At 37.1% G+C, this 72,089-nt stretch overlaps 2 protein-coding genes across 2 annotated transcripts in view; one reads left to right on the top strand and one right to left on the bottom strand.

Annotated features, from left to right (window-relative positions):
* Nucleotides 1-18,722: 18,722 nt before the first annotated feature.
* Nucleotides 18,723-49,426, top strand: LOC131062531 (plant UBX domain-containing protein 10). Its single transcript, XM_057996225.2, has 4 exons — nt 18,723-20,460; nt 24,025-24,198; nt 48,661-48,825; nt 48,934-49,426. Exons 1-4 carry the CDS (start codon nt 19,786-19,788, stop codon nt 49,168-49,170), a joined length of 1,251 nt encoding a protein of 416 aa, XP_057852208.1. The 5' UTR covers nt 18,723-19,785; the 3' UTR covers nt 49,171-49,426.
* Nucleotides 49,427-67,733: 18,307 nt separating this feature from the next.
* Nucleotides 67,734-72,089, bottom strand: part of LOC131062530 (uncharacterized) — a 9,182-nt gene continuing 4,826 nt past the window's right edge. The window contains exons 3-10 of the mRNA XM_057996224.2: nt 69,999-70,083; nt 69,762-69,857; nt 69,439-69,591; nt 69,214-69,321; nt 69,001-69,120; nt 68,690-68,815; nt 68,465-68,548; nt 67,734-68,184 (exon numbers count right to left, since the gene is read on the bottom strand). Of these exons, the coding sequence (XP_057852207.1) occupies nt 68,059-68,184; nt 68,465-68,548; nt 68,690-68,815; nt 69,001-69,120; nt 69,214-69,321; nt 69,439-69,591; nt 69,762-69,857; nt 69,999-70,083 (898 nt within the window). The 3' untranslated portion in view covers nt 67,734-68,058. The remainder of the gene's footprint in view (nt 68,185-68,464; nt 68,549-68,689; nt 68,816-69,000; nt 69,121-69,213; nt 69,322-69,438; nt 69,592-69,761; nt 69,858-69,998; nt 70,084-72,089) is intronic.

Here is a 72,089-nt window from a genome sequence, read left to right as displayed (position 1 = left end):
ATGCCTCGTATTCCGCTATATTGTTGGTGCAAGGAAATGATAAGCGGTATGACTTTGGTATAGAATCGCCTTGGGGAGTTATAAAGAGTATACCTGCTCCTGCCCCGTGTTGTGTGTATGAGCCATCAAAGTATAGTTGCCATGGCTTTGCTGGAGATATTGTTAGAATGGACTCATCTAGAAATTCTGACTGTAGAGGAACATCATCTATCATGGGAGCATCTGCCAATTGATCTGCGATGGCTTGTCCTTTTATAGCTTTTTTGTCCACGTATTCGATGTCGAATTCACTCAAAATCATTACCCACTTGGCCAGCCGCCCAGTAAGTGTAGCTTTGTTGAGAAGATATTTTAGTGGATCAATTCTGGCAATCAACTTAGTCTTGTGAGTAAGCATATAATGTCGTAATTTTTGTGAAGCGAAGACCACAGCGAGACATGCACGCTCAATTGGTGTGTAGTTTAGCTCATATCCCACCAATGTGCGACTGATATAGTAGACTGCTTTTTCCTTGCCGTCAGGTATTTGCTGTGCTAGGAGTGCCCCCAGTGCTGTTGGAGTAGCTGATATGTAGAGTAGCAATGGTTGATCTTGAATTGGTGGCATCAAAACTCGCGGGTTCAAAAGATAGTCCTTAAGCGCCTGAAAAGCCTGTTGACAGTTCTCATCCCATTTGAACTTAATGTTTTTGTGTAGCAGGTGCTGGAAAGGATTGCACTTATCTGCAAGTTGTGCTATGAATCTTCGTATGGACTGGAGTCTCCCTTGTAAAGACCGAAGTTGACTGATATTCTTGGGTGGCGGCATGTCCAAGATAGCCTTGACTTTTGCTGGATCCGCTTCTATTCCTCTTTTAGACACAATGAATCCTAGGAGCTTCCCGGAGGTTACTCCAAAGACACATTTCTTTGGGTTTAATCTTACCTTGTATTTTTCCAGCCTATCAAAAGCAACTGAAAGTATGTCCAAGTGTGTATTTCTGTCTATTGATTTAACCAAAAGGTCGTCAACATAATCTTCCACCGTTATATGCATGAGATCATGGAAAATAGTAGTCATGGCTCGTTGATACGTGGCACCTGCATTTTTCAGCCCAAAGGGCATGACATTCCAGCAGAAGGTTCCCCATGGACAAGTGAATGATGTTTTATGTTGGTCTTCAGGTGCAATCCTGATCTGATTATATCCAGAAAATCCATCCATTAAAGATAACATCTCATGGCCTGCTGTGAGATCAACAATTAAATCAATGTTTGGTAATGGGAAATCGTCCTTCGGACAAGCTTTGTTGATATCCCTGAAGTCTGTACATATTCGGATGCTGCGATCTGGTTTGCTGACAGGTACTAAATTGGAGATCCATTCAGGATAATCAATTGGGCGTATGAATCCGACATCTAGTAATTTCTCCAGTTCTGCCTTGACTAATAATGCCACTTGTGGATGCATTTTCCTCAATTTCTGCTTTACTGGTTTTGCCCCCGGTTTAACTGTTAAATGATGCATTACTAAGTCGGGGTCTAGTCCAGGCATATCAGCATAAGACCATGCGAAGTTGACTTGTCGTTCCTTAAAGAAGCTTATGAATTTTGCTCTCTCGGTCTCTGTCAATGATTGAGCCAAAAATATGTTGTGTGGAACCTCTGCTGTACCAATGTTTGTCTTTATAGTCTCCTCTACCAACATGGACGATTTTTCCTCGTATGACGCTGGGAGAATGTCAAGCCTTCCATCTTCGGGCGCCTCAGAGAGGTTTTCACCCTCAGATACGTCCTTTCTTTTTACTTTTTTAGAGTCAGATAGTGCCACAGTGTGGTTTTCGCCATAAGACCCTTGTTTTGTTTTTATTTTCACATTTTTGCGACTAGAAGGCCCAACACCCTCACCAAAGTATGCCATGTTATTAAGCTCTATGGCGTATCCCGCTTTATGGTCTCCAAGAGGAAAATCATCGCGAATGCCAAGATAATCAACTATAGCTTCGTCATTTTGAAATGTATCAAGCTGTGGTGGTCCATCCTGATCCCAGTCAATGAGTTGGGGGTGAACGAGGGGAAGGTCTTTAGTGTTTTTAGAGTCCGCAAGGCTAATAGTGAAGATGTGGTTATATTCAGGTATGTCTAGATAGTCATCGAGGTCGTCAATGGCACTCTCCTCATCAGTGTCGATCGTGAGTGAGTCCAAATTATCATCACTAGTAGCACCCTCAGGAACAGGTGTCCTCATCCTATGTGATCCTGACCTAGGGCCTTGAAACGAAGCTTGTGCGGGATCCTTATGGGTTGGTTCTTGATCAACTCTGAATTTCTTGTAAAACTCCTCCTCCTCTGTAGGTTCATCTGGCTCTCTAAATGTCTCATTGAGTTCATAGTCGCTGGAGGATTTGTCCGAACCCCATTCCCACTCATTGGAGTCTGTAGAATAGTCATCTTCTTGTTGAACTTCAGCCACTTTGACTCGCCATATCTGTTTTGTTCTCTTATTTTGAATCTTGGGATTTAGAAAACCAAGCCCCTTGGAGCGTTCCCTTCTTGTAGCTAGCTCAGGTTGTAGAGGCTCCATGACACCTTCTTTGCGTAGTCCGAGAGGACTTTTTCCATCATACCCGAATCTTTGTAGAATTTTGAAACCTTTGCCATAGTTTTCACAGGGTATTATAATTTGATCATGTGTATCATCTTCAGCGTCCTTATATAGCATTTTATATAAACTTTCTTCCTCTAGTTCGCCCCATTTTTGAAAGACGGTAGGATCCCATTTGAGGAGCATGATGGAGATTTGCTTATTAGGATGTGGCCTCCCATATTCCTTAGGGGAGTTCATGACTTGTCGTAAGAACATTGTTTGATTCAGAGTGTATTCTCCCATGCCTTTGTCTTGAAACTTGGCTCTAAGTTCACCTTGTTTGGATGTCGAGGGCTTTAATGACTCAGGATCAATATATGCTGAAGAAGGAGTAGCCTCACGATTGCTAGGAATGATAGTCTCAGTATGTGATCTCAAGTTATTGCAATATATGAATGGATTTGGATCACCATTGACCGTTACCTCGACTCCATTATGAGGAAATTTTATGCACTGATGATATGTTGATGGGACCGCTCTCATTTCATGAATCCACGGACGTCCTAGCAATATGTTATACGTGAGGTCTAGATCCAGGACTTGACAAATCACGTCCTTTGTGACTGGCCCTATTCTTAGTGGTAAGATGACTGTGCCCTTGGACGAACGCTCTTCATCATCATAAGCCTTAATGGTGATTTGGTTTGTGGCATTCACAGCTTTGTCAGAATATCCCAATTGTCTGATGGTGCTCAATGTACAAATATTAAGACCTGCTCCTCCATCTATCAGGACTCGTTTTATTCGGTGTTTATGTATGAAGGCTTCAATATGTAGAGGTGCATTATGAGGCTGACTTATGGAGGCGTCATCGGCTTCTGTGAATGTGAGGGAGTGTGGAACAGAAAGGTATCCCACCATGGCTTGAAACTGGTCCACGTTCAGATCAGTAGGGACAGCAGTATCTCTCAAGGTTTTATCAAGGATAGCTTTATGTGCAGGAGATATACGTAAGAGCTCAAGAATAGAGATGAGTGCGGGTGTTTTCCCTAATTGCTCTACAAGATCGTACTCAGGCTTAGTTGACGGAAGATTGGTATTCTTAGTAGAGGTTCCTGGCAATGTGATCTTACCTCGACGGGTTGTAACATGACATTCGGAGGTAGATGCGGACGAAGATCCCATACCTTTTAGGACAATTTTAGGTCGCTGAGGAGGATTCTCAGGATTTTTATTTTTGATAGTAATGGTAGAAATATGATTGTCCATTGAGATGTGATTAATAGTGGAATCATAATTGTAAGATGTTCTGGTGTAATTGGCTTGATCATCTGTGACTTTGCCTTTTCCCTTGTCATGTTTTGGGAATGGTTCCTTAAACACCTCATGCTCTTGGTTAGATGAATGTCCCTCAATCTCAATATCTCCTCTGTCAATGAGATCTTGTACAATGTTTTTCAATCGATGGCAATTACTTGTCTTATGACCCTTGCTCTTATGAAATTCGCAAAATTCATCATCATTCCACCAATTCGGTTTTACCTTTGGTTCATATGGAGGAAAATCTGGGACCGTGATCACTTTGTTTGCTACAAGCTTTTTGAATACTGATTCAAGTGGTTCTCCCAATGGAGTGTACTTCCTTCGTGGTCTAGCAGCCGTTTGATTGTTCACTTGATTGTTGGTAGAACTTGATCCAGAAAAGACGAACTTTGGTCTCACTGTGTTGGCATCAACAACACCATCATTAACTGTGTTCTTGTTCTTGTTCCAAAATTTTGGTTTGTCCTTTCCTTTGAAGTCCTCTTTGTTTTCTTTGAATAGTTTGATAACTCCTTGTTCAATCAAGACCTTTTCTGTTGCTAGGCCCTTTTCAATGACATCCTTGAATGTAGACAAACAAGCTTTTCTGAGATCATAGCCAATAGCCTTGTTAACATTTTGTGTGAACATCTCCACCATTTGTTTCTGCGGGATTTCACAAGAGCATCTACTAGCTAAGTTTCTCCATCTTTGTAAAAATGACGCAAAAGATTCTCCTTCTTTTTGTTTCGTATTGCACAAGGTAGTAACTGAGACATCTGTTTCAATGTTGTAAGAGAAATGTTGGATGAATGCCTCTGCCAAGTCGCCCCATGACTTAATACCGGGAGGTAATTGAGAAAACCATTCCATCGCTTGATCTCCTAAGCTCTGTGGGAACAACCTCATTAAGTATGTTTCTTCTGCGGCTACCTCAATGCAAGCTGTGAAGAATTGTCTTATATGTGCCTTGGGGTGTCCTCTCCCTCTATATTTGTCAAATTTCGGCGTTGCAAAGTGCGGAGGAAACGGAGGCATTGGAATGCTCTTATCAAAGGGATAAGGGCATATATCTCTCATAGTATATGTGGGTTTTGATGTGCCCATGTCTTCCACTTTCTTTTGTAGATCTCTAATTTGTTGCTCCAAATTATTTTTGGGAGGAGATGGATTTCTTGTAGCATATCCCATGTTTGAAATACCCATTTGAGGAGGAGCTTGTTGCATATATGGATGATACTGATCGTAGACATGTCCATATGGAGGTCTATATTGTTGCGACATGTATGGAGCACTTGGCATAATTTCTTGTTGAGGGACTCCATATCTGTTTTGTGTATATAAACCATATTCAATAGGCCTTTCATTTTCCATTGTGTTGCCCCCAATTTTGACATGAGGTCTTCTTGTTTCAAAATTTTGAGGAAGTCCTTGAGTATCCATTTGTCTTGGTTGACCCATATCTTGAGCATGTGTTTGAACATAAGGCCTCCATGATGGTCTTTGAGTGTAAGTATCATGCATTTGAGCTTGTGTATGTGGGATTGCTGGTTTCTGAAGCAAAACTGATGGTGACTCCGGCATCATATTATTTAGTCCTCCACTATTTGGTCTCCTTTGATCCATGTGATGTTGAGTTTGTTGTGAAGGTCTATTTTCCATAAGTTGAGATAAGTCAAAATCATGTGGTATTTTAGCTCCACTTTGTGCCATCATGTTTAGGAAATATTGATGATCTCTCCTCATTATCTCTTCAACCAATCTATTGAATTGAGGATCCATTATAGACTCTTGTATGTCTGCTGATAGTATTGAAGAATTGTCCACATTATCATTGTGTGTAGCGTTGTGTATAGCGTTTGCGCGTTCCATATTTGGATTGTGTCTATAAACATTCATGTCTGGTAATGTAGTGTGCTCAGGATTGTAGAATACATCATTGTCATACTCATAAGAACTCATGTTTACGGACCCTTGAGCTTCTTTAGCTTTTCTCCTAGATTTTTGAAGACGGGTTTCAACCATGAACTAGGTGTTTAGCAATATGTGAGAGACTAGACGAAAATGACAAGAGTATGTAAGACCAAGAGTTGTATGGAATGTAAATGAATCTGAAGTTTACTTGCAATATCCAAAGTGTAAGACCAAATATGTATGTAGTAGAGTAGGTGTGACTTCCAAAGAGAGGATAGTTTCTCTTGATGAGGTAAGCTGACCTTGACTCTAAGTAAGACCAAATGAGACCCAAAGGTAAGAAACCTTGATGAGGGACCACTTAGCAAAGTGTTGTTGTATGTTGACAAAGTATGATGAGGACAAGCAAGTGACTTTTTGACTCAAGTTTAGACAAGTATGAATGTAAAATGAGATGTGAAGCAATGATGGACTGTGTAAGACCTTAGAACAGGCTGAATGCTAGATGAAATCTGAAGAGACAACCTAGGAAGCTCAAGTATGCCGAAACTGATTTCCTCTGTTTGCTTGACTGTTAAACTTTTCAAATCCTGACACAGACGCCTCTGTATACTTCACAGACGCGGTTTTAAGACACAGACGCTATTCTGTTGGACGCAGACGCGAGTCTGAGATATTCCTGTTGATGTTTGCCAGACTGTAATAGTTTTTTGCAATTGTCGACACAGACGCTGATAAAAACACAGACGCTATTCTGTACTTCACAGACGCGTTTAACCGACACAGACGCAGTTTGAGCAGACACAGACGCGTTTCTGTAATCTTAGTGCAATCTTTCCTATCTGTGAATTTGTTTTGCTGTGACCAAATCTGATTTTTTGACTGTTTTTTTTTGTGACAAGAGGACACAGTGTTGATGACCCAATGTTTGCAGACTGTTTAGACTCCAAAAAGTGTGTTGTTTGATGTAAAAAAGTTTTTGCATACACTTGAAGACACAAAAGACACAATGTTTTGCTGTTTTGTCTTGATTGTTTGAATGTTTATCATAAGTCAAGCACAATTCTTATGGCTGGCCAGGACAATAATTGTTGATCCCACATGGGGTTTTACCCCCGAGGCTACGCTATTCAGAGCGGATACTTAGATGCTTGACCTCACTGGCTCCACCCTCGGCACTCACTTCTCGGGTCAGCCAAGCATCAGTCCCCATGAAAACTCCCCATGGCGAACTTTGTATCTCTACTAAGAACCGTATGTGTGTGGGCCGCTACCAGAGGTCCGACCTCCTGCCTCAACAACTAGAAGGATTTGGGCATCTAAAACAATGAGGTGCTAGTAAGGGCATCCGCTTGTGTGGCCATACATGCGGCACTTTCAGCTCTGTAAATACAGAAGGCTCCCAGCCGGTAGGGGTTACGCCCTACAAATGATCAAATAAATTTGATCAAACGGGTTTATGGGGAGACATAGTGTCGGTATGAACTAATCAGCACACGTTATTCATAGTTTTCACCATGAATACATTTGATTATAGTGGTTTGGATGAGGTGGGTTTTCCTCGCTACCACTTGGGTCGTTCTCTTCTCACTAGTAGTCCTAATGACCACACGGGAAGACAGGCCCTCTAAAGAGTAAACAAAAAGAGCCTATTACTCAAGACACAAAAGACAATGGTTCAATTTTAGTGCACCAATTGAAGTGTTTGCTAAGCTATGAAAACAAGGCACACAATAAAAATGACAAAACCCTAGCCAAGGCCCTGCAACAAAATTGTTAGTAGTTTGGGTTGTTTCAAATGATAACCCCTTCCTGCAAGCACACAAGTTAGGTAAATTTTAAGAAAACCCAAAAAGACTTTGTGAAAAGGGGCCTTCAACAAAACGTATTTGCCTCCAAAGCAAGCTGCACAAACCAGGTTAGCTAGATCTGCAAAGGTTAGCCGAAAATAAACCAGATCTGAAACCCTAAGTACAAAAATCCGAAAACCCGAATCGAAAAACTTGAAAAATTTGCAAAACAAAATGCACAGACGCTGTTATACCAGACACAGACGCGTCTGTCCGACACAGACGCGGTTCTGTGAGTCTCAGACGTGATTTAAGAACACAGACGCCTCTTTACTCTGCAGACGCGATCAGATGGTTCACAGACGCGATTCGGGATCACAGACGCGACTTTCGGAAACCTGCAAAAAATAGAAAATGACAGAAACACAGACGCGATCCCAGATATCACAGACGCCTCTGAAATACAGAAACGCGATCCGAACACTCGCAGACGCGGAAAAAAAAACCTAAAATGTCGTCGAAATCGTCTGATCTGCAACTTCAAAAATGCAAAAATCTGCAACAAAAATGTTAAATGCAAAGGGACAAGAGTCCCACCAGGCGTGCCAAAATGTATATGGTGAAAATGGATAGCAATAAACAACAATATTGAAAGACTAAAATGGATTCAACCACCAAACCCTAGCCTAACAATGAACAAAGATCCACCATAACATATGAAGATAACCTAAGACAATGCAAATAACTCAAAATCACAAAGATTATACCATCACATGTCCACTAGGGTTTTGATCTCCATTCTTCCTATCTCCATTGATCTTGTTTGATATGCTTGCTCTCAGATTTTTGTATGCACAAGAGCTCAACAAAGAACGGAATGTGGTTGCAAGTAGAATTGTAGTGTAGCCAAGCTGCATGAAAGATCATTAGCATGAGTCATTAGGGTTCTTCCTTAGAATGCTTTATTAGGGTTTGACAATGAAGAAAGCATCTCCTTAAATAGAAGACACAATAAGAAATGGAGGGTTAAGATTGAGAGGTGTAAAAAGAGAGGTCGGCTAGGATTAGAGGGTAGGTATAGGAAATACCAAAATAATGAAAGAGGTAGGTAGTGTATGAATTAAGAGATGAATGACATGTGTCATGTGTAGAAAAAGATAATGAATTAATTAAATAAATAAAGATTTATTTAATTAATAGAAGAAGTAGGACAATTAAATAAATAAAATATTTATTTAATTTAGGAAAGGGATAATTTAAATAAATAAATGTATTTATTTAAATGAGAAATAAGGCTAGAAGAGGATAAATGAATTAATTAAATAAATAAGGATTTATTTAATTAATAGAAGAATTAGGCTTAGATAATTAAATAAATAAAATATTTATTTAATTAGACATGACAATTTTATGTGTCTACAGGTATCACAGATGCAGACGAAAAGTGAGGTTGCTACCTCATTACTTGAGTCATGGTCTTTATCCATGAAGACTTTTATGTAGGATTTTAAATCGGTTTTTGATAAGTTTCACTCATTATTGTCATAAACATCTACTTATTTTAATGATAATGAGTAACAGGGGTTGTTCTGCATTACTTTGTCATTGTTGGCAAAGGGGGAGTAGTATTTAAAATTTTGATGAATGTTATGTATACTTGCATGTTACCTCTTTAAGGAAGTTGTATACATTGTATTTTCTGCAAAAAAAATGGGATAGTGTATATGCTTAGGGGGAATAATTTTGATTATGACATATTTTTGTTGTAAAACACTTAGATGTAAAATTTTTCCTAAGTGTTGCCATCAATGCCAAAGGGGGAGATTGTTGGCATTTTGATGATGTTATGATTGTCATTCATGGACACACACTTGTTTTATGATCATTTCCTTATGTATGAGTTATGCTCAACCGGTAATTGTTCCAACCGGTATTATGTATTATAGTCTTCAGACTATCGGTGTTTTGCAAAAGGTGTTTACCGGTCACAAACTGACTGAAGACCCAGAGCGGTATGAAGACCTCAAGTGGATCGAGGATCCCAAAGTAGTATGAAGGAACAAAGCGGTAGTTAACATTTTTCCAGTCTTCATTGTGACAATCAATAATTGGTAAAATGTATGAACCGGTAATCGGTAATGAACTGGTATTTCTGTGATGAGTTATCATCCACCGACACTTTGGGGGTGATTTTGTGCCATGTTACCAAATGTGTCTAGATGCACTGAACCTAGGAACTTGCAATGTAATCCTATTGGACCAACATGAAATCAGATTCCTTTATAAGGACATCATGTCTAGGGTTTTAGAAGTTGATAGGGTTTTAGTAGTAGATGAGGGTTTTGCATGTGCGATTATAGAAGAGAAGATTAGGTTTGTGTGAAGAAAAAAGAGTGTGTAGATATTGAAAACTGAAGTAATGCTAAATGTGCATTAACAAAGAGCTATCAAGGATCTAACCAAGCATACTGTGCTAGTAGCTAGATCATCTACTTGTTGATTACTCATATTTTCGACAAGTCTGAAACCCTTAACTGGGTAGGCCCAGCAAAGCCTTTGTAAATCCTCTAACAAGGTGGTTCACAATTGTGAATCTGAAATCCTCTCACAAGGTAGTCTTTAACAGGACTTATCTCCTAACAGAGATCTAGATTCCTAACAGGATCTGTTCTGGTGAAGAACATTGTATGACCTTAACCGGTCTGGTTTCTATTCTACAGATATTTACTTGTGAGTTTCTGCTCACCGTGGTTTTTCTCATTTGGGTTTCCACGTCAAAACCTCTTGTGTTATGGTGATTGTGCTCTTGTGGGTGAATGCTTTATTTGTTGTTTGGTTTGCATTTGTCTTAACCGGTTTGTTAGTAAATCTGTTATACCGGTTAATTGCTAAACTATTTAAGTTCAGTATTTTTTGGTATACTAATTCATCCTCCCCCCTCCCCCATCCCCCCTCTTAGTATTCATCATGTTCAACATTTCCTACAAGATTATTGCTAAGGCTTTGGCTCCGAAGATCCATCATATGCTCCCTCAAATAATTTGTCTAGAAAAAACCAGCTTCATCAAGTTCAGGTTTATTTTGGATAATGTTGTTGCAATCTAGGAAGAAACAAATTGGACCTGACACTCTAAACAATGTGTTATCTTTTCGAAGATTGGTTATTCCAAAGCTTATGACCATATTGAATGGCCCTTTATTCTTTCCATTCTTGGAACTTTGAGGTTTGATCCCAAATTCCTTCAATCTGTCAAGGTGTTGTTTGTAGATGCCTCTGTGTCCATCACCATTAACAGTCACTAGTTTCAAGTTTTTGGTCTCCACTAGCCCATTGGATAGGGTTGCCTCCTTGCTCCTTATTTGTATGTGCTAATTGTTCAAGGATTTGATTATTTATTGGAAAAATCTATCTCCTCTAGGAGAGTTAGAGGAATTGTCCTACCCGAGTCATCTCATCAACTGGTTAATGGCCACTTTGTAGATGACTTGTTTCTCACTCTTATTGAAGAGGAGAAAAATATCTGATGCTCTACAAAAAGGATTAGAAAATCTATTTGATGGCAACACACACAAGAGCACAAGAAACAAATGTTAGTGTTAGCATCAAAAGATTATCCTAAACAGGCATATCAAGAGAGATATTAAGCATACAAACATAGAATAGATAAACTATACTCCTCCAAATGCTAATCAAGATGCTTATAGTTGATCCTCCCTTGTTCCTCTCCTCTCCAAGTTCCACATGAGTGTAGCTCTCAGCTTTTAGCACTAGCCATGGATGTCATATGGAGATTCAAGATGGCTGAATGTGATAAGCAAATGCTATGCAAGTGTAGATAGTGATGCTATGAAAAATCTCTATGCTAATACCAGTATAACAACAATACTCTAATTCTTCCTCCTTTGCTTGAGGAGAAGGGTTCTATTTATAGAAGAAATGGGGAAATGAAGGGTTAAGATTGAGTAATCTTAACAAGGGTTAGGATTGAAAGATATTCAATGCATGTGAGACTTTAAACCCAGTCCCATGTTGACAAGTGTCACCATGAGGAGGCTTGAGAGGAGAGATAAGGAGCATTAAATGCTTGAGGGGACATGATGGTTACCTTGGGGGGTTGGGTTAAGGTTAGGTTAATGGATATTCCTTTTATCCAAGGGATAAATGAATGTGCAAGGGTTAAATGGTTACCTTAGTCAAAGAAATAAATGCTTTGAAGAGACCCATGAGTCAAAAGGATGGTTAAGTTAGAGGAAAGTCTCTAACCAAAGGTAAAAGGTGAGTTAACCATAGATGGTTATGTAAGAGCCTTTAATGGTTTGGAAGACTTTAGAGGTTAACCATTTGAAGACATAAAGCCTTTAATGGTTATTGAAGACTTTGGAGGTTTTTGAGAAGTGCATTCCTTTTATTTAGGAATGTGACAATGATTAGGATAGGATTAGGCTAATTAGAAGGAGTTAGAAGAATCTAGAAGGGATTTACGCATGCAAGTGGATTTTGTAGGAGAATGCAAGTGGGAGGAATTTTGGGATTTTCAATTGAAATAAAATCATTTATTTCAATTAAATGGTGTAATTTGCATTTGGATATATATTTAAATAAATATTAATTTATTTAAATGAGAAAAAGGAAGATAAAGCATTAAATGCTTGAAGACTTTGAGGGAAACCATTAAAGGCTTAAGAAGACTCTAGAAGGAAGCCATTAAGTTTGAAGACTTTAAGCGAAACCATTAAAGGCTTGAGAAGACTCTAGAAGGAAGCCATTAAGTTTGAAGACTTTAAGGGAAACCATTAAAGGTTTCAAGTGGGTGAGGATAAATAAGATTTTAAATAAATAATTTATTTATTTAAAATAGTTGTGCAACTTGCATTTGTAGGAAAATGCAAGTGGGTGGAGGATAAAGGCGATTTAAATAAATGTTGATTTATTTAAATGTGAGAGATGGGATTTTGGGGATTCAAATAAATATTAATTTATTTAAATGTGAGAGAAGATTTAATTAAACAAATATGATTTATTTATTTAATTAATGGTCTGAATTTAGTTAAGTGAATTAAATCAAATAAATCAAATAATTTATTTAATTAATAGGAGAGGAGGGTTAAGATGAATTAATTAAATATTAATTTAATTAATTATTGATTGATGGTTAAATAATCAAATAAATACTAAATATTCATTTAATTAAGTGGACAGATTTATGTGACTACAATATCTAAGAGGCTCTTCAATGCCTCGACACATTTTTCTTGGTCTCTATCTTAGAAATTCAATGGCATAAAATTCATTGTTACAAACAACCCATTCTTCCCAATCCTTGGTGGCTTCTTAGCTATGGTTCGAAGTGGACTGGACATGGGGAGGTTTTCAAGTTCTTAGGCATTCCTTTCACCTTTCAAGATTATCTAGTCAACCTTTGGAATGTAGTCCTATCTAGAATTGAGAAGAATATCATTTACTAGATTACTAAGCCACTTTCACTAGTAAGTTTGTTGCAAAATTATTACGGTCACTCATGTGTAAATTACTCCTATTGCTAGGATCCTTCCAAATCTTCATATCTAAAGCTTGAGAAAATTCTCCAAGACTTTTTGTGAGCCTCCTCTAAAGATCAAAAAGGTTTTCATCACATTGGTTGGGAGTTCTATTGTCTCCTAAGGGAATCTGGAGCTATTTCTAGTAATGAGGTCTGGAAAACCCTTCTTAAACATTGCATTTCTTCTGGTTTTCAAACCAATAGAGCTGATTACAAGGAGATTGGTTTTCAAACCCTTCTATTTGTGAAATAATCTACTCATATTGAGGGCACTTTTGTTGCCAATATTATTTGGCATGATTGGGAAGCCATTAAGTCCTACCTTTTTTGGGGTTGGTTTTGAATTCAAGGATGGAATCTCCTTCAACCAACACAACCTTTGGTGGTATTTTATTATTCATTACCACTTGGGCTCCCTTTGGGGTTTTTTCCTTGGGTTCATGCCTTTCAATTTCATAAGAAATACATTCAGACTCCTCAAGATTTATCCTGCATAATTACTATGAACCTCCTTTCTTGAGAGGATTTGAAGGTTGAGTATCAACTCTCTTGATCAAATCAAGAGACATTCAATGTTATTTTTTCATCTCTTCTAGTGGACGTGATTCATGAAATTGGTGTTCATACAGTCAAAGCCTTTTGGAAAGATTGATGTTGGTTTCCCAACATCGCTTTCTGCAACTATAAACTATGTTTGGGATACTGTTGGCTCTCTCTGCACCTTCCTATGGTGCCTTTTATGAATTTATGGTGGCACTTGCAATCATATTTTATTGGCAAATATTGTCATTAATTACTTGGTGTTGTCATTGATGTCAACCCTCAGTCTACGTGTTGATTAGCTTGATGTTGCCAAATAACTTAGTGTTGTGATTGTCATATTGTAGATGGCTTAGAGTTGAGAAAGATATTGGAGACCGATATGATGTTGTATCAACCCTGGAGATTGTTATGATGTTGTTAATTTGTGTCAACTCTTTTCCAATGGAAGTATATGTTGTTGATTGTATGATGTTGCTCATATGTGTCAGCCCTTTGATGATGGAAGTATATGTTGTTGATTGTTAATAGTTGTTGTCATAACTATCACATGGTGCAATTGTGTGCAGAGCTATGATGGAGATGATTGCGTTGGTCATTGAAGATATACTAATGATGAGATTTGTGGTATATGCGACTGATGATGGAGGCACATGTTGCTGATATGTTGATATCTATTACATATGATGTTGATTATTGATAGCATAAATCTCATGTGGTGACTCAAATGTATGTGCAGATGGTTGTGGATTTCCACCTTTACGGTGTTGATGTCTACACTTAGTATGTTGTAGTAATATGAAATATAGATGAATACTAAGGAGATTTTCAAATGGTTGATTGTTCTATCAAATGTGTGATATCATTAATGTTAAATGCAAGCCTCATATTTTGTGTAGATGGTTCATGGTTTGTATCCACCTTCTTGGTGTTGATATCCATACTCAGGGTATTGGATGATGTGGGTATGTATTGTCATTGATAGTCATAGCATTGGTGTTGAGCTGAAGATATAGATATAGTAGAAAACAGTGATGATGATGATGATGATGTTCATGATTAACTGCAGAAGATGATATCATGATGAGGATTAGAAGCATTGAGATGAGGACTAGAGGTATTAAGATGAGGATTAGAATCATGGTGATGAAGTGATGTTTTCTGGATGATATTGTGCATACTACAAGTTGTTGTATCCCTTTATTGCTCATGAGTGAAGCAAACATTGTTCAGGCCCAGAAGTTAATTGAGTGAAATTGCAAAAGAGGTATGTAAAAAATAGTTTGGAAGAATGATCCACATTCCTTCGCATTTGTAGATATGGTCTTCTAGCTTTAGATATAATGTCTATCCTATGTGGACATTGCACTCCTATCTTTTCAGGTCCCTGGTGTTACATCTAATATTTTTAGTGATGGTAATATGTTGGCAGTCATGTGTTGATTGGTTAGGACTGGTTAGGAGAATGCTCTATATTGCTTCGCATTGATGCTCTCATTGCTACTATTTGGAGGACATGTTTATAATGTTTATGCAATGTCTGAGTTCAAATCTCAAATGATAAAATGTTCTAGAAGTGTGTTTGTCAATGCTTATCTTAAGATTGTTTCTTAGCACTCCGGTAATGAAGAATTTTGTGTCAAATTGGCTTTTGCCAGCTTGTTTTGGCTTAAAAGTATGGAGTAAGTGTTTGAGGATGTTGTTGAGGGCTGTGGAATGCCTCTATGTGGTCCACATGATGTTAGATGGTTTGGTTGGTGTTGCATTGTGTCTGATGTTTTTTTAGGGTAATTTGTTGTTATCTAGCCGACATGGCTTGTTCTCTTTCTTGTGGTGTATCTTTGGGGGTCTTTGCTAGTGTTGGAGTTTTTGTTGAGTTTCATTTGGGTCCTACAATGCCATGTGGGGGTCTTCTTTGTGTGAATTCATCTGGAAGAAGTGTTTTGGGCCAACTGGTTATGTGCTACATGTTTTACCTACACATTACCCTATTATGCGCCAACATGTGTGTTGTTTGGGACTACATTGGATGATGATGTTAATATGTTTATAGGTCCTCTCTAACTCTTGTGTGGGACTACTTTCACCATAATTGTGTTAGGGTTTCAAGCAGATCCGAAGCAAATATGAACTAACAATTATATGCAGATTTAAATACAAAAGATAAAGAAATAAAACAGGACACAGATAACACAGAGATTTAACGTGGTTCACCCAGAATGGGTTACGTCCACCATACACAGCCGTCCAATCTTTCTTATTATCCAGCAAAAACAGTACATCAACCTTACAATGCCTTAAGCATCCCAGCCGCTTATAACATCCGGACCCCGGCGAGGATACGTGCTGAGTGTACAGTACTTTGCTGATCAATCACCACATTTCAACAAATTGTGTTTTGTCGCTAACCAAGTTATGGGATCACCTCTTGTCCCCTATTCTAGCTGACCTAATTGATGTTTTAAGATGATGTGGATGATATATAAAGTAAATCAAGACAATTCTCAAGGGTGTGGATTAGAGTGGAATGTGGAAGATATGAATGTGAAGCTATAAGTGTGTGTTGTGGAAGTATTAGAGCTGAATTGCCTAATGGTTACTTGAGGCAGTAAGCCAAGAGCAACTACATTTAGAGGGGATTGTTGGATGTAGGGTTGTTGAAGGCTTATTCATTATAACTCAAATATTCATGTATCTTTCTTAGAGATAGTGAGTCTCTCTAGAAATTTCTTTGTATCTTTCCCTAAGGAAGTGATCCTCAATTTCCAATTCCTTCCCGAGCAATGAACATCTTTGGACAATGATCCCTAAAACAAATTATAATAATGTTTATATCATGTGAGTTAACTCTCGCCGTGGTTTTTTCCTTCTTGGGGTTTCCATGTAAATCTAGTGTTCTCTTGTCCATGTGTGTTCATAGCTTATATTTATGTGTCGATAATTATATTAAAGTTTAAAGTTGAATTTGAGCTATAAAGTGTTAAGATTTGTTCAAGACTTTATTCACCCCCCTCTTAGTCCTGGGGTGTGTTCAACACCTTTGTCAATTTGGTAATGTAGATTTTATAACATTTAGTCGACTATTGTTGAGCCTAAGCTTGCCCACTTCGCTTGGTGTATTATTTTCCAAGGCTTTCTTTTAGGTTCTTGTCTTTGACATATGGGCATCCAAGACCCCCATTGCTCATTATATGGGCAACCAAACTCCTTTAAGCACCTTTTCCAGATTTTGTCACTATGCTCAACAACTTTGGAGTTGGATTTATGACTTTTTTTGCCCCTTTAGACCAAATCCTTTCTCTTGGCATATGTCTCTTTTGGGGGATTAGCCTTGCATCCCTTTCAAATATGCCCAAATTTGGCATGCTTTCAAGGTGGAGATTCTATTTTCTATGTGGAATGGTAGAAATTATATGGTTTTTTATCACTACTCAGTTGATACAAATGTTTAGATTTTTTCTAAATCTTTCATTTGCTCAAATGTTATGTTATAGATCCAGGTACAAGCCAACAAAGTGGCACTAAAGGTGGCTTACCTTTAAGAGCTCCTTGATCATTGGGGCAATGCCCCGTGTATTGTTTCTAGGGTGCCCTTAGACACTTTTGCCTCTCACGACCGTTCTCTGCCTTGTAGCTAATGCTAAGGCCAGAGCTTCTTTGCTAAATGATCTTGCCCCCCCCGATCCTAGGCTCCTTGCCACAACTTTGATGGTAGGAGTGATTCATATTGACATCACCTTGCCTCAACTCCTCTTGGTGGTGTTGCCTATGGGCGGCCTTCGAGTGGTGTGAGGTCGTCGACTAACAATGGTGGTGGTTGTTCAAGACTAACTCTTTTAAGTGGTTCCCTCAACTAGCCTTGGCTATTTCTCTAACATAAAACAAAGAAATAATTCATAAGGATGAAGAAGATAAAGTTAACAAGGGGTGGCCAATTACTAATGTCGACCCAGATCTTGTTAATTTATGGGGTAAATTGGATGATAGGGACCCCTTTCTGCCTCCCATTGAGTTACTCTCGTCACTTAGCAATTGTTTATCGTTGTTTATTTACTTTTTGGGCATTGCTTGTTTGAACTCTAGGGTGTGAGCTTGTGTCCAACCATCTTTTTTTTATGAATATGTCTGTATTTATTTATTAATAAAATCAACGCACTTATTCATAAAAAAAAAAGACATGACTTTGAAACCAATGTAGCTCCATAAATGAAATGAATATGAAAAGATTAATCAATGAAATGGACGATATTTTTAATGAAATTCATATCATTCATTCATTGATTAAAATGTAATATAATGTACATATCAATGTAAAATGATTAAGAAATAAAATATAAAATATTGTTCTACTACATTTAGGATTATGTATAATAGTCTTATATTTTTTTTTGACCAACATGATTCAACCATGAGGAGTGCAAAATTCAACCCTTAATTTAAATATTCAAATTTCAAACTTCCCACCTCTCCTTAGTAGTTATTGCGAGTCAATTTAATGCAAGTTTTTGTGAATTGTTGCTATGTCATGGTATTCAGGATATTCAATGTGCATTTAGTTCATGCAAGTGATTGGGAGGATAAATATTTAGGGCACACTTCATTCTCTAAGGGACAAATAATCATTGTTTGCATTAGGATCATATCTCATTTGCATGTTGTCTTCAAATATTCATTTAGAGTAATAAAGTTGGTCTATATAAGAGGTTATGTGTTCAATTTTAAGCAAGTCAAATTCAACCTTTTTTAGACTACACACAACTTAAGACATTCATTACATCATGAGCATTAATATTTTAAACCTCCACAATTAAATTTTGTATAATATAACATCACTTCTTTATCATTATTCTCAAAATTACATTCTTCATCTATTATTTTTAATTTCCAAAAAAATTCAAACTCTCATAGATGATTACTTGCATTAATTGGATCAATCAACCTATATTATTTACATAAAACTATTTATTTTTTAGTTATTTTAATAAAATAAAATGCTATCTATTTCTTTATACAGCTAAAGTTATGTTCTTCACAAAACTATTGCCAGAGATTTATGATTCGTTCTCGATCTTTCTCTTCCTTTCTTCCTTTGAGATGCCACATGATATTTTCTCAAAAGACAGAAGTAGTGTGGTTTATTCGATGCAAATGTTGAAAATTCTTCCTCTTTACTTGTAGATTAAATAAAAATACCTGCCGACAAAGTAGGCTGGCAGATTCCTATTAATCAATTTTTTTTTTTGCCATAGCAACTTTACGTCAGAATCCAGTAAGGCCGAGTTGCAGATTTGGAACTGGGTTCTGTTCTTTTGAAAATTTATGCTACAAAGTTGAAATCTCAATGAAATATTGATCGCAATTGGGCCAGAATTTATTTATCTGGGATATTCTTTTCTTCACTTTGTAGCAGAAGCAATCCTTAGGCATTGTTGGGGTGAAATTCAAATTCTTCTGTAAAAAGTAGCACAAGGATCAGAATTTCATGGAAAATAATAATTCCAAAGTCAGATGCTCTCAGGATGTTACAGGCGTGGAGGACATATCGATTTGCTCCAGTATTTTGCAATTTCATGGTTGGAATTTGGATGCTGCAGTATATTATATAGTGGATGATGGGACTCTCAAAGAAACACCCACAAGTTCTATATATAGTAGCTTGAGTAATTGGGTTCCAACATAGAACAAACTGCCTATCATAAAGAAGGGATTTCGCAAATTCAACTCGGTGGATTAGATTCGATAGAGAATTTTTTGATAGGGAAAAAGGTGATTATCATTATAGTTTAGCCCAATCGGATAAATTTTTTGATAGGGGAAGAGGTGATTATCAATATGGTTCATCTCTGAGCCAAACCCCACAAGCTACTGTTTTTGATAGGGAAAGGAGTGATTATCATTATAGCCTATGGCTAGGTGAACCTTAACAAGAGAGTTCGTTTGATAGAGAAGAAGGCGATTATCATTACAGTTCCTATCTAGGACAAATCCCACAAGGTAAGTATTTGGAAAGAGGAAAAAGGTGATTATCATTATGGTCTAACTCTAGGCCAAAGCCCACAAAGAAAGTTTTTATGATAGGGGAAGAGAGGATTATAAGAACAGCTATCCTTTAGCCCAAACCTCAAAATACGCTATGGACAATCATGGATTGAGAGACCCACTTGTTGGTAATGGAGATAACAGGGGGTGGAGGGATCACCAACAGCAAGTGGGTTCTAGCTTAGAGCCGCAGTCTAGCTGTGCTGCTATGATGGCAAAGATAATTTCTCTGCCTTCGAGTATTATAGGGGGAGTGTCCAAAGCAGTAGGATATGGAATGACAGTGGCAGGAGGAGTTTTATCTCATATTGGCATGGGCAGGAGACATGGAGGACCTCAGAGGATCCAGCAACAGAATGCCTTTGTAGACCCCTTTTCATCATATGTTCAGAATGATGAGCCTCCTGTGATTCCAATTCAATCAGAAGCATTAGCTTTTATTATAAACTTTGAGCAACAGTATGGGCATTATCATCCTTCCTTTGTGGAATCAAATTTCATTGATGCTTTAAGAAGGGCAAAAGACGAATACAAATTTTTGTTTGTGTATCTGCATTATCCAGACCATCCACACACCAATATCTTTTGTCAGAACACTCTCTGCTCCGAGCTTGTTGTACAGTACTTGAATGCCAGCTTTGTTTGTTGGGGTGCTACAGTGAACAGCAGTGAGGGGTTTCGTATGTGCAATGCGTTACAAGCAACAACGTTTCCCTTTTGTGCACTCGTAACATCTGCTTCATATGAAAGTCTTGCAGTATTACAGCAGGTTTGTCTATGGTGCTCCCATCAATTTTTTAGTTGCGTATAAGGCTTTAATTATATGACACGTGATCCTCTCACTGTAATGAACAGTCTATTTTGTTAATTATTATCAGCATTATTTCAAGATATAAACAATCGAATTTAGATAGCTTCTCAAAGCATACGCATATCGATATACTCTTGAAGATTTCATCATCACATTTCTGTCATCCGTTGTAGCTATAAATTAGATTAGAAAGAACGAAAATTGCTTGAATGCCTCAACTCACAAGAGCAGCTGATTGGATTACTAACTATTTTGTCTTGTTTAGCAACCTTTTCCCTCGCTCTAAATCCTCATTCCAGATGAGCTCTGGTGTTCCCAAAAACTTATAAGTTCCTGCTATCGTTAAAAATGTCAAGTCACTCATAAGTTCTTGCTGTTGTTAAAAAAGTTTAGTCCTCCATCGTTTGTAGCTTTTTATTTAATGCAACCTCGTTGACCAACTATTTGTTGAACTAATAGTGCTTCTATGACAAGAATGCAGAATAAAGTATTTTCTTATTTCTTCATGACCCTAATGAAGCTAATATGTATATGAATAATTGGTGGCTCATTTATATTATAAAAACAATACCTATATTTATACCTATGCAAATAGCTTAAACATAAGGTTTAACCTCCTAAATAACCTATTGGTTTTAATATGGGCGCTACCTTCTAAAAACAAGCTAACAATATCCCATAATATCAAATATTATATAATTCCCTCTTTATGACTAAATCAGATGCAATCTAAATATTAGTCTAGTTAATGGTTAAGGTTTAGCCATGGTATGCAAAGCTCAAAGACACCTATTAAGTTTTGTTGCAAATGTAACAATCCTTTAGTGTCCATGGGTACCATTCCATCTCACTAAAGTGCATGGGTAACTAGTTGCTGCAACTACTGAGTAAACTGTGAATGCTGGGTTTACTTGGCAAAGACTCTGCATGCAATCTGTTTCAGCATGTCTTGAATTTTTCATCCTCCACCTATTTATTGTTAGAGTTATCAAGTCACAAAAAATATGTTATCTTAATAAGTTAGCTAAGCTAAATGTTTTTAATTGATTCCAGTTACCAAGACTAAACAACAATCTAGAGACATTCCATATAATCCAAGCGTATGCTGTGTTGACCTCCTAAATGCCTTACACTTGATGCTCAATGTCCAATGACACTCTTGTCCTCGACTTGATTCAAAAGAATTGTCCTGCAACCTTGAAGGCTTCTTGGACGTCCATTCAATGAATGCCCCTTCAACTCACAACTATGGTCAAATTCTTAGAAGCACACATTTACGATCTTTGCTGCAAAGCAGTTAATCCCTTAAAAAACATCTGATGGAATTCCCATCACCTATGACTTGACAATAACAATACCGCTTTTCTTTGACACATCCCAAGTCCACATCCTCCATCAAACACCCACATTCTTTACCAAACACTACTAGACTACACTCATCCATCTGTGTCCTAACATCAGACTATCCTTGACGAAAGTTATAAACATGTCTTCCCTTCAAGCTGCTTCAAATATCACCTCAGTCCTTGAGTCACTGAGTTACCCACCTTGGTCACTTGAATACTTCATTTGATGGGCCTTAGCCTTGGGGTACTTACATTTCTCCTTGGCCCCTGATTTTAGAACCAGTTCCTTCCATTGCCAACTAATGAGATGTTTTCCTCTTTCCACTACTTAAGGTCAATTCACCATTTCCAAGCAATCAAATACATGCTAGCAAAGATAGGACACTATTTACCAGGAAAATATGTCCATCAATCTCAATCATCTATTTAGTAGATGATTTGCAAAGTTCAGAGGAAACACAATTTGCTTCAAACCTTCCAAATTTAGCTCCACAATCAAACTAGATTCTTTGATTCCATCATCACCCTAAACAGGTGTTTTTCTATGCTCATCTCAAAATTTAAAAATATGTGGTAATATCAATTTCAATTCCCAAATCCTATGCAAGAGGTCAATAGACTCTTGTGTCTGATCTGCATTTCAAAAGTTCTCGACATGAAGACTCTCGAGCATTGAGAGACATGCAGTTTTTACAGCTCTATATCCATTCTCCCACATAATGTAATACAATTTATGGGCCTCTACACCGTGGCCGAACTTAATAATTCCACTATTTAGAAATCCATAGATTGATCCGTATATAACACTCTTAGATAAATTTTATAACCTACTTAACTTGCTCAGTTGGCTCTTTGTTGCTAGACCATCCAAACAATGAAGTATTTGAACTGGCTAGGGTGGCAACCAGTTTAATCAAACAACCAAAGATCAAAATAGTTTTGTCAACTCTGATTTTCACCAAGAGTATGAATTATTATATTGTATGCCTTTAAATTTGGAGTGCACCAACAAGAAGTTCCTCCATTCAGTTGTCATTCCCAGCATCCTAGTAAGTATATGTATCTTGATCTGGCAAACAGTGGCTTTTGCAAGTCCATGGCTGAAGTGCAGATGTCTCTCTCTAAATGGTTAAAACTGTCAATATTATGCATGATACATAGGTAATAATTCAGTTTGTCTTAGAAGCAATAATTTTTTATGGAAACATAGTTTTCCTAGAATGGAATTTAGGGAGTATTGCAAATGTGAAGTATACACTGTAAGCTCCTAGAGGCAAGACCCTTGATTCCACAGGAGCATCCTGGCTAACTTGATGGTTAGAAAGTGTAATTGAGCTGGTAAGATCGATTAAAGGAACAAATGGCCACTATAATCCAATGTCACGAGATGGTGTCACAAGATGGTGATGGCCTGTGTCACACACATGTTTGACTCTTAGCATAAAATAGAACCAAAATAAATAAATAAAAATTGAGGTATTCTTACAAGCTGTACCGCAATTTACTAATTTGCAGGGGAAGATGAGGGATGCACAAAGGAAAAGGGCATTTTATGCTTGAGTAATTAGTAATTACATATCATGCAATTTTTGTCTTCTAATTTATTGTTGCATTTAATTTTTTTGTTGAGATTATTACTTTTTCACAGTCCATGATAATGTGTGCAAATTTTCTGGAGTAATTTATGTAAGTAATTTTAACATCAATATCTCAGATCACACTTTTTTGACCAGAGTGTGTTCCGAAACATAGTTGTTAAAAATACTTGATTTACTTAAAATAAATTGCACACAATGGTTTTGTTGTTATCAATTCTTGCAGTCTTCATATATTTTTTTGTTCTGTTTTGGCCCTTAACATTCTGTAGACAAACGCGACTTGATATAATCAAGAATAACATCTGGATATAATTCAACCTGGCTCAATATGGTATTTATAGTCATCTATATTTGCTAGAATGATATTTTTTCCCTTTTGTTCGCTATCAATCATCTTTCTACCCATAATATCTATTTACACCACGACTATTTCTCTAGTTTCTTATGCCACTTGTGGAGGATTGCAACGCTAAGGTTAATATCAAGTCATATGAAGTATTTTGTCATTATGAATCTTAGTTGTCAAGTGGATTCCTTGTAGATTTTCCTATTAAACTTGTGTTTCTTATTTGGATTAGGTGGAAGGTCCAGTGCCTTCGGAAGCATTGGTTGAGATCTTACAGAGAGCATTAGAAGAACAAGGTTCAGCTTTGATGAATGAGAGGCTTAAAGAAGAAGATGGGATCTTGTCAAACAGGCAGCTAAGAGAGAACCAGGATGCAGCATATCAAGCGACACTAAGAGCAGACAAGGTTTTTCTATTATGTCTATTAACAGTTAATACATTTTGTTACGCAATCTAAATGTTCATAGCCTCAATCTTTTTCTGCCACATTGCTCTTAAGGTTAAAGGATATTAAGTTTGATCTTTTGTCATGGACACAACATGATAAAGTGGATTTAAATTTTCACATTAGTTAGGAAAATCTCTGCAAACTCCTTGGCATCTAAACTTAGAGCTGAACTTAAATACTAAGTGCATTGACTCCACAAGGGGAGATTTATAGATAGCATTTCAGCATATGAAACATCACTTAGAAAAGAACAAAAATGAGAGAAGAAGAAAAATAGAATCATCATAGGCAAAAGTGACATAGATATACCTTGGGAACCCCTTTTAAGAAAAATCAGGCCTCCAAAGCGTTGAAACCAATGTATTCCCAGTTAATATACATATAGTACTTGAAAAAATACTTATAAAAAGATTTATAAGAATTACATTTCAAATGGAACTTTGGAAAATTAGTAATAGTAGCAAAATTGCAAATACTAAATACTAAAATTTTAAATACTTGAATACTAAATAAGTTTTGACAAATGAAAATGTCAAATTGGAGATTTCTATTGTATCCAAAATATCATAAAGATGATTACCATGAGTAACATGATATCAAAAGAAGTACAAAATGTCAAAATGTAGTGAAGGGAGGCCTCTAATCATCCCCAAATTCATCATCACTAGAACTACTAGACTCCCCATGGTCAAACTCCGCCAAACTAATACCAACCAGCAATGCATCCAGAATCATGGCATCCTCATCAATCTGTGCTAGTTCCTCTGGCTCTACGTCCTGTCGTGTTGTTGGGCTCTCTTTGTACACAAGTGTCTTGTGGTCAATGAGACACAAAGCACTACATACAACCACAAGCTTCTCTTCTCTCCTAGAGGTAAGTTTGTTCCTCTTAAGAGAGTGAAAGAAGCTATAGGTAGCCAGTTCCTCTCAGCAGTTGAAGAACTAAAAACCAGAGATAGCAATTGAAGTAGTGAAATATTCTAGTCCATGGAGATTCCATCACAAAATCAGGTCCTCCTATGTCATAGTTGCCATATCCATCTTGGCTGCCTCAAAGTAACCCCTAAGAGTGGCAAATTTGGTCCACATAATGCAAATCGCGCTAGCATCTATAGGTTCATACATCTTGTCAATTGCCCTAAGGAACATTGCCTTCTCCTCAGCATCCTATATTGGTCTAACTCTACCAGGCCTAGTCTTGTACAACTTAGGATTCAATGCCTATCTTAGGATTCAATGCATAGGCAGCCATGTGCAAGGGATTTTTGAGCTTCTTCCATCTCCAATGAATGATTGGTTGATTGTGCTCATTGTAGAATGCCAATGTGGGTTCCTTCTCTCACACGACAACCCTCATTTGGTCAAGCATAGAATCAATGCACTCATATACCTCTCCAAGGTTAGGTGCATCTGCATCCCCATATCCTCATCTGGTTAAGCATAGAATCAATGCACTCATATACCTCTCCAAGGTTAGGTGCATCCACATCCCCATATCTAATGACTTGGAAAACTAGAGCAATGATGGAGACTATATATTTTGCATCACTCCAAAACACATCACTCTTCACTATATCCTTCACCCTCCTCCCCTACTTTGTCTTGGACTTGGCCCATCGATTCCATTTTGTTGTTATAACCATGATCTACAATGACTCTTGCAACTCAATCATTCTCTCCAAGAGAATGAAATAGGATGCATATTTGGTCTCAACAGGTTTCAAGAACTCCCTCTTAGAGAAGCTCCTATAAAGTGCAGGTTGCAAATAAACATTTGCACATACCTAGCATCATTGACCATTGCTCTAATCCACTCACTCTTCCCCATGCCCTTGATTGCATTGTTCATAGCATGCAAACAACATGGAGTCCATCAAATATGTCTGCAAGCTGCCTCAACAGGTTCCCCCGCAGCTTTGCACACATGTGTTGCATCTGTCACTATTTGAACCACATTTTGTGGCCCAACCTCCTCAATATCCTCCTTGAGGACCTTAACTAAAAATCAGCATCTTTGTGATGCCCTATACAATCATTTGCCTTAAGAAAGTATGAGCCCTCTGTGCATGTAACCATGATATTGATGAGGGGATGATGGCTAATGTCTATTCATCCATCCATGACTATACTACATCTAGTCTTCACCCAACATTCTTTCATTCTTTCCATGAACACATTATCTTGGAATTGTTCTTATTCAATATCGTGGTCCTCAGTTTTGTCTCACCTGGTTACACATATGATGGTCTTTCCCTTGCTACCATCAACATCGTCTCCCTATAATAAGGAGATTGAGCTAAATGAACTTTCCAATGGCATCAGTCATCTCATCCTTCAATTGCACATTGAACAAATCAGCTATGGGGTTACTTTGCAATTTGTGTTTCCCCTTGAGGACCTAAAACTGAAAATCAGCATCTTTGTGATGCCCTGTACACTAAACTGCTTTAAGAAAGTATGGACCCTCTGTACATGTAACTATGATATTTATGAGTGGACGATGGCTAATGTTGGTCCACCCATCGATGACTATACTGCATCCAATCTTCACCCAACATTCCTTCATTTTCTCCATCAACACATTGATCTTGGAATAGTTCTTATCCAAGATCATGGTCCTCAATTTGTCTCACCTATTGGCACATATGACGGTCCTCCCCTTTCTACCATCAACATCATCTCCCTAAAGAAAGGAGATTGAGCTACATGAAAAGGGATGCCATTGGCAAAGAACTTGCCAATGGCATAATCTATTCCTTCAGCTGCACATTGAACAAATCAGCTATAGGGTTACTATGCAATTTGTGTTTCTCCTTACCCTCTCTTGCATGGACATTGAAAGAAGAACCTGACATCACTCCTACTCTCCTCCGCCAAGTATGACTAGAACTCTCTGGTTGGCTCTGCTGAACATGTCTCATATGAGACAAAGTAGTAAGCATAGGTGTAGCTGCAGCCTGCACTGTCATCAGGAACACCCTATAGCTTGTTTATCTCAACTCTGTATTTGAGGTTTGTCACTTTCGCCAAAAAAGAACATGTATTACACCTTTTCCTCGAATAAAAAGGTGTGCATTAACTCTAGTAATGCTGCCATACCATTCTAGATCACAAAAGTGGCACTTCCACTTCCTTGTGCCACGAGATGTCCTTGACTAGGTAATTTTGTTGCAAACTATCTAAGAGAAGACTTATGATCAAAAGGACCGCTAGCATACTCTGCCAGTAATGTGGGGGGGCACTCTATACTAGCTATTGCACTTGCCATGGAACTAGTTTGGGCTTCAAGCTTAGCCCCATGGTCACCCCCCTTAGCCTTAGGTTCATATCAAAATTCAGTTTCACTATGAACCTCTACCTCTCACTCATTTCATGAGAGCGCATTGTGACATTGCAATAAACAATACAAATTCAAATTTTATAATTTTATAAATTATAATTCTATAAGTGCCTAGTTTGACAATTTTGAAAATAAAATTTAAATTTTGATGTTGAATCTTGATGACAATATGAAAATTTAAAAATGAACAATGAACATTGAAATGAATCTTAATCTATGAACATTGAATATGCAGTTGCAGCCATAAAACTTAGAAAATGAAACTTACAACAACAAAAAAAATTGAAAAAATAGTCATAGAAACCTACCTTGTGCTTGAAAAATCCCTCCAAGTTGATGTAGAATCCTCCTCTTCTTCTTCCTACTCCTTCTCAACCCTCTTGCACTTGCAACATCTCAATCTCACTCCTTCACTCACTCTCTTGCTCCTCTTGAACCTAGTTGCTGAAAAACATAGAAATGCAAATATGAGTAAGAATGAGGATTTGTGAGTGTTTTATAGAGTTTGGAGAGCATGTATGGGGCCCACTTGCCTTTAGGGTTAGTCCTTGGGAATGAAATTCGAAAAAAATAAAGAAATTTTTAAAATATTGTTTTTTGGGATGCCCAAGATGAGAAATGCCTAGGCGTCCCAAAGACATTTGAGGGACGCTTGGGCATTCCTAGGATGTCCGGAAGACGTCTCGACGTCCCCACCATCCCTGTGGCGTCTCCCAAGTTTTGGCAGTGATGGTGGTTTGGCGAGGGGACATCCCCACCCCATCCCCGTGTCTCGGGGATGTCCCCATCTTGGAAACAGGGGAAAAGGGGGGAAACGTGTCCCTGTGGTACATTTTCTTGGAACTAATTTAGGAATGGATAGCCTTTGAAGGTTGGGACCTTCTCTACTTCCACCTCATTGGTCTTTACTAAGAAAAATTGACATTCATTTTACTGCTTATACTCTCTTTAACTGCATGCCACTAACTTGCTTAAGGCTTGCTGGTCTTTTGTTTACCTTGAATTTTCACTTCATCACCTAAATCATCCAAGCATTCTATTATTTTAGCATAATAGTCGAGCAACACCTTGTGGCTATGCAACTAGTTTGTCCCTAAGATAACATCATAGAAACCTAGAGGAGCCTCATATAGATTGATATAGGTAGGGAAACTAGGGAGTTCTAGTCAGACCTCAAACAGTCATTTGTCTATAGACAGGTATAGTTATTTCCATTCTCAACATCCCATGTGTGCTGCATTGTTTGAGCTGGCCTTCTTATCCTTTAAAGCATTCGGTATAACTTGTGTCAATTATAACACTTGTTGGTTGTTGTAGAAGCTTACTTGGTAATTCTATGCATGCCACTTGGTGGTTTTCTTGATGTTTATTGATTATTGCATGAATATGGTGAAGGGGGAATTGTGAATAGCTAGGCGCTTTGCCTTGGCTATTGATCATTTCCATCATTGCCTTCTCAATGAGTCCTCCAAGAACACTGGCTAGCACAATAGTTATCTCTACAAATGAAACGTGCCTCTTTGAAGTTTTTATTCCTCTAACCTTGGTTCTCCATATTATGTTGCTCCACACAATAATTTCATTTCCCATTTCTGTTTGTATTTAAATTGGTCTTTGTCATTCCTATTTTTATTCCCATTTCTAAAACTCTTATTCCTAGAGAACTTATTGTCATTCCTCCCTTAAGAACTTAAAAAATTAATAATATTTTAAGTGGGGCTCAATCACTTTATTTTCAAAGGGGCAACTTAAATATTATTATAGGCCTCATGTAATGCTTAAATAAGTGGTTTTAACACTCTATTCAAAAGGGGCCTTTGGATGCAATTTAAAATTATTTTAAATGCTTGGATAGAAAAGTAAATAAAATAAAATAGAGGGCCCAAAGTAGGCACCTCTCACATCAAATCATCTGATTTTGCCATTTCAACTATTCCTTCCAATCTCAAGTTGGAAGCTTTCAAGGACGAAAGTCCTTGGTGTTGGAGATTTGGAGGATGAAAATGAAGAGCACACAGTTATACTGAGAGGGGGGGGTGAATCAGTATAATGAAACTTTTTGCCAATTCAATATTTTATATGATAGAATCAATCACTGAAAAATAGTTATGCACATGAACACAATAATTTTGAGTGGAAACCCAATGCGGGAGAAAGCCACTAAAATGATGTTATATATATATATATATATATATATATATATATATATATATATATATAATTCTTCTTTTACAATTGTTTGTGAGCACCAACCCCCTAATTTTTGTTTTGTGAGCACCAACCCACTGGAAGCACCAACTCCCCAAATTTTTTGTTTTGTGAGCATCAACCCACTGGAAGCACCAACTCCCCAAATTTTGTTTTGTGAGCACCAACCCACTCTATGAAAATCTGATTATATTTTGCACAGCACCCCTACACACAGCACTTTCTCTTCAGATATATTCATTTATTTTATTCTTCACATTCCACACATTACACTCACATAACACAAAATATATCTAAAAACTCTCCTCCTATATGAACTTCTATCTGAAGTATAATTTCAGAATTATACACTCCTTATTCTACACTACGCACCACACACCATATACTCCACAACACCCCGCAGATCTGAATATATATTCCTTACGTACTCATACCATCTATACTCCTGCAACACTTCACCCACAATTGTTTCTCTTTATATATTCTTATGCGTCTATGTGAAGCAAGCCATCCTTTTGAATGGTTGTGTCTATTGTCAACAACCTTTAACACTTAATTTTTCTTTTCATTAATATAAAGTGTTGCCATTTAATAATCTAAATCGCTGTCTATTATATCATTACCGAACCCTTTCATTCAATCGCATTGTTTATTTCTTTAGTAATCACACTTCTTATTATTAAGAAGTCGCGCACCTTCTCTAATAGTGTTGACGTCAACTATTGTCTTTCAATAATATAGATAAATTAGTGGCTTTTCATTCAAAGTATTTGATTGATATTGTCAAATCGTAGCTTCCTTTAACGAGTTTGATTATCCATATCAAATCATGGCACTAATTTATCAAACACACGATGTATCATTTCTGTAATGAATTCACCCAACATTTGTCCTTTGTCTTTACATCTAATCATTGCTTCTGAAATCGCTGCCTTCTTAATAGGAATCGGCCACTTTAATCATGCTGGAGTTTATATTATGCTGTTCAAATCGATGTGCCTTAAATTCAACAATGGTGGTGTCCACGTTCGAGCTCTGCATCCCAACACTTGGCAACTGCTGCATATGGCAATGATACTTTGTCTTGAATCGCTCCTATATAATGTTCTTATCTTTTACATCTCCAGATTCAACGTTGGTTATCTATCTTGATCGCAATCTTCCATATGTTGTAAATCGTTGACCTCTATATGATGAACAAGTCGGCAGTATGTTGTTCGTTGCATGACTTCTAACATATCTATCGCTTTGTTATCAATACTCAGTGTGATTGCTTGCTGTATGATTGCTGTATCAATCACTTCGTTCTAAGCACTTCCTTTCACATTGCTTTGTAATAAAATCATATTAACTGTTTGGAGCACCTTATTATATCAGTCATTGTATTGATGATTAAATCAATGCTTAACCTCCAATTTTCTTCATCATTGTTCTCATTAATAATGATGACTGCTTATCATTTCAATCGCCGTATTCACTATTCTACAGATCGTTGCACTATGAATCTCTGACAATTTAGATAATCTCTGACAATTTAGATAGTCGCTGTACTCCTCATAATGTATATGGTCTTCAGATATTATATACGGCTATTCTTGGTTTTGCTGGGTTCAATTCACAATTCAAGGAAATGTCATTAGAATATCGTGCATATGCTCAGTATGTTTGACATTGTTTATATTTGCTGATGATAAGATATTCTGGAAATGTATTATTAATATTTTGGACCCGTCCTTTTTTGACATCAATGACAATACTTTCATCAATCTCCCCCTTTGTCATTGATGGCAACCTTTCAATTCAGATTGCTCCCCCTCAATCCAACACTCCCCTTGTCTCCAATTTCTCCCCCTTTGACATCAATGGCAAGAGATTTTATGCTGTTTGTACCCTGCCCCTCTTTATTATATGCTTCAGACGAAGCACTTACTGAGAGGATGAGAGTGATATTACTCCCAATTTCTCCCTCAGGTACTCAAAAGTCTCTTTTGGAAGAGGCTTTGTAAAGATATCTGCTAACTGCTCCTTTGTTGGAACATATTCCAACTTTACTTGCTGCTCAAGAACCTGTTCTCTTAAGAAATGAATTTTGATAGGGATGTGTTTTGTCCTGGAGTGCATCACCGGATTCTTTGACATACTGATTGCACTTGTATTATCACAATAGATAGAGATAGGATGATCATATTCAATCTTAACATCTTGCAAGGTTTGTTTCATCCATAATACTTGCGTACAACATGTTGCTGCTACAATGTACTCTGCCTTTGCATTAGATAGAGATATTGAAGCCTGTTTTTTGCTCAACCAAGATACAAGGTTGTTGCCAAGGAAAAAGGCTCCTCCGCTAGTGCTTTTTCTATCATCCTTGTCACCTGCCCAATCAGCATCTGTGTATGCTCTAAGAGTGAAATCATCACATTTTGGATACCACAATCCAAAATCCATCGTACCCTTCAAATACTTGAAGATTCTTTTAACTACCTGTACATGTGTTTCCTTTGGTGCTGCTTGATACCGTGCTGCTACACCAACAACTTGCATTATATCTGGCCTGGTAGCTGTTACATATAAGAGACTTCCAATCATGGATCTATATTGAGTCTGATTCGCATCAGGTGATTCATCATTTTTACTGAGTTTGCAACCAGTGACCGATTCATCATTTTTACTGAGTTTGCAACCAGTGACCATAGGAGTACTGACAGGATGGCAATCCTCAAATCTGAATCTCTTCAACATCTCCCTAACATACTTAGTCTGTGAGAGAAATATCCCTTTATCTGATTGTGAAATCTGCAATCCCAGGAAGAAAGAAAGTTCTCCAAGCATAGACATCTCAAATTCTTTTTGCATGTTAGAAGCAAATTCTTCACACATTTGATTCTTACTACCACCAAAAATGATATCATCTACACAAACAACTACAATCAACAAATGATTACCTTCACATCTGAAGTACAAATTACTATCTGCTGCTCCTCTTTTAAATCCTTGTGTTTGAAGATAGTTGTCTAATCTGGAGTACCATGCTCTGGGGGCTTGTTTGAGACCATAGAGTGCCTTTTTTAATCTGCATACATAATCTTCCACTTCTGACAAAATAAATCCTTCGGGCTGTTCAATATACACTTCCTCTTCTAAATCACCATTGAGAAAGGCTGATTTCACGTCCATTTGATAGACTTTGAAACCCTTATGACTTGCAAGAGCTAGAAACATTCTGATGGCTTCCAACCTGGCAACTGGGGCAAAGGTTTCTTCAAAATCGACTCCTTCCACTTGTGCATAACCTTTACATACAAGCTTTGCCTTATTCCATGTAATTTCACCATCCTCATTCATTTTGTTGCGATAAATCCACTTGGTTCCAATGACATTTTTGTTTGAGGGTCTTGGAACAAGCTCCCATGTGTGATTTCTTTCAATTTGGTCCAACTCCTCATTCATAGCTTTTACCCAATACTTGTCTTCACTAGCTTCATCAAAATTCTTGGGTTCTATCTTTGAAAGTAGGCAAAAATGAGCATGTTCTGCGGTGGTAGCCAATCTTCTCCTTGTCTGAATGTTTGTATCCAACTCTCCAATAACCAAGCCTTCTAGATGATTTTTCTGAACAAATTTTGATGGAGTTTTTGATGGAGTTTTTAAAGGTGTCTTTGATGGTGTTTTTGATGGAGTTTCAAAATTGTCTTGTTCCTCATTTTCACTTTCTTCTTTTAATTCTTCCTTCTCACCTTGCTCCTTAGGATGATCTTCCATGGCTTTCTCAAATTGTCTTCCTTCATCTATCTTCACATTAGCACTTTCAACTATCTTGTGAAGTCTTTTATTCTAGCATTTATAAGCTTTGCTTCTAGTGGAATATCCAAGAAAGATTCCCTCATCTGACCTAGCATCAAATTTTCCCAAGTCCTCTTCGTCTCTTCTAATGTAGCAAGTGCTACCAAAGATCCTGAAACAATCAACAGTTGCAGTCCTTCCTTTCCAAAGTTCATATGGTGTCTTGTCATTATTTACCCTTATTTGCGCCCTGTTCAATATGTACACAACTATGTGAACAGCTTCTTTCCAAAAAGTGTCAGTAATCTTTGATTCATTTAGCATAGCCCTTGCCATTTCCTGAACTGTCCGGTTCTTTCTTTCAACAACTCCATTTTGTTGTGGAGTTCTTGCTGCTAAAAGTTGTCTTCTTATTCCATGTTCTGCGCAGAAATCTTCAAACTCATTTGAAGTGAATTCTCCTCCTCGGTCTAATCTAAGACACTTGATTTTGGCATCCATCTCATTTTCAACTAATTCTTTGAAAGCTTTAAACTTTGCAAGAGCCTCATATTTTTCTTTTAGAAAGGCAACCCAAGTCATCTTGGAATAATCATCTATAAGTAGCATAAAATATCTTTCACCTTGCAAACTTTTTGTTCTGGTTGGTCCACATAAGTCTGTATGTATAAGCTCTAGAGGTTTTGATGAAGAGTATTCTTTGGACTTAAAGCTCACTCGAGTTTGTTTTCCAAATTGACATTGCTTGCAAATGACATTGGATGGTTTTATAATTCTAGGCATATCCCTTACTGCTTCCTTTTTGCTGATTTTGACAAGATTGTCAAAGTTAAGGTGACCTAGTCTCTTTTGCCATAGCCAATTTTCATCTTCCTGAACAAAATTGCATGTTTCTTCATTTATCTCATTTAGAATATACAAGTTGTTTGCCGTTCTATGAGCATTTGCAATAATTCTTCCATCCTTTTTAATCTCACATCTCTTAGACAAGAATTTTACACTATGACCTTGGTCACAAAGTTGACTAAAACTTAATAGATTTTCTTTTAATCCTTTAACATATAGCACATTTTCAGTTTTAGTCTTTCCATAATCTAGGCTAAGTGTTCCTTTACCTTTTATTTCTCTTTTTGTGTTATCACCAAATCTTACTGTTCCTTCATCTGCTGGTTCAAAGGAGATGAACTTGTTTTTGTCCCCTATCATATGCCTTGAACATCCACTGTCTACATACCACTTATCCTTCTTGTTCTTTGCGTGAAGAGCTATTTGAACAAATAGGGATTCTTTATCTTCTTCTTGTTTTTTCTTCCAAGTCATTCTAGACGTTTCCTCCCTTTTGATGGGTACATCTTCCTTTCTTGGTAAACTAGGAAAGATAGTTCTGCAAAATCTGGCTGTGTGTCCAAAGTTGTGACACTTATAGCATATTACATCATAATTCATTAGAGGAGAAAATGAATTGTGGTTCTTTGGAGTAAAATTAGAAATATTTCTAGTATGACTCCTACAATGTATTGTTTTGTGACCAAACTTATAACATGAAAAACAATGTCCCTTGAATGAATAATAATTATTAGTTGCATGTGGTTTCTTTAGGTGGGATGTTTACAACACATTAGTGGGAGGATGAGATTTATGAGTATCATTCTTCCTTCTTTTATTTTCTACTATCTTCTATGACTCATCCAAGGGTTTTGAACTAGTAGCCTTGGCTGTTTGATCTTCTCTACGTCCTAGACCTGATTTAATGAAAGTAGGTCTTTGTGTTTTGAGAAGTTTATCCATTTTCTTGGTATTGTCTTCAAATTTCTGAAGTTTCTCCAAGTCTTGTTTTAAGGAGACGATTTCTGATTCTAATTTACTGCATCCTTCCTCTTTACTTTTAAGCTGATCTTTTATCTCTTCCTCATTCTTATTTGCTTCCTCTAATTGTATTTTTAGGTCTTCAATGAGCTTGCTTAACTCCTGTAATTTTGTCTTATATTTTGAAATCCTTCCTTTTAGCTTTTCATTTTGTTCATAAGCATAATGTAACTCTTCTCCTAGATCTACATCTTCTTCATCACCTATAGCCTCTTTTTCTTCTTCTTTTTCGTCTTCATCATCCTCAACTTTCATTGCCATGAAAAGAATTTCTTCTCCATCACTGCTGGACATATCTTCAGAGCTTTCTTCTGATGAACTAGAGCTTTGTTTAGAGTAGAAGCTTTTCTTATGTTTTGAGTAGTTCTTGAAGTATTTCTTTCCTTTTTTCTTTGGATAGTTCTTCTTTTCCTCTTCACTACCATGCCTTCATTTTGAGGACACTTTGAAGCATAGTGCCCTACCTTACCACAATTGAAACATTTAAATGGAAATTTGCCTTTATATTTGCCTTTTCCCTTTTTGAATTTCCTCATGAAATAAGCTTCAGCCTCATCTGATTCACTGCTTGAGCTCTCCTTTGGTGCACGGTTTTTGTTTTTGCCTTTCTTTGATATTTTGAAAGCTGCTTCCTTTTGAGACGGTTTGTCTTCTGTTCTCATTTCATAGGCTGTGAGAATTCCAAACAATTCATCTTTTGTCAATGTTTTCAAATCCTTCATTTCTTCTATCGCTGATACCTTAGGATCAAATTTCATTGTCAAAATTCTTAGCAATTTCCGAACAAGGAGTGTGTCTTCAACTTCTTCTCCCAATGCTGTGATTGCGTTCACAATTTCATCCACACACAAGAAGTAGGCAGCGATGTCTTCATCTTCCTTCATTTTAAGACTTTCATATTTCATTCTAAGTGATTGAAGCTTGGCTTCTCTTACTTTTTCATCCCCTTCATAGATACCTTTTAATTTGTTCCATATCTCTTTGGCTGATTTGCAATGCATAACCTTCGTAAATTCGGAATCTGCCAGACTGCATAGAAGGGCATGTTCTGCTTTAGCATTATTCTCACTTTTCCTCTTTCCTGCCGTATCGGTCGGAGGAGTTGACGAAGGTGTGTATCCATCCACCACGAACTGCCAAACATCATAACCAAGTGCGTTCAGATAGGCTTTCATTTTAATACTCCAAAATGCATAATTTGCCCCATCGAAGATTGGATTTCTAACTGCATAGTTATCCACCATTGTGCTCTTTTGGGGATCTACCTTCAAGCTGTAAGGCTATCTCTGAAGGAACCTGCTCTGATACCAATTGAAGAGCACACAGTTATACTGAGAGGGGGGGGGGGGGGGGGTGAATCAGTATAATGAAACTTTTTGCCAATTCAATATTTTATATGATAGAATCAATCGCTGAAAAATAGTTATGCACATGAACACAATAATTTTGAGTGGAAACCCAATGCGGGAGAAAGTCACTAAAATGATTTTATATATATATATGTAATTCTTATTTTACAATTGTTTGTGAGCACCAACCCACTGGAAGCACCAACTCCCCAAATTTTGTTTTGTGAGCACCAACCCACTCTATGAAAATCTGATTATATTTTGTACAGGACCCTGTTGATGTGTATTTTGTACACAATCAAACACAGAATAAAATACCCAAGGGTACCTTATCCTCTCTTGAATAAAGCCTCTGATTGCTGAAGATGTCGCGAAAAAGGATCAATCAGGATGACTCCAAGGTTCTTCGATGTAGGGTCTCTACGTGTGGATAAGCACCAGTGGTCGTTGTAAATGCTGTTTCATCAAGGGGGCCTTACGTTTCCGAATTGCAGGAACAAAATTTCCTAAAACTAACAAGTTCTCAAAAAAGATCAAAAGGTAGGGTTTGCAAGAGATGAATTCTAATCTAATCCTAAGAATGACTCAATGTAGGCTAGACTTGGTAAGATTCTACCAATTTCAGTATTGCCAAGGAATTACAACTTTACTGGAATTGATGCGATCTTCTAAGGTGATTAGTAATTTTTCGAATCATCAAGAATTACAGACACTACCATGAAGGTACATATCAATAGTTCAATAATGATCGAAGGTTCAAGCAATCTATATATCTCCAGTTGACCACACAAGGCGTCCTTACAATCAGTAAGAAGCTAGTGGTTTGGAACGTGAATCTCACCAAAGATCAAGCTCAACACTTAGTCCTTCAAACTAAAATACTACTTCGACTGAGAATGATTCAAGAAAGTAAACAACCATGAAGATAGCCACAAGAATTGCAATAAAACACCATAACTTCAATATTTTATTGATCTCAAAGCCAAAATAGACAACAATTGCTTGAAATTCTTTCTTCAATGCTCAATCTTGCTACAAAATAACTTTCTTCTCTCTAATATCTAATTATCTCACTATTTCTCTTTAATATCTCCTCTAATCTCTAATGACAAAATGAAAATGAGTGAGGGTATATATAGCATCCTCAATTACAATGAATGGCCCAGATCAAAAGAAGATCAACGGCTGAGATTTTGACACCTAAACCCTAATTAGGGTTTATTACAAAAAGTTCCCTTTTTAGTTGAACAATATTAAATGCATAGCCAAATATTTAATTGGCACAAAAATCTAGGAAACATAGACCAATGATAATTAAGGTGCCACATCATCTACAACAACCTCTCTTCTAGAACCTTATTTCCTTTCCAATGCTCTTTCTTAGCATATGCAATGAATCTGGACACAATTCCTTCAATCTCAGCAATAGGAATCTCGAGAAGATTCCTCATTCGTTCCTCCAAGTGGATAACCTGATCAAAGGCCTTGAGAAGAGCCGCATCCCATCCAGGTTCGAGTTCTTTGATCTTCTCAATCAGGAGCATAGTAGTGAACATTAGATCCCGTTGCTCATCTATGATGACATTCTCATCCTTGCAAAAGATGACCTTGACCCTTTCTTCCAACTCTTGAAGGTCCACATCTGTCTCAACTTCGATCCTCCTGCCAAGAATGGTACATAACACCTCAAACACCTTATCCTGAATTGGATGGATGACGCCCTCCACTTGATTGCATTTGGTGCTAATGTCCTCAAAAAGAACCTCTTTCATCTGGAGTAGAGTTGACCACTGAAGTAAATTATGAGCTCCTCCATCCATTATCTTTTCTTGTGCTAGGATCTTCCTTGGTGTTTGCCTGATCACTTGCAGAACAAGAATGATAACATCTCTAGTGTGAGCGAAAGTGGCTACTGTTATCATTAGGTTGTGGACGATCTCAAGGACCTGGATAGCTCGGTGGATTGTCTGCATCATTCTTGTTGCAAATTCAACGGCAACTGTGTGGGATTTGTCAATCCAAGAGCTCATAAGCTGAACCAAGCTCTTGACTCTCTTTGCCTCGCCAACTGATTCAAGGGGAAGTGCTTGCACAGGAAACACTGCTGGATCCTGACGTCCCAAAGGCTGATTGAGATGGCTAAAATAGCCTCTCCAAGCACCGACCTCTCTCTCAAGCTTTCTATTCTTTTCCATTTCTTTCTTAAGCTTGTCTTTAAGTACTTCAAATGAATCGGTTGCCTCATCCAGTGCCTGCTCAGCAGTGAGTGGACCAAGCTCAAATGTTTCTACATCATACTCTTCTGCGAGAATTTCACCTTCATACTTGTCCACTGCTGGTGTAGCTATCTGCAACTTCTTGGACCCTGTCTCATCTTTGATCATCTTGGACATCTTGGTGGCCTTCTTCTTCTCCGTTACTTCCTGAGAATTTCTTACAAGGCTCTCTAAGTCAATTACATTATCTTCATCCTCGATCACAATCACCCTTGTCAGTCTCTCCTTCAACCAATCTGGAATGGCGGATCTCGTCTCTCTAACTTGTATCTCTTTAGGCAATGGTTCGTCTTCTCAGAGAGGAGATGTCACTTCATCATCATTCTTGTCTTCATGTAGCTCATTGACTTGGGGAGATCGACTTGACGAATGCTGAGGTGCCTTCCCCTTTTCAGGTTTATCATTTTGTACTATTGACTCCATAGATTCATCAACCTCAGGCATCGTCATCTCCTGTCCTTCAACTTGACTTGTCCTTTTCTCATGTCGAGATGATGTACCTGATGAGCGATCTCGATTGGCCTCTTGCTTCTTCTTGGAGGGTTCCCTTTTCTCGGGTCTTTCTTTCCTCTTCGCGCCTCTAGGATGAGAATTGTCTTCACTTGTGCTTGCTCCTCCTTCTTCTGGTCTTTCCTCCAAAGTAAAAGTCATTGGTACGTTCTGTTCTCTTAACTTTTGATGTTGTACATCCACCCATCTGCGAGTACATGACAAAACTAGAGCCATCAAAGCTCTCAAGTCTGTAATCTCAGACTCGTTCCAATCTATCTTCACTGCTTTGTCTTCTCTGTCATAGGATGACTGGAGATGCCTGCCACTGTCCTGAGCTTGATCGGCCACTCTGTAAATTTTGCATTTCCTGATGAAATCTAAAGGCAATCTGGAATGCATCTTTCTTTTCACTTCTAAATCACTTGAGAGATTCATCCAAAAGTTTTCTACCTGAAATTCGTGCTTGTACTTCCTACCATATGTCTCTTCTATATACCAATAAGGATCAAAATTCTCCCTTGAGGCAAAGAACGTGAATGAATATTAGGCCAACTCCCTCTCTGCATCATCCAAGGCTAGAGCATTAGGACATACCTCAACTGAATTCCCCAATATGATGGGCACGGGAACTCCATTTTTATGCCTGTGTCTGAATGCCTTCGCATAGTCTGCCAACTGCCTAGCCACCTCAAGTAGCACTATCTTATCTGTCGGATACCTCGGCAACATGTAGGGAGGTGAAGGACACCCATGAACTCTGATATATGTAAACTTTGGAAATTGGATGAACCAAGCACCATACCTCTTTATAAGTTCTTGTGCATCTTGAGATAGTCGGTTGTGAATCCCGCCTTGCAATATCCTAGTGATGTTCATCGTGAAGGTATCATTGACTAACTTGTAGTCACTTCCTGGTGGATGATGCAAATGAACATAAGAGTCACAAACTCTGACTTCTCCGTGTCCTCTTCCGATCACTCCTTTGTGAGGTAGTCTTGCATATTCAAAACTCCTGATCAAGGCGTATATGATGTATGAGCTCATGTGAAATGACTTAGTAGCCTTTAGTCTTCTCAACTGCACGTCCAAGCAATGGCTAATAATTCTAGCCCAATGAATCGTTCCTTTCCCTTGAACTATCACTTGGATGAAGTAGAACATCCACTTCTCAAAATAGAAGGCCTGAGGAGCCCCTGTAACTCGATTGAGCAAAGTTATCAAATCTCTGTACTTCTCCTGGAAGTCGATCCTATGTGGTGTGTTGGGAATCTTGCTCAGGCGAGGACGACTTTTGAGTAACCAATTCTTATTGATGAGGCTCAAGCAAGAGTCTAGATCATCTTCATACATCGACCTAGCTCCTTCTAGGCTTTTGTAAATCATATCTTTATGCTCTGGAAGATGGAGAGCTTCACTTATAGCCTCCTCCGAAAGGTAAGCCAAAGTGTTCCCTTCCTTGGATACGATTGATCTTGATTGTGGGTCATAATGGCGGGCACACTTGATCGTCAACTCATGGCACTGGACTGCTGGAGGGAAACCGGCCGCCTTGATGATGCCACTTTCAATTATTCTCTTTGCGACAGGTGATGGCTTGCCAATGTAAGGGACCTCTCGAAACTTCTTGACATTGAAGTTCCCCAAGTTGGTATCTCCAATGTTGCTCCACTTGGACACAATCTTAGTCTCCAATTCTTCATTCCTCTGATCTTCCTTCATGAGGGCTGGTCGACTATTGGATGCTCCTGCCTTTGGAGTCGCCATCTTGACACCTACACAATATTTCATAATGAGTAATATATTTTGCAACGTAGGAATGAAGATAAAAGATACTAATTAGGAAACTTCATGATAAATCTTGAGTTATCATTTCCTAATTAGCCTACATCAAACTTAGAATTTTCAAAACAAAGCGCAAAATTCAAATCTTCAATAATGGTGTCTAGGGTGATCTTCGCCATACCTCCACCTGAGAATTAATTCTAAAAAAAATGATGCAAAAATAAGGTGAATTTTGGCTAGGCAAAATGTAGATCAAAGCCTTCTTTTAGCAAAATGTGCCTCCTTTGGTCTTTACAAGCATCAACTCCACCACCTCTAGCCTTCAACACTTAGGATAATTTGCTCCAACTAGACCAGCTCTTGCACCTTCTTCCTTGTTCTCCAAGTTCGCACTTGAAATAATGAATGAATGATGGATTAAATTGCTCAAAACACCACTATTATATAAGGCGTTCACCACTTCATCTACCCATAGGCCGACTTGATGAAAATAGGCCAAAAAATAAATAAAATTAAAAAAAGAAGAGGCCGACTTGATAAAATGAATAAAAATAATACTTCAAGCACTTCATCTTTTCATTTTAATTTAATAAAAATTAATTTTAAATGCCTTTATAATTAAAATTTCGATTTTCTAAGGCTCAAAATTAATTTATTAAATGCCATGCGCCTTTATTAAATGCCATGCGCCTTTATTAAATGCCAATTTAATTTAAATTTTTCAAATATTTTGAAGTTGATGATTTTGGCATTTCATGCGATTTGGAGGATGTTAATGTGGGGATATGGCAAAAAATAATGAATGCCAATGACTTCGCTCTGGTCCCTTGGTGAGGGACAGGAGCACTTTTTTCAATCTAGGCCTTGCATTCCTCATTTTCACGCTCAAACTTCATCTAGGCATTTTAAAATGGCATTTTTGATTGGAGTCTTTGAGTTTAATTCACTTGACCTTTAGAAGGAACGTGACTTAGGACAATTTTGCCCTGGTCCCTCAGTGAGGGACAGGAGCACTTTTTCACTTTTGTCCTCAATCCTTCATCTTTCATTTGTCGATTCTCATTGTGGAGTAAGCAATGATCTCCTTTTCTTGTTGCATGCATACCTAACTCATTTTTGCAAGGCAAAATTGATTTTCCAAGGATTTTCGCCCTAGTCCCTTGGAGAGGGATAGGAGCACTTTTTGTATATTAGGCTAGGATTCTCAAGTTTTGAAATCAAATCTTTGTTCACCATGCTTTAGAAGATCCTTCCCATCTCGCACAACCTTGCCTTAGCATAATCTTGAAGGGAAATTGTTGATTTCATAAAAATCGCCCTGGTCCTTCAGTGAGGGACTGGAGCACCTTTTGAGTCCTTGCACAAATTCTTGATCACATTAATCTTCAAATTACCCTCAAGGCATAGAACATCATATTTCACTCCCTTTTAAGCCTTGGTAATAAAATATCCTTTCAAAATGCAAGGTAAATGGGCATATTTGGAGATTTCGCTCTGGTCCCTTGGAGAGGGACAGGAGCACTTTTACAAATTGTCATCAAAATTCGCAACTTTTGCATCTCAATTCCACTTCGAAGCATTTTAAACGTTATGTCAAACTTGTGCCTTGGCCTAGATTTGTCCAAAATTGGCAAGAAAGGCTAGATAACATGTTTTTCGCCCTAGTCCCTTGGTGAGAGACAGGAGCACTTTTGCAATTTCAAGCCTATCCGTCCTTTGCTAGCCTTCCAAATTATCTTCAATGGGCAAAACATGTCTTATTCCATTCATTTCAATCACAAACTTGCCTTGGCTTTGCAAGAAATTTGCAATTTTTGGAAAATTGCTCTGGACCCTTGGAGAGGGACAGGAGCACTTTTTAGAAAATCGCTCTGGACCCTTTGGAGAGGGACAGGAGCGCTTTTTGCCTTCATGGTATATTTCTTTGTCTTTTAACCTTCAATCGCATCTAAGGCATAAAACATCATTCGTCCTTCCCATCCAAGTCAAGTTTTGCCATAAAATCTCAAACAAAGAGGAGAAACTTGAAAAAGCGCCATGGTCCTTCAGTGAGGGACAGGAGCACTTTTTGTCACTTGGGTTGATTTACTCCTTTGTGGACCACTTAAATTATATTCAATGGACAAAACATGCTTCCCTTGATCTCTTCAAATCATAAAATCGTCTTGATCCTGCAAAAACAGTGCAAATTTGAAAATCAAGCTCCAGTCCTTCAGTGAGGGACAGGAGCACTTTTTGCCCTCTAAGCCAAATTGTTTCACTTTTCATCTCGAAATTCCTTTGCTAGGGAAGATTTCATCTTACTTCACGCTATGAATAAAAGTTGATGTCCAAGAAAGGTCTAAAATTGTGCATATAAAGAAAAGCGCTCTGGTCCTTCAGTGAGGGACAAGAGCACTTTTGACCTTCTAGGCAAAAACTCCATCATTTCATTGCTTTCAATCAAGTCTGGATGCTTTATCATGTTCATTTTGTTGTCCACCATGCCTTTGATGTTTCAATTCGACCAAACAAGGCCAGGAATGACTCAAATAAGTCTTTTCACCTTGGTCCTTCAGTGAAGGACAGGAGCACTTCGCCTTGGTCCCTTGGAGAGGGACAGGAGCACTTTTGATGATTCAAACAAAATCCTTCACTTTTCCAAGCTAAAACCTCTTCAGGCGGGTGGAGAAAATCACTTGTTTTCCATTCATATCCAACACTTGGCCTATTTTCACTGCAAGATGAGGGAATTCAAAATTTCGCCCTGGTCCCTGAGTGAGGGACAGGAGCACTTTTCCCTTTAACCTTCAAAATTCACCATTTTTGTGCCTTCAAAATCTTCAAAAATATCAAGTCACGTCCAATTATCACTCCGGGAGACCCTACACAAAACAAAATAGAAAAGTCAGTGACAAATATGCATAAAATAACATTTTCGCCCTGGTCCCTGGGTGAGGGACAGGAGCACTTTTGTCCTTTCTGGCTAATCCATTCAAAATTTAAGTCTCCAAACACTTCACAAGGCAGAGTTAGGTCATCATCAAAGTCAGGAATCAGTTAGCAAGCCCTCACAAAATAAGAAATTGCACTTAGAATGAAATTCGCCCTGGTCCTCCAGTGAAGGACAGGAGCACTTTCTCCATTTCAGGCATCATCTTGCCTCCAAAATTTGATCAAAATTTACCTAGGCAAGAATACACAATTTCATCTTCAAAATGCTAACACTTAGATAAAATTTGATTTTTCCCTCAAAAAACCCTGACTAAACCTAACCTGAGACCTATCTGACCTTCCTGACAGACTCACCTTATCGACTCAATCCAATCCTCGGAAGGATGCCTAATAACTCTCAAAATTTGACTGGACTTAACTTGAATAATGTCCAAAAGAAACCCCTAAGGTTTAGCCCTAGCCCAGACAGACAACTCACTCACTCAAAACCCCAAAAGCAGAGAGAAGAACAAGCGAAACAAAAGCGAAAAGAGGGGGTCCCCATTTTAATGGGGCGATGTGTGAAATGGTCACAACAGACCCCTACACACATCACTCTCTCTTCAGATATATTCTTTTATTTTATTCTTCACATTCCACACATTACACTCACATAACACAAAATATATCTAAAAACTCTCCTCCTATCTGAACTTCTATCTGAAGTATAATTTCAGAATTATACACTCCTTATTCTACACTACGCACCACACACCATATACTCCACAACACCCCGCAGATCTGAATATATATTCCTTACGTACTCATACCATCTATACTCCTGCGACACTTCACCCACAATTGTTTCTCTTTATATATTCTTATGCGTCTATGTGAAGCGAGCCATCCTTTTGAATGGTTGTGTCTATTGTCAACAACCTTTAACACTTAATTTTGCTTTTCATTAATATAAAGTGTTGCCATTTAATAATCTAAATCGCTGTCTATTATATCATTACCGAACCCTTTCATTCAATCGCATTGTTTATTTCTTTAGTAATCACACTTCTTATTATTAAGAAGCCGCACACCTTCTCTAATAGTGTTGACGTCAACTGTTGTCTTTCAATAATATAGATAAATTAGTGGCTTTTCATTCAGAGTATTTGATTGATATTGTCAAATCGTAGCTTCCTTTAACGAGTTTGATTATCCATATCAAATCATGGCACTAATTTATCAAACACACGATGTATCATTGCTGTAATGAATTCACCCAACATTTGTCCTTTGTCTTTACATCTAATCACTGCTTCTGAAATCGCTGCCTTCTTAATAGGAATCGGCCACTTTAATCATGATGGAGTTTATATTATGCTGTTCAAATTGATGTGCCTTAAATTCAACAATGGTGGTGTCCACATTCGAGCTCTGCATCCCAACACTTGGCAACTGCTGCATATGGCAATGATACTTTGTCTTGAATCGCTCCTATATAATGTTCTTATCTTTTACATCTCCAGATTCAACGTTGGTTATCTATCTTCATCGCAGTCTTCCATATGTTGTAAATCGTTGACCTCTATATGATGAACAAGTCGGCAGTATGTTGTTCATTGCATGACTTCTAACATATCTATCGCTTTGTTATCAATACTCAGTGTGATTGCTTGCTGTATGATTGCTGTATCAATCACTTCGTTCTAAGCACTTCCTTTCACGTTGCTTTGTAATAAAATCATATTAACTGTTTGCAGCACCTTATTATATCAGTCATTGTATTGATGATTAAATCGATGCTTAACCTCCAATTTTCTTCATCGCTGTTCTCATTAATAATGATGACTGCTTATCATTTCAATCGCTGTATTCACTATTCTACAGATCGTTGCACTATGAATCTCTGACAATTTAGATAGTCGCTGTACTCCTCATAATGTATATGGTCTTCAGATATTATATACGGCTATTCTTGGTTTTGCTGGGTTCAATTCACAATTCAAGGAAATGTCATTAGAATATCGTGCATATGCTCAGTATGTTTGACATTGTTTATATTTGCTGATGATAAGATATTCTGGAAATGTATTATTAATATTTTGGACCCGTCCTTTTTTGACATCAATGACAATACTTTCATCAGAAAAGCCTCTTGGATTTGGTAACAAAAACCCTCATATCTATTGAAGCAATTCTACTCAAGGATCACATATAGGCCTATTGATTGCGGCTGTTCAATTCATATTTGCAAGAAAACTGTACCACATCATCAAATCAACATTTTTTACCAAGTTTACATGTTGCTGTTAGCCTGTTACAATGATTTATTCAAGGTTTCAGCTTTTGGAGGGTTAGAATGGTTTATACTTGTTGTTTGAAGATCTTGGAGATTCAAGCTTGGTGAAGATTTCTAGATTTATTGAAGATCTTGAAGATTTAAAGAAGCTAATTATTATTATAGTGACTTTGATAAGGGTTTCATTTCAGATTTGTATTGGGGAACTCCCTATCAGTATACTTGCAATTTCAATTAGAATGTATAAATCTACTCTATAAATTAAGGAATAGATGTGATTCCTTTTAGAGGCTGCCACACCACTTTAGGTGCATATCTCTTCTATCATTCTGAGTTTTTTCTCATTTCCTATATACAGTATACTTAAGTCACTTAAGTTGCAGCCATTGGTGTTTGGAATCACTGCAATTTGAGCAATTAACTAATGCTGCTCATTGGCTCTAATCCCTTGCAACTTCCATGTAAAGGAATATATGGTGTTCAAGATTCAGTTGCTGCAATAACAGATTAAATTTAGAGTAGCTTGAATTTTATTATTTATTGGTATATACAGATATTGCAAGTCAGAAATACATATTGGTTTCAGTAGTAACAGATTATATTGCTAAGTTGGGCAGATCTTTAAGAAGTCATTGAAGTGGTGTTTCTATGCTTACCCAATATTAACAACAGCGATTCATATTATCTGTTAAATGGCAACTTTGGGGGTATTCTAAGGTTAGTTTGGTGTTAGGGTTTGACAGTAAAGATATATGGTGACATGTAATATTCAGAACTTGTAGTTATCTTTGGGGTTTGCTGATGATTTGTATTGTCGATTTGTTGTTATAATGGTTCACAAGTAATCTTTGTTAATATAATATTGATCAGCATTGAAGATGAATTAACATTACATAAATACTGCTGTTAGGAGTTGCATATTTGATTAACAAGGGTTTGCAAAATTATCATATATTGCTGATCAGCATTAATTTTAGTAGGGTTTGGCATCTACATTGGTCATTTGATTTTTGTTTAGATTGCACCTGTTTGATAAATCATCCATTTCCTAAACTTGTCCATTTGGGGACATTACATTCATTGAGCTTGCTCATAAATGGAGTGAAATTGGGTTTGTCATATTTTAATCATTCTTTATTGTTTTTCTTGAAGTTTGATACTGGCTGCAACTTTTGTTCCTCTCCGACTTTTCAAACACATCATGGCAGTAGGGTTTTGAAGATCTACTTCTCCTATCTAAGTGTTCAGACCGAGGATGAATTTAGTAATTTACAGATTCTAAACTGCTCATCCTTCTAATATTGTGGGACAAACTTGAGTAGCCTAGTTTCTCCCAACACTAAGTTACAATTATTTCTCTTTGCCTCAGGTTTGAAAGTCCATCTTCTGATTGTAGATTAGCTGTGGTAGCCACCTTTTTTGAAATAGGGTTACAAAAGTGTCCCACATAATGCCTTGTCACGTGAGTCCCATTTCACCTTTCTGGTTATCCCACCAAGTTGTCGCCTCTGGTCAATTGGGAAGCTATCCATTAGGCTTTCTAATTTGCAAAATAATTTCTCAACTCAAAGTACTTTTTCATTTGGATTAACCAAGATTTAACTCTATCTCCAAGCTTAGTTCCGTTGTACTTTGGCAGGACTTCCTTAATGTCTTTGAACAATTCATCATTCATCTATCTATTCTATTGTTTTATCTTCTTTGTGGTGATTCTTTTTGATTGGGAATCTCAATCTCTTATGGAAGTTTCATTTCCTCAAAATTAGATTTGCTTGCTCTCAACTCATTAATGTTTTGCTCCAACACATTCATCTTATCATGGAGAAGGGCTACCTTAAAATTTTCAGCAGGTATTGCTGAAAAAATTAGGAACCTTTTGCAATCAGGTGGTCCCTTGGATTTTAAGGAGCAGCTAATGGTAAAATTTAAGCTGAGAAATTTTAAGAAACTTGTGAACCTGTAGCAATATTCATAAGGAAAGTGGTGGGTACCTTGCAGAAGACCCCAATTTAGTACGTTGGTTGACCCTTGTGCGTTACATTATTTATGTTTGATTGCCTTCTTGATCATTAAGTTATTTTGCTGATATTGCAAAATTCACAATTGGCAAAATAGGAGAGAGATCAACGCACACAGTTGCAATCTGGACATGTCTCAAAGAAGTCAGAAGACAAAGAGAGGAAGAAGCCTGCAGAAAAAGAACTTCAATCTCAATTTCATGGGAAAGAAAATGCACCTGCTAATGGTATTCAGCCCGAGAAAGGTCCTAATGTCACACAGGTAATACCTAGTAAATATATTTCATCTTTTCCATTATATAGAATACTACGTTGTTTTTGATATAATGGTTGCATTCTGATGCATGCAAATCGATTGTCCTCTTCTCAGATTCTCATACGGTTTCCTAATGGAGATCGAAAAGAGCACAGATTCTTGTGTACAGACAAGGTGCATTCTATTTACAAATATGTTGATTCCTTGGGTTTAGTAGGTGTTGGAAGTTACAAATTAATTGCAACTTTTCCAAGAAGAGAGTATGGTTTTGAAAAGATGAACTTCACCTTGAAGGAAGCAGGGCTTCATCCACAGGCCAGTTTATATCTAGAGGTCTCTAATAAACAGTGAGCCTGTATATCTACTTAAGTCTTAGCACTCCTTGCATATAAATCAATATGTATAGACTTTTCTCCTTATGTAGGAAATCATCCACAAACTACTGAATTATAACTTGGATTCTGTATTCATGTTCCACAAATTATAGAAGAAGGATAATCCTGAAAAGTGATAAGTGATTTGGAATTATACGCGTAACTGTAGAAGAAAAGAAAATCTTGTAAAGAAACAAAGCAGTTTCGGATAATACATGTACCTATTGATAGCATATTTACTGCAGTAATCATCTGTATCTATGGATGGAACTAAAGGTAGCTCACCGATATGCAAGAATAATTTGTTCTGTACTAAATATGTTAATATACTAGTCATGCATGATAGTAAAACCACCTCCAAACTGAATTAAAAAAACCACTTTTACTACTTAATTTTTGGTCATACATGTTAAAATACATTTTTTGCTGGAATGTGGTCAGTGCTAAACTTCACTTTCTAGCCTTAGTTGATTAATTTTCTTGTTTATATTTTTTCAGTGGCTTCAATGTACTTCACAAATAATGTCTCTAATACCTTCGTTTTACAAGGATGGCCAGTGTTATTGCATATCCCAAGAAGCTACTCAAGTTTTATCGCCCTGAAGTATTGCATTAGTTTGTTTTTCCAAGAGCCTATGCCTGTTGAACATCTAAAACTTTGTGTATTTTTTTGAAGATAGAATTTATTCTTTTAAAATTTATTTGTTTTTTATAAGGATGACTATCATGGTCTAACATATCATAAGAAACTTCTAAAATAAAAGTCTGGTAAACTAACTTATGGAGGACAAAATCAACTTGTGAATGTGCTTGCCTCATAGATCAACCACCAAGTTTTCGGTAGAGAGAAATCCAAATTAGTTCCATTTATAACCATACATTCATTGCATTTGGATTATATTTTTCTCAACAATGACTTTATTATTTTATTAATGAAAGCTTTATATTGAGTTTATAAAATATGAATATTATTTGTTATTAACTAATAACTATACAAGTATAAATAGGTAAAAGTTTATAACATATGGTTTGTGGCAGTAATGTATTGTAGAATAATGTACTCTTCGCTTAATATCTGAACTTTTTTAATTTGAGTTCACTCAACTATGTAATGGTACTATTGTAGAAGCAAATCTAAAAAAGGAATAGTGTGAATGGTTGTTATTGTAGATGTAAACATCTGCACATTATTCAAAATGATCAGATTTACTTATCATATCCATTATTAACCATCTTATATGGACTTACTAGTTTTATTATAGATGCAAACACTTGCACATTATTCAAATGTGTTTGATAAAAGAAAGCCACAAAGATGTTTGGTTCTTGGATAGGAGCTGCTCAAATCGTATGATAAGTAAATCTGATATTTTTGTCCAAAGTTGATAAATATATGAGAAGTCAAATAGAATTTGACAGTGATAAAGAGGTTGATGTAATAGGAAAGGGTACTCTTGACTAAGCAAGGAGAAACTAATATTCAAAATACTTTCCATGTATCGAAATTACAACATAAGCTTTTAAATATTGGGCAACTTGTAGTAAAAACAGATACAATTGTATATGAAGATAATTATTGCAAAATATTTGATATTTCCTTAATTGCTTTCCTATAGCAAATATTTCGATAACAAAGAATAAATTATTTCCTCTCGTATTGCTTTCCACTAAAGTGCATGCTCTCAAAGAAATCACAAATGATTTATTATACCAATGTCCACCAAAATACAATAAAATGTAGAGTGGCACATGTAGAAAGTAGTAAAGTCAACCTTCAAGAAGTAATTGATAGCATTACCAATGGCTTCACTATAGGAATATTCCCAAAATTGAAGAGGAAGGATTGAAATTCAAATCCACATGAGTTTAATATCGAGAGGTTCAAAGAGGGGGATTGAAGGAGATGGACTGAGGCTTCTTTGAGAAAGGGTTCTCTCCCCACACCATCAAACACCAAGTCCCCATCCTTTGAAGAGGTAAAAGGTGCAATGAAGAATTCCTCAATGCAAGGGAAAAGCTTGATCTCGCCCTTGAGAAAAAGCTTCCATGAATATAAGACTCAATTGTGTAAATCGAGAAGGGAACGCCAAAAATTATTGAATCTCCAAAAAGCACCTATGCAAATAAAAATATTTATTTTCAAGCATGCCATGTCTACAAACCATGGGGAAAGGTTGTGCATAGGGAGGGGGAAAAATTTATCTTGTAAAGGGAATTCACCCCCAAAACCTATAGTATTTGCATAGGACTACTAACAACCTAAACCCAAAGCTACAAAATTTGCAACACCAATAATATGGTTACTAGAATCCCCAATCACCAAAATAGGGGCCCCACCAGTTTGTGGCATCATTGCTAGTCCCAAAAATAGAGGCATGGATGCTAAAAATGCCTAAAAAGGCATGACCAAGGGGCAAAAAGAATCCTTGTTGAAATCCACAAGTAGAGGCAACATGACACCCATACTAGGGGCACACAAATACAACTAGGAAAAGGAACCATTCACTCTAGCACCCGATAAAATAACAAGAAAAATGTTGATTATATAGCCATTAGGGTTAACACTAGAACCTACATCATTTTCTCATGGAGTCCAACTCAGTGCAATCATTCACTCCAACACCCAATAAAATAAAAAGCAAAAATGATAATATAGCCATTAGGATTAATACTAGGGCCAACAACATTTGCTCATGAAGTCCAACTCAATTCAACCTCAAAATAACTTACACTTGTGGTAAGGATGTGAGCAATGCCAAGGAATGAATCTCCCTAAGTCAAGCTAGTGGTAGAAAGAATAGGGGTTAGAACAAGAACTGCAACTTGGGAGTAGATGCCATCAAATCTGTCAACATTGTTATTTTCACAATAGATTTTATAAGTGGAAAATTTGGGTAAAAATGAAGATATACTAGGATTTATACCAAAACTTTCCAAATTATATTTTTCCAAGGGCTTACAATTATAATGCCACTTTTGGTGATGATGAGATTTGTAGAAACAAAGATAGGAACTTGCAAATTGTTTTTGATTAAGTGAAAAACAGGTTTTGAAGGGACCCAAAACCCTTTACATATCAAACTAGGGATAGAACTTGACTGCTCAACCAAGAGGAGAGAGCCACAACCAAAACACAGAGTCTGCCCTGAAAGAAAGTAGACAATCCATCCTAGGACAGGGCCAGAAAAACCAGCCCAAACAACCCACTACAAGGGCCCTCAAGATTTACAACTAGCCTTGTGGGAACAAAGAGTCATATCAAAAGAAGGCTTGGACATCTTTGAATGCTTCCCTTTTACAGTTATCCAACCCTCTTCAACTTTAGTTGTTGAAGCAGACCAATCCAAAGAGCCCAACACCGATCTATCCAGAGTGGAAAAAGGAGCAACAGTAGAGGGAGCAACAACTGTCGCACGTACAGGACCCCCTTCAGCAGATGGGGCAGAAGAAGTGACAGCACAAGGTGGGGTAAGAGACAACAAACCATTTATAGCAGAAGTGACAGCAACAACCTGTATCCCAGCATTTTTAATCATCGAGCCAACCTTAGTGGCATCCAAAGAATTCGTCATAACAGAGTCTGAACCAGCCATCGAAACCCCAACATCCAACAACTCAATAGAAAAGTCCAAAGATTTCTTAATCGTGTAATGCAGGTAAGAGGCCCCCAACCACCATGAAGCCGCAAGATTTTTCTTCTCAAGCCCACAATTCCCAACCACATGGCCGGTTTTGAAGTATTTGCAACACCTGAACGAGATACCTTCGTAATCCAAAGTTTGGACCCAACTGCCAAAAGAGGAGTTAATGATAACTAGCTAGTAGTCCCTTAGACACATCTAGCTCCACCAAAATGTGAGCAAAAGTAGTGTGATAAAGCTCAAAGGATTCATTATCCACCATAATGAAACTCCCAATAGCATCACCAATCTCCTCAAAGAGAGAGTTAGCCCACAAATGGATAGGAAGATAAGGAAGCCGAATGCAAACCAAAATTTTGTTGAACTTCTCAGAAAGGGGGTTAAAATTGGAGTGCCATGGTTTGGCCAATAGCAACATTTTCATAGAAAAAAATTTCACATAGGATTTTTCTTTTATCCTTAGCATTCTCAAATTTAGCTACAAAGAAACCTTTAGCCATAGGGTATATGTGAACAGTACCAGAAATGAGTGGATCCCAGTGATGAGAGATCCATTTATGCAGCTCCAGGAGGCTGGGCCAAATATCCTTGAATCTACAGATAATGCCATGCTCCATAAAAACCTTCACATTATTCTCTTTCCTGTTCTGAATCCTTATTCACATTAACAAAGGTCGCACAGGAGATGGGGATAAACCCCCTTCCCCACCTCTGCGAAAATTTGTTGACAGCGCCTGGGTAGAGCCGTTGCGGGGGATCTCTGCAGCCACAGTTGCCCATGAGGGACCATCAGGAGCCACTGCGGTAAACTAGGTCGAGGGGAGCGAGCGGGAACAACAGGTGGGACGGTTGCAGGAGACATTTCATCATATCTACTATTATTTTTATGTATAATTATATGATGCATCCTACATCATAATGATGGACTAAACCAAAATTAGGTTTAATTTGGAGCTAGACACCAAAATGGAGAAAGGTAGAACAAATTTATTGGAGAAAAAGTTGCATGGATTTGAATTGATTTATTCAAAATTTGTCATCGCATTGAGGCCTCTCGTGGATTTGGTAGTCATATAATAAGTAGTCTCTTCTATTATATCAAATGCTCCTATATATCAATGTTTCTTAGACTTAGGGACCCTAATTTTTGCAACATAGTGACCACATGGATGTCTCCTAACACCTTTATATCTCCTTGCCTATGTAGAATGTTAGAATTTCTTAAAGGTCAAGTCTATGTGCTGACTATCTAAATTATTTTCCTCAAAGTCTTGCAAATTTGATTGCTTTAGCAATTTCTCCATTTGTCCTTGTGCTTCTTAGTCCAAGATCGTAATTCCATTATAACATATTTCCATTAAGATTATAATAGTTGTAATTTCCTATATTTGTGATTGCAAATCGGTTATTTGTATTTGGGGAAAAAATTGGAGTTGACTATAGATTATGCAAACAAGTAGGAGAAGACTAATGCACTACATATGAGTGATATGAGGAAATGGGAAGTCTTCTTGAGTAAGATGAAAAATAAAACGAGTTGTAAATTTCAAGCATTAGAATAGAAAAACCCCAATAGCATGACATCATCATAAAGAGGGATAGCCATTATTTGGCTAAGTTGAATTATTATATATTTTATATTAAGTCTAATGTAAAATAATCAATTGCAAGTACTTAGTGATTCATCCACCTTTTTGTGCATGATTTGTACATTTGTTGTTCTAATGTCATCTAGAAGGTGTGCTACCACTAATCAACTATTTTAGCACTCATGTTCAAAATAATTAAAAGAATAATTGTAAAATGCAATTGCAATTCATGATCATTGAATTGACCATAAAAGAATTCGCATTTCTAGGCAACAAGATCCAAGATTTGAAAAACTTAAGAAAATTGTATATTTCTACAATAATATATTCTTGTACCCTAAATTTATTTAAATCATATATATGCTTTTTACAAAAAATGGATTTGCAATTTCCATTGACTAATAAGAACATAGATCTAATAAAGTTGAGTTAAATATGGTAGGAGCACTGGAATTAGAGACAATTAATAAGACAAGAATACATAAGTTTGCCATTAGAAAAAATTAAAAAATTAAAGTTACTAATATATCAAGAAGAACCAATTTAAAATTTTAGATTTAACTTAAAATAAGAATTAAGGAAAATATATTTTATTGTTTAAAATTAATATTTAATCATTTTTCATTCAATAAGTTTGGTTCTAATTTTTATAATGTTTTAAGAATTGAAACTAATTAATTTTTTAGGAAAATAGAATGATAAACAATTTTATAAGGCCTACGAGTCTTGCGGTTCCTATTATACAAGCTATCTAAAATCATTATTTTTGTGTTTTTCAATGAAATTCAATTGGAGAAGTGATTTTCTCTTAGAAGTTTCTAGATTTTAGCAATTGAAATTCATTTTATGTTGCTCAATTAAGAAGTTTATCCTAATATTTTTGTTTTGGCTACGACATACAATATATGAGACTATAGAAGATGTGACATGCCTAGAGGTTTCTAAGGCTAGATTGAAAGCCATGTATTATTGCAAGTGACCAGTACTTGAACTTTGTATGGGATATGTGTTGTTTGTTGGTCCCTTATGCAGCTTCCAATATAAAATAAAAAATTAAAAAATCTTTAGTTTATTCTAAAGACATTTCTAGTAAGTCATAATATCAACTGAACAAAAATTAAGAATTTTAGTACATCTTTCTCTGCTTTTCTTTTTGTTCTTTTAGTTTCTTTGTTTAATTTATCTTGTTTACGTCACTTGAGCATCAAGATTATAAGAGATAGTCATTCTTACGCAATGAAGGACACAAAACATTCATATTAGCATTCCAAATTTAATTGGAAACCACAAAGTTTAGATTGCACAATCAAAGCTAAATTTTCATCTAAAAATTTGCAACTCCCCAAATGTGAGGTAGGTAATATTTTCATGAAAAATAGCTTTGTGTCTTGTCCTCCAGAAAAATAAATTGTTGAGAACTATACATTTTCAGTTGACTCAAATCATTCATCCAATAATCTCCTAGAAAAGGTCCTCCACAAAGAATGAGGCTGAAAAAATAACATAGATTTTTTCTTGTAACAAACTCAAAACCCTTTGCTAAAACATTTTACCAATTGCCTAGTTTTCTCCCATTTTTTCTAAATATTGTGCTCTTTTTAATACTTCGTGGACATAATATTGCTATATACACTAGGAAATAATTTAGTCAAGAATACAATCTATACCCAAAATTAAAAAAATCTCTAATCATGTACTTCAAAATTTTAGAGTGATTTATAAAATATTGCATACATGGGACTTTTCTCATTTTCAAGTTGAGCATTAACATGAGTATTTAAGACTAGGAAAGATCAATCATGTGTGTGCATAAGGAAAAAATTGGGGAAAAAATGATTTCTTTGTCTACAATCTTTGAGCTGCAAGAAGAGTGTTTTTGATTAAAAAAGTAGCGTTAACTAGGGCACTGACCCTTTACATAGCCAAAGACTATCAATTTTAAACAGACCAAGCAGGAGTGCAAACCCCAAAAGAACAAAGTCAGACAAGCCAAACAAACTTGTCAAACCGGAAACAACCCAACCCAACTCAAGAGTGGGGAGAAATACCCAAAACTTGACAATGGGGGGGGGGGGTGGTTGGGAAAGGGGGGTAGAATTTCCCTTTCACCTACGACAAACAATCGTCCAAGCAACACTATCATTAGGGATAGAGTCGCTGCCAGCATTGCAGAACAACAACGGGTTGTTGTTGTAGAACAACAACAAGAGCCGAATCGCCAAGAGAAGAGCGAAGGTGTGGAGTAGGTGCAACAAAAGTAGGAGCCAAGGGGGCAGAAGAGTCCACAACAGCAGTATCATCAACAAAAGGTTCATCAGTAGTAAGGGGCACCTCATCTTGAAAGGAGTCAACTGAAACAGAGATTGGAGCATTAATTGTCAAGAGATCTTCTGTAGCATCCTTCCACCAAGTAGCAACACCTCTGCAGAGAGAGAGAGAGAGAGAGAGAGAGAGAGAGAGAGAAGTTTGAAGTAAGGTGACCTATTGAGAAGCACCTTCGACAACAAAAAGGGAGGCCTTCATAATCCAACGGTTGAGTCCAAGGCCTATCCCCAACCATTAGAACCACATTCCTAGGGAGGGCCAGAGATATGTCGACATCAATTAATAAGCAAGCAAAGGTAGAATGACCCATGGAGAACGTGGCATCATCAACCTTCAAGAAGCTACCAATGGAGTTACCGATGGCCTCAAAACAAGAGGGCTCCCAGAAATGGAGAGGGAGATTGGGGAGGCAAACCCAAATCAGACGAACAAAGAGAGATTCAGTAAGGGGGTTGAAGGAATGAGTCTAGGGCTTAATAGAGAGAGAGTGATCCCCCAAAGTCCACATCTTTCCCAAAATCGTATCACGATCATGAGTAGAGGCAAATGAAGCAATGAAAAAGCCTTTAGCACAAGGGAAAAGCTCAATGCCATGAGCAACAAGAGGCTTCCAAGAATCACTCACCCAATGATGAAGGTTTGGAAGAGAAGGCCAAAACCCAGCAAATCTGCAAACCAAAGCGCTACGTTGATAGATATCAACATTCTCCACAACCTCTCAACCATAGACCACAATAGGAGAGGTCTTGGCACAAGGAAGAGGACAAAGCCCCTTAGAAGGTTGCAAGAATAGTATTTCTTTCTTCGTGTTTCAAGCATTATGAAGGTCATGTTTTGGCTTGGAGAGTCTCAACAACTTTTAACATCATGTTTTGTGTCACTTGTCCCTCAAACTAAGGAGTTTTTCAAATAATTAAAAAACCTTATAAGTTGTTATAATCATGAACATAAGCAGTTTGCTAAGATTTTTTTAATATCAATTTTGCATATATGCATGCAATAAAATAAAAATTGGTTGAACATGTGGCTGCCTTTCAAAGAACTAGCTTGGAAACACTGATATTATTTCATGCTACCAATAGAAGATAAATGTTATTTCTCACTATTTCAGCAAGTGTACATACAACATGGTATGTTCATCATCAAAATGGTATGTATTGCAATCAAATACAACCTTAAGTTTGCATGTTAATCATTTTTCTCTAGTTATGACCCCTTGATTGTGTCAACTTCACACCTTCAAAATAGTGCAAACAGATGTAAAAAGACATTACTAGAAATGGGGTTTATTATGACGCCTTTATGATGGTGCCCTTAATGACATGTATACAAGATGTGAGCATATAAACCATACATGCCAAGTGTTTGACAAATCGCTGAGTGAAATGTAGTCTCCTTGAACATGTCAATAACATAATATGCTCAAAATTGTCACATTGTTGAGGCCTTCAGAAATGTTGAATAAATGACTAAACAAATCATTTATGGGATATGAACATGTAATGTGTTCTATTGATAATGCCATGAAGCTCTAGAATAAGCATTTTGATGAATTTTTGAGGCATTTTATATAAATGATTTTCTTAAGACATATTTAATCACCTTTGATGGAATTGCACATGCTATTTACAACAATGCAGCTTTAACATGGTAAGATTATTTGTGTATGCATGATTTAAATGACCTAGAACATAAAAGCCTAGAACATGACAATTTAAAAGCTTATAACAAAGTCAAATTTAAATGAGATATGAATTTGTAGACCCTTTATTTTGTTAAGTTTTTTGAATCTAAGCTCAAAGATGTAAGGTTGACAATAGGAGACTTCAAGCGCCTTTGATAAACTCTTTGTATTTTGTTGTTAGATATTAGATTTAATCAGTAAATCTTCACTGCTACGGCAAACTAAGAAGGGATCACAAACTAATAATTTTTTGTATTTCTGAAATTTTCTTTTTAATATCAAATTTCTAGCTTTTGTCGTTTGTTGACCAAAAAAAAAACCATGAGTCCATGAGCAAACTTGAAAGGAAAAAGTAGAACAAAATACAAGAGCATAGCTATAGAACAAAGTCAAAAATTACTATAGGACTCCAATATCTAATTAAGAAAACTTCCTTTTGCTCTACAATACTGATTGTCATTCAATATTTAGCTATGAACCTTCACAATTAATATGTATTAAAACACAAGGAAGAAAATTGATGGAGTCTAAAGAATCCACATATTTTAATTTTTATTCATCCCCTCCCTTAAAAAAACAAATGTTCCATTCACCAATGACAAAAGTCGCTTTTAAATATGCAATTCAATAGCTAAGCAAACACTATCATTTTAGTGCTTAAAGGTGGCTGATATTTTTATTAAAAAGATAGCATCTTTTCATATTAAAATGGAGCCTAGATTTATTTATTTTTTGGTCGATAACGGCTTAGCCAGATAATTATATTAAATTTGTCCAAATACATAGCAAGAGTTCAATTTGCTTCCATGCTAAAAAAACAAATAGAGTCCCCTTAAGAGACTGAAATCTATCTCTAACAGTGCTAAGCAGGCGGACAAGAGTTCATGAAAATATGAAAAAGAGACTTCGGAAAGTCTCTGCAATCTACTATTAAAGGCCATTTCCATCAGTGCTAAGCAGGTGGACAAGAGTTCATGAAAATATGAAAAAGAGACTTCTGAAAGTCTCTTCAGTCTACTGTTAAAGGCCATTTCCATCTATCACATTTTGTAAATGAACAAAAATTGAAGTCGACCGGCCCTAAGATGAAGCTGCAGCCTAAGAATGTTTGTTGCCACACTGTCGAACCCTCCTTCTACCTGGAACAGTCTGCCTCTCGCGACCACGGACCCTTCTACAACCATCAGAACCCTTTGCAACATACCTTTGCACCTCCTGCTCAATTTTGGGGGGAAGAAAACCATTCAATCTTAAAAAATCCACAAATTCTTCTTCCCTATATTTGTTGTCAAGATCATTTGACAAGAGCCTCCAGTTTAGAAACCTAATTGCCATAGCTGCAAATGCCTTGTGCTGCTTTAAAGCACGACCTTTCAGGTCCAGAAGAAATGGATAGTAATTAATTACTTCCTCGAGGACAGAAAAGATAATCATATCTCCTGGGTGTGGTATGCTAGAATCAAGAAGTGCTCAATTGAGAGCAGTTTCTAGACCTCCCAGGACATCTTGACTGAGTAATGCATTTGTCATTGAAAAGACCTCCTCTTTGGCAACTTGGTTATCCAGGAGAGATGCCACAAACCTCGAGGAAATGAAAGTGTTATCCCTCGTTTACTTGTTCCTGCTCAAATGCCCACTTCCTAAAATTAGCTTAACCGCTAAGATTATTAATGGCTATGGGATAAGCAAGAAGTCTTTTGAGCCTTAAGTTTGTGATCTCTCTGAAAGAGACTTGTCAGCTCACCGAGGAAAGGGAGATTGGAGTGTCAGCGCCAAAGCAGGAAATTGGGTGTGGAAAGGCTCTAATGATGAAGCCAAAGGGTTCTTCTACAACCATCATTGGATATGGGATGAGAAGTTAGGTGAACAATTTAGGAACCAGCTGTTGAAAGAGCTAGAAGAGCGGACTGGATGACAATAATGAATCACTAGAAGGACATTAATAACTTCCCTAAATTCTCACCACTTCCTGCAGCCTTTAATGCAAGTTACCTCAAATTGAATAGCCCTAGAAAGGAAGGTGGCGAGATGCGATCTTCCAGGCAGGAGAAATTAAAGACTTAATATTTGATGTCATGTCGCTGAGACAGCTCACCTTATCCGGGTCCTTTAGGTGGCGTCCTTTCAACTTTGAGAGAGATGTGGCAGATTTGATAACGTCATAAATCTCTCGAAAGGCATGCCAAAATACTTCTCATTAATTGATATCTGACAATAGGCAAGAGTATTTATAATGTCTTTCCAAATAAAAATAAAGAATTCTTCCACGAAAAGTTCTGACCGAGTTGGACGTGATGTGGCAGAAGGGGCGATGACTGCCAGCTCAGCCTATGATAAGGCACTTTAACTTGCGGCGGGAACATTTGATTCAAAAAGATAGTCATTGGATGAGGCAATAGATCCCTTGTATCTCATTCAAAGCTACTCTGTTTCAAACTTAGCCTTCCAACCAAAAGAGAGTTGGTTCAGTCAATATGTCAATCACTGAGACAAATTTTTGGCCTCTCGCTCCCACCGAAGTAGATTAATTCTGACAACCACAAACTATTATAAAACAACTACTTCTGAGATTACTACGTTAGGCATGTCTACTACTGGATCACCATTATTATCCCCTATCCTCTGACAACCTACCCTGAGGAAATCAACAACAATCACATTTATGTACACCAACTCTTCATTCACAAACTTCAATTCTCCTGTTCGACCACTTGTATTACACATTTCATCACCTTCGACATCATGAACACTCAGTCAAATATGGTCAAACGTCATGTAGATCTTTGCTTTTGTTGGCATGCAAACGTGTCCTCAAAGACTTCTTAATCTCCTCAATCTGCATCCAAGTCACTTGATCAAACCAGGTGAAACATCCACGTGGACTATCGGATTGCAATCACCTCAAAGCTCTATCGGAATGGCTTTAACTGTTAGGATAACATCTCACCTCAACTTCGCCTTCACAACTTATCCCGATGACCTATGATGCCTTTGGTCCCTTTCATCGGCATGAGTTACTCCGATGAAAACCTCACCTTTGGTTTCCCTTATCACCATAAGCTATCCCGAAATGAAAGACTTCAATTCAGGCGGTTACTCATTAGAATTGCCATAACTATCAACATAGGAAAAACATGCTAGAAAGACAATATAAGTCATTCCGATGACATATTGTCAACCTCCCTTTATTGTCATAGGTAATCCGAAATGCATACTCCACAGTGCCAAACTTCATCGATATAGGTTACCCGAAATGCAATGTATTTCACTGGGACAAATTATTTTGAACTCATTTGCCCACCAAGACAGATTGGTTTCATCTGCTGCAATCTTGGAAAGGGCATCTGCCTCTAAATTTGCTTCTCTATAGACATGCTTGCAAGAGAAATCATCAAGCTTGGACAACTCCATCGAAATTCTTTCCAACAGAGCTTGTAATCTCCAATTTGGTGACCTCGTGGATTTAACTGCATTAATTGCAATAGTTGAGTCCCCCTCCACAACTAGATATTTAATCCCTCGTCTGGAGCACTCTGAGAGACCTAGCAATAGGGCCTTGAACTCTGCAATATTGATGGTATCCGAGGGAATAGACATATGCATCTTTCCTATGATGATTCCTTTATGATCTCTCACCACACATCCTATACCAGAAGCACCTAGATTTCCTTTTGAAGCCCTGTCAAAATTCAGTTTTAGCCATCCAGGTTTGGGAGGGGTCCATACTGCATTATCTCTGCCATTACTTTTATTCCCAACATAAGGGGGAATTTTTAAGCCATTCCACTTTAATCTGGTTCTATCATCCCTAGCCGTAAAAATTTTATTTAAGTTTGGAGAAAGGGATAGAGTGCTATTGATATTCTCCGCAATTGAGGCTTCCAAGGAAGAGAATATTGACTCTAATCTTCTTGCTCTATCATAAAAAATTCTTCTATTACGTTCTTTCCAGATCTCCCAAACAAGGCAAGAGGGAGAGATTTCCCAGAGAGAGCTAAGAGTACCATCCTTTGGTCTTATTGGCCAGATTTGAAAAAGTGAGACTATGTCATTTGGAAGAGCCGTTATCCATCTTAATTTGGCACATAGCCATCTCCAACACTTTGCCGAAAAGGGATGGTTGAGGAGAAGATGTTCTACTATTTCTTCTTGAGCCTTGCAAAGAATGCATCTTGATGGACCCTCAAAACCCATCTTTTTGAACCTATCTGCTGTAAGAATTTTCTTTTTTGGCTAACCACGCAAAGATGCCTGCCTTAGGAATAATTCTATTGTTCCAAAATAGTTTTTGAGGGATTCTTTGATCCTCTGAAACCCTTGACTTGCACTTGCTATAGTTTTAAAACCCCTTGCCTTGCTATAGTTTTGCTAGATTTTAGGTTTACCATATCTGCATATATAAATTCAAGTGACACTTCTAATAATTCTTAATGTTGTGCAAGCAGACAAAATATTTATTAAGTTAAAATTAGAACATATATAGGTTAAAAGTCAGTAATGCAATAAATTTTTGTATCAATCGAAATGACAATAAAAAATAACAATAATTTAATTTATGCACTAAATGTTCGCTAACATGAAACACACCTTAGCTTTGAAACTCTATTGTGCCCATAGCATTGAGCATATCACTCCTCAATAGGGCCAACTTGAACCCCAAGCTCCTCTAGTTTCAGTAACTCGCAAACACTTCATGAGATCAGACTATATCCTATGAAGTTCAAAGCCCCATCTAAGGGGATCGCCCAATAAAAAAAATAGATAAATGGTAATTTACAAATATTGAATAAGAAAATTAATTATAAACTATAACATTTTTGCTCAAAAATTTTAATTCTATATAACGATTGGCTAAATAAATTGAAGAAAATGCATCCAATGAATGTATTCATATTCCTACCTTCAATTCAAACAAACAAAACTTAAAAAACAAGAGAAGAAGATGAGGTCAAGCTCACAAACATAAGAGGGAATGGCAAAACATTCACTAATTTTCACCATAGATTTTATATCATGACCACAACCCAATGGATAGAGAGGCCATATCAATCACGCTGTACTAAAACTACTTAAATTTCATCTCTATTTGATTAAGATTTCCTATCATATAAGTCTCCACTAATGGCTCCTTCCATCCAAGTCACAATTTCATATCTATTTCATTAAGATTTCCTATCATATAATTCTCCACTAATGGCTTGTTCCATCCAAATATCTCAAAACTTACTGAACTCAAATTTTAAGTAGAAATCACTTATAATAAAATTGCATTGCTTAACTAGATTTTTATCTTGTTGAGAAAAAAAAAATCTTAAATTGGAAAATCATTCAAGGTATTTCCAACAGACCATTGCAACAAATGTAGTTCTTACCCAGTGTTTTAAGACTCGTGGACTCGCCATAGACTCGCGAGTCCATGGGAGCCACAAGTCGACTCGCCAAGGACTCGCGAGGCGAGTCCTGGAGCCACGAGTCAACTCTCCCAGGACTCGCGAAGCGAGTCCTGGTGAAAAACTCACGAATCTTTTGCTCGGACTTGCGAGTCTTTCATATGGACTCGCCTAGCCCAGAAAACACGTCGTTTAACCAATAAAACTCTATTTTATTTTATTTTTTCACCTCATTTGGCATTTTTGCTTGGTTAACAGGTTTGTAGGGTTTGAAGGAAGAGAGGAAAGAAGATAAAATCAGCAAAAGAGATCTAGGTAAGGATTTTTCCTCTCTTTTTTTTCATTTGAATCATTTCCATATTTTGAAAATCCAAAAAATCTTGAAAAACAAGGGAATCTATTTCCTTTCCTAAGTTATTTCCTCACATTTTTTTCTTGTTTTTGAATGTTATTCTTCCCAAATGATTCGTTGTCATTTTTTTTGTTGATTTTTCATAAAACCCTGTTGATTTTTTTTTTTTCATGTTAAATTAGCAATGACAAGTTCAACTCCAAGGGCAACCCCAAGGTCAGGAAGACAGAGATAAAGCATGGAAATATGGGATTCCAGGAAGCAAAAAAGGGGAGGTCACTTGTACCAAATGTACAAAATGGATGACGAGTGGAATCAATAGATTAAAATACCACCTTGCACAAGTACCTGGATATGGTGCAGAGGCATGCCCCAAATCAACTCCTGAGATTATTAGAGAGATGAAGGCCATTCTTGCTGAGAATGATATGTAAAAGGAAGAAAGGCAAAAATCAAAAGAAGCCATGGCAGCTGCAATGAATCTCACATTGTCCACTTCGGGTCCCATTGGTCACACTCGTAGTCGTTAGTCACTTTCATCTTTTGGTGACAATGAGGGTGAGGCTAGTGACACTCATGTTAGATCATACCCTAAATTTTTTGTACCATGCAATGTTCCAGGTGCACAACCTTCACTTGAAGGTACATGATGGAATAGAGAGAAGCATGAACAAGCAAAGATAGCAACTTCAAACTTTTGGTTTTACAATAATCTATCTTTCAATGCAGCAAACAATGTGTATTGGGAAGGTTTGGTTAATGCATTAACAATTACGGGTAAGGGGTTTAAGGCCCCAACGGGTCATGACTTCAGTGGGCCATTGCTAGAGAAAGCTGTAAAAAATACACAAGTTGTGGTTGATGATCAGAAAAGGTATTGGAAGAGAAAAGGATGCAACATTTTATCTGATGGATGGACAGATGGACGGAATAGGACTCTTCTCAACTTCTTGGTGGCTTCAAATGGTGCAATGGTATTCCTAAAGTCTATTGATGCCTCAAATGAAATAAAAAATGCAGAGACTGTGTGTAATTTGTTGGATGGGGTGGTTCAGGAAGTTGGAGTTGAGAATGTTGTCCAAATTATCACAGACAACACAGTTGCATATGTATCTGCGGGTAGAATGTTTATGGAGAGGCATCCTACAATTACATGGAGTCCTTGTGTTGCACATTGCTTGGACTTGATGCTAGAGGACATTGGGAAGATTGGATGGGTGAAAAAGGTGGTTGAAGATGCAAGAAGTGTCACCAAATTCATCTACAACCATACTTGGGTGCTTGCTTTGATGAGAAAACACACAAATGGCAAGGACCTTGTGGGACCTGGAGTGACACGATTTGCTAGCCACTTCATCACTTTGCAGAGCATTCTTAGTGACATTCCTCATCTTAAGCAGATGTTTGTGTCTGATGCTTGGTTGGGGTCTGCATACTCCAAAAGACCTGATGCAGAGAAGATTGTGAGCATTGTTTTTGATGAAGGGTTCACCAAAAGTGGAGAGGAGTTGACTGCGGTAAGTATCAAACACAAAAGTAAACTTAATACAATCTTGTCTATTTGCTAATTTTATTTTTTAAAGGTTAATTTTGTACTAATTTAAAATTTGTTTTCATTTTTTTAGGTGACAGAACCTTTGGTAAGGGTTCTTCGTATGGTGGATGGAGAGGGCATGTCAATGGGTTTCATTTATGAGGCCATGGATAGGGCCAAAGAGGCCATTTCACATTACTATTGTGGAAATACAAAGAAATGTGAAATCCTTTGGCGCATCATTGATCGTAGGTGGACAAACCAACTCCACCAACCGATACATACCTTCGCCTCCTTTTTGAACCCGAAATTCTACTTCATTCATTTAGGGCTGATGAGGAGGTCATGACAGGTGTTATTGCGTGCATTGATAACATGACACCTGATCCTGAGTTGAGAGACAAGGTTCTTGATGAGTTGGAAGTGAGATTTGACATTTGCAATTGCTCTATCTTTATTTATGAATTCGGAAATGTTCACTATTGAATTTGAGTTTGACACTTTGACTATCTATTTATGAATTTGGAAATGTTCATTGTTCAAGATCTACAAGAGTGCAGAGGGGAGACTTTTTTCATCACAACTAGCAATTGATAGGAGAGGAAAACAACAACCAGGGAAAAAATTTAGTAACTTAGTTCAATATTGCAAAAAAAAAACTACAAACTTGATTGTTACATTTTTTTCTCAATTCTACTATTTCTAAATGTTTTTTGTAGATTTATGGTGGGAGAATTATGGTGTTGGCACGCCTAATCTTCAAAAGATAGCCGTTTGTGTTTAGTCTCAGCCATGTAGTGCTTCTAGGTGTGAACGAAATTGGAGTGTATTTGAGAGCATTCACACAAAGAAGAGAAATAGATTGACACAAAAACAGCTCAATAATCTAGTCTTCGCTCGGTACAACCTTCGCCTTCGAGTTAGACAGGTGGAGGGTGTTTCATATGAGGCCATTGACTTGGATGAAATTGATCCATATGATGATTGGACTGTGAATGAACAAAATGATGGTGACGATATCCTCCTTACCGAAGAAGAAATTGTAGAAAAAGAGAGAGGAGCAACACAAGATGCAGAAAGAGCAAGATTGGATGAAATGGAGGATGAAGATGAGGACAAGGATGAGGACCTTGACTTTGAAGAAGAATCATCCCACCATTTAGATACCACAACACCCACTGCTACTACTTCTAGCTCAAGGCATGAAAAATTGAGCTATATTAGGAAAAATACAAAGAGGAAGATGTAGTCTTCTCTTTGGTTTGTTCATTGTGTTTTTCACATTTGGAGTTGAACATATCATTATATGTGATTTTGTGAACATTTTATAAACTTAAAATGCTATTATACATTTTAGGGTTGAAACTACTAGTATGAATGATGAAATTTCAAATATTGCATGTTTGTCCATCATATGACATGTGTAATGTTTCAATTATGGCTCTTATGTTCTCTAAATGCATTAATTTCTTTATGTTTTTTTTGTAAAACTACGGTATTGTTTTTGCCGAGTCTTTCACGAGTCCGAGTCTGAGTCCAAATTTTTGGTTTGCCGAGTTCGTGGGGAGTCCGAGTTTTAAAACTTGTGTTCTTACCGTTGCTCTTTGTTATCTTCTTTGCTTAAATATCACCCTTTGAATTGCACAAAAGGTGGTTACACATCAAACGCTTTCTCTTCCACATTATATAGGGTTTATTTGAGACCTCCAAAAGCAATCTTCATCTTTTTATTCATGGTAATCTATTTAAGTGAACTTTTAACTATTCCATAATCTCCCACAACATTCACAAATAAAATAAATTCAAGGCGCACAAGAAAATTGATCATAATACAAAGTTATGCACACCACGAGATCTCATGTATAATGTAAAAGAACTGCAATATCTAATTTCGGCAAAGATATCAGATCAACATATAGAAATGCCTTTAGGTGTAAGTTATACGGATTGCTTGAAGTTTTTATCATTTATGTTGCAGCACTCTCTAAAAAACAAAGTGTAAGCCAGCCAATAGCAAGAAACAAATTGACAACAAACGGTGATGTGATGATTCGGTCATAGAAATAAAGAGTTTCTCCAAGTCGCGTGCTAAACAAATGCTGGCACTCATACAAGAATTTGTGATGACTATTTTACCTCAACCCACAGGAGCATTTTGTAAAGCTTAATTCAGAATAACTACTCAAACAACACTGTTATAAATTGTCCTTATCTGTACAGTAACAAACCTCAGTCAGCAAACTAAAGAGATCATTGGGGAACAATACGGCACCCTAATGGGATGACAATTAAAATTCATTAAAGTATGATGCCAAATACATAAAATATGTGGCAGGTTCAAGCGAATTCCCTACTTTAGAAGGGTTTTGACAATTGATTTGACATTAAGTTTCTTCAGATCTGTATATGACTGTCCACATCCCACAAACATCACAGGCGATCCTGAAATGTAGACCATAGAAAGTGCAGCTCCAACCTGTACAAAAGATGACAATTCAGGAAATTGGTAGGGAGATAAATTTGCTTGGGTAGCTCCATTCAATCATGCTATGCCTCAAAGCAACTTGTGACAGATAAAGGGTTTGCAGATCAATCATTTTATGCTAGCTATCAACAACAGAACGCAGTAGAAGAGACCCCAGGCATCTTCAAATACAATTTTCACTTGCAAAAAGTTATACAGAGTCGAACAAACCTGAGCAACCAAGAAGAAAAATGAATCTAAAAGTTCTGCGTAAGGTTGTTCATATCCTCACCTTATCATCAATTGTATCAAACTTTGTCAAAAGAATTCCATCAATCAACCTTGCATTGGAAGAAGTCGAAAGGTCTGCTAGTTTCTGAATCACCAATGCATTGAATACAAATGAGTTTATCAGTTCATATTTCCAGGTTTGTGACTTCCTATCTCAGATATAAGAAATAGTAATTACAGAGAATCCATAATATGAGATGAGTATTAAGCATCCATCAGGTTTTACCTGATCAAACTTTGTGAGCTGATCCACAGCATCATTGCCAACCAGCGCTTCACCAACAAAAAGCACCAAATTCGGGGTATTGACATTGATGAGTTTTGAAAGAGCTCTCATCAAAGGTTCATTATCCTACAAGATGGAATGCATAGAAACATCACCCAACTACTTGCGGACAGTAAGTCTGTAACTAATATATGCAAATGCCAGACAGCCATTTTCCAGAGAACAAATCCCTGCTTAATCTAACATGAAAGTCGTGGACCCATATTATTTAAAACTCAGACTGCTATCAAATAAAGTTCTCTGATGTATACCTGCATTCGTCCAGCTGTATCCACAAGAACAACATCTACTTTATTGCGGTTGGCTTCCTGAATGGCTTCCTTTGCTACCATTGCTGGATCCTTTTCATACCCCTTCTCAAATATAGGAATCTAAAAATGATAAAAATCCAATCATTAAGACATACAATTGATGGTTTCAAACTCCTTGAACTACTGGACAAATGAACTACATGTTAATCTTACCTGAAGCCTTCGAGCATGAGTGCGAAGCTGTTCAACGGCTCCTGATCGAAATGTATCACAGGCAGCCATCATAACACTTAGGTCATGATGCAGCAACCAATATGCAACCTGTAGCGTTGCTCAAAAGAGAGGACAAACAGTTAAATAATTTGGTTAGTTGCATACACTTCCAAAAGTTTAATGAATAGTAACAAAATAACCCTCAAACAAGATATTGTGGCAAACCTTTGCAAGGTTTGTTGATTTTCCCACACCATTTACTCCCACAAAGACAATGACATATGGCTTGCCTTGCTCCTTGGCAGCATGCACATCCCTCAAAATATCCACAGATCGCTGGGGTGTTAGGATGCGAAGAAGGGCTTCTTCCATAGCTGTCTGCAGTCAAAAAGTAATCTAATGAGACACACAATTACAATAAAAAAAATATAAAAATTGATCCAATACAGTAGTGTATCGTGTTCACCAAACAAAATAACAAATTGCTCAAATTATGCTTATCAATCTTTGGCTTTAATTTTCCACATTATTTTATTTCCAAAACATACCTGAACAGTGGAAGAGACTCTTGTGAACGAGCCCAATTTTTTGCCTTCCAGGCTTGCTGCTACTGATTCACATAGTTTTTCGGCAATCTCCTCTGCCTGCGACATGGGAAACATTCTAGTCTGTCTTATGTTCTATTTACAGTTACTATTCTCATGTTCTATTTACAGTTACTATAAAGAAAACTAAACATTTCTTATGGAATTAAGAGGAGTATTATGAAATTCAGGACTACAGACCACATTCTTGGTCATCAGTCGATCTTTTAGAGCTTTCAGAGCTGGCTCTAGGTCCGATCTTTCCAGAATAGAATTACCTGAAACACTGCACAAGAGAATAAAGTTTTGATCATGATTCATAACAATTAATGAGTACAGACAAATTGGAGAGAATGGATAACTCAACTGAACTTGCAAGTTAGATTAAGCGTAAAATAAGCAATGATCACATTCCTGCAATTTGCTGAAGCTATTCTCTAGAATAATATAGGCTTCTATCATTAGATTGCTAATAATGGGAGATAACATGGCCCTTTATCTCATCTCGCACAATCACACAGAAACATGAGATGTGGGGGCAGGAAGGCCAATTTCAAATCAGGAAACAGATTTACACGAATGACTAAGTGTATGGCAACAATGTCTTTGTCACTGTACCCATGTTTCCTGTTGACAATGCGCTCTCCCATGACAGATAGCACCACTTCAAAGGTTTACATATGTAAATGACTTTCCTCTACACTAATATTCTCGTACACTTGAAATAATAAAACATTCATCAAAATGGAACATAACATTTCGACTTTTATTTTTTTACAGAAGATATAAATAGTTATTAATACCGACTTTCCTCTACAGTCTACACTAATATTCTCGTACACTTAAATAATAAAACATTCGTCAAAATGGAACATAACATTTTGACTTTTATTTTTAGCAAAAGATACAAATACTTATTAATACTAGCTTCCCTAAGATTCATGTAACAGCTAATCATGAATCCACACTATACATAGATAGGCCGAAACCCATAAAACTCACAGAAAAACACATTAATGTCAAAAACAAAAGTGCATTCTTATCTCAAGAAATCTAATTAAAAATGCAACCATGATTGATGGCAATAACAATAATTTTGAATTCTCCTTCCAATTGTAGCATATTCACCAGGAGACATGGAGAATATGTACAGCGATAGGGAAGCCGTTTTCAAATAAGGATATGGGTATAAATGTTAGAAGATACCCAAAAATGTAAGTAATAATACAGAGGCACAGTCCCATCCTATAGTGTGTTGAATCGTTGATGCTCACCATATGATGTGTATTGGCTTCTGGCCCATTTAAGTGCATCTTAATCAAATAATACCCTTACACCTTTCAACAACATAATTTTTTGCAGAATATTAAATGGCTGTACAATATCTTATCAAAGCTGTAAATTTATTCTTTGCTCTAATGATTATTCTATAGAATTCACTTCATCTAGCTGAGGGAGCACCCACAAGTGTAAGAGTATAGTCTTTGCCTTCCTAGAGTGGAAATCCTAGTTAGGAAATCCATACAGTTTAACTGCTGTTAAAGCAGACAATTTGGGACATGTACTTACCACATATGAAGTTGTTAAGCCCTTACCTATAAATCAAACTGGAAGGAAATCCAAATATTTCAAATCTGTGTCAACCATAAATTGTGAAAAAATATTGGTCCAAGATTCAACAAAAAGCCTCCAATTCATAAAAACTTCTATGGCTGATTAATGTCCAGTTAAGACACTTTATCACTGTCTATAAATGTATGTACATTGTATGTTATAACTATATAAAATGAATTTCTCCAATAAAATCTGAAAAAATAAAATCACCCACAGCTATCCAACATTATTTCTACAGATTCTCTGGTTAGAGAAGGATATCCATACTCCAATAGGGAGGACTACATGACCAGATCTTGTATGTGTATAATTTTCCTGGTAGGAGTCTTAACTTTTAAATTCTATTTTCCCATAGACCCTTCTCACTAATACAAAAAATAAGTAGAGTTATATATGGCTCAAGAAATTTCATGACTTCTGATGCATGATTTGACAGACATAGAGATTGCATCTAATCCAATAAATTGGAGGGGATTCTTACACTACACTTGATACTTACGGCACAAAAAGTGGAAAAAAGGTACAGCCCACTTGTTACTTTTTTACTGTGTGACTTAGATTTTCCATTCTCTTTTTTGGAGCATGTTGAGTGTCCATAATGACAGTCATAGTAGCAGTTAGTAAGCTCACATCTCAATCCATAGCTGCTTGCAATTGTATACAGTTGATAAAGCTTGG

The sequence above is a fragment of the Cryptomeria japonica genome, chromosome 1, assembly GCF_030272615.1.
Source record: "Cryptomeria japonica chromosome 1, Sugi_1.0, whole genome shotgun sequence".
NCBI lineage: Eukaryota > Viridiplantae > Streptophyta > Pinopsida > Cupressales > Cupressaceae > Cryptomeria > Cryptomeria japonica.
Note: the sequence above shows the minus strand (reverse complement) of the source record. Positions and strands in the feature narration are given on the sequence as shown.

What these genes read in the sequence shown, in the direction of transcription:
- LOC131062531 (XM_057996225.2), top strand. Translation starts at nt 19,786, where the DNA reads ATGGACAATCATGGATTGAGAGACCCACTTGTTGGTAATGGAGATAAC. An exon ending in CGACACTAAGAGCAGACAAG is followed by an intron (nt 24,199 to 48,660) that starts GTTTTTCTATTA and finishes TTGGCAAAATAG; the next exon opens with GAGAGAGATCAACGCACACA. An exon ending in AAGGTCCTAATGTCACACAG is followed by an intron (nt 48,826 to 48,933) that starts GTAATACCTAGT and finishes TCCTCTTCTCAG; the next exon opens with ATTCTCATACGGTTTCCTAA.